This window comes from Camelus dromedarius, chromosome 18, assembly GCF_036321535.1.
Source record: "Camelus dromedarius isolate mCamDro1 chromosome 18, mCamDro1.pat, whole genome shotgun sequence".
NCBI classification, from domain to species: Eukaryota; Metazoa; Chordata; class Mammalia; order Artiodactyla; family Camelidae; genus Camelus; species Camelus dromedarius.
The window spans coordinates 3760035-3827298 of record NC_087453.1 but is presented as its reverse complement, the minus strand read 5'-3'; the positions used below and the strand labels follow the sequence as shown (position 1 = coordinate 3827298).

At 45.7% G+C, this 67264-nt stretch overlaps 2 protein-coding genes and 1 long non-coding RNA gene across 4 annotated transcripts in view; 2 read left to right on the top strand and 1 right to left on the bottom strand.

The window, feature by feature from the left end:
* The window catches only part of LOC135323384 (uncharacterized), a 2529-nt gene extending 2052 nt beyond the window's left edge, over positions 1-477 (top strand). Inside the window, exon 3 of the long non-coding RNA XR_010384975.1 lies at positions 1-477. This exon is cut by the window's left edge and continues 394 nt beyond it. This is a non-coding gene — a long non-coding RNA (uncharacterized LOC135323384).
* A 7121-nt stretch (positions 478-7598) lies between these two features.
* On the top strand, positions 7599-53929 carry VAPB (VAMP associated protein B and C). Of its 2 annotated transcripts, XM_031433564.2 has the most exons (6): positions 7603-7860; positions 31582-31734; positions 44321-44424; positions 47895-47975; positions 49898-50074; positions 52495-53929. In XM_031433564.2, exons 1-6 carry the CDS (start codon positions 7803-7805, stop codon positions 52651-52653), a joined length of 732 nt encoding a protein of 243 aa, XP_031289424.2. In that variant the 5' UTR covers positions 7603-7802; the 3' UTR covers positions 52654-53929. The 2 variants fall into 2 exon arrangements, with proteins under 2 accessions (XP_031289425.2, XP_031289424.2); XM_031433565.2 differs by lacking the exon at positions 47895-47975 and having other exon boundaries at positions 7599-7860.
* An 11925-nt stretch (positions 53930-65854) lies between these two features.
* Positions 65855-67264, bottom strand: part of APCDD1L (APC down-regulated 1 like) — a gene marked incomplete at its 5' end in the record, with an annotated part of 2840 nt that continues 1430 nt past the window's right edge. The window contains one exon of the mRNA XM_064475976.1: positions 65855-67264. This exon is cut by the window's right edge and continues 1430 nt beyond it.

Below are 67264 nucleotides of genomic sequence, written 5' to 3'. Positions count from 1 at the left end.
CAACAAAGTTTTCTATTGATGTCTTCCTTCACCAGTTGCTTTTTTTCCCTTAAATATACTAATGTCACTGTATTGGGGTGGCTTGGGGAGAGGTCTAACGCCCCGCCTCCTGCCCTGCCCCCACCGGCTGGGCCGCTGGAGGTACTGGTTCACTTTTCTCTCTCTCCCTGCTGGACAGAGGAAGAGGGGTCTGCGTGTCTTCTGTCTCCATCCCCAGCTCTCAGGCAGCGTGTCCCCTGCATGAATGAAGGACACTCACACAGTGGAAAATCACTAGGGCTTGGGCAAAAGAGAGGTTTGCAGATTTTACATGCACATGAACGTACAAACACACGAATGGCTGCCTCCCCTGTCCCCGAACCCCAGACACACTGGAAGGGGTCTGCGAGGCCGCTGTGGGCTCTCCCCTCAGCAGGACCTGCTCACTCCTGCCTCATCAAATATTTATCTTGTGGCTCTTCTGCCTCACGATGCTGCCGCGGGTGGGGGGGAACGGCAAGGTAAATATGCCTTCCTTACCCCTACGGAGCTTGGAATCTAATTATCTTCTAGAGATCCTTTGGGGATCTGCTTAATAAATCAATACGAATGATTTGTAATTAGAATATCAATTATTTGTATGCAAATGTGGCCTTCTGGGTGCTTGGGGACAAGGCCTGAAGGATTGAAAAGACTCTTCCCCCTCCTACCCCTACTCTCAAATTCTTAATTACATTATTTTGATCATTCATCAGACATTTATTGAGCACCTTTTACATGCCAGGCACAGAGATGGGGACCACGAATCCATCCCCCAACCCCAGGTCTCTCACAGTCAGGAATGAGGAACCAAAGGAGTTTGGGGTGGCGGGGAGAGCTTGCTTCTGCGGGGAGAGGGGCAAGCATGGGTCTCCTTCCTCTGCCCCCCAAGCCTCCCCATGTCCACATCCTTCACTGAGCCCCTCAGCTGAGTAGGCGGCCCCTCCCAAGTCCTCCTGCTTGAGCCTGGAGGGCCCCCCTCTTTGGACAAGGGTTAGGCCATATCAGTCCATGTGACTGCACCCCTGCTTGCAAAAAGGTGTGGTGGCTCTGACTCTATGACCCCCATCTCCACCCAGGCTGGTTCTGAGCTGCTGGGTCTGCGTGGGTTTTAACAAATCCCCTGTGCAAGCTAGTCCTGAAACCCCAGCGCCTGGTGACCCCCGGTCTTCATTCATTCTTTCATTCATTCATCATTTCACCACTCACTCCTCTATTGACTGCTGTGCTTCAGACCTTTGCTAGGCGCTTAAATCAGAGACGGGTCACTCGTGAAGCGTGCATCCTAGTACGGAGACAGATCACAGATAAATAAATAGGTAATTTTTCATTGACAAGGAAGAGGCAGCCATGGGAAGGCCACTATAGGAGAGGGAACAGCCAGTGCAAAAGGCCTGTGGCAGGGCCACTGGGATTCTGTGGGTCAGCCCCCACCCCCATGCCTCACCACGGCCCCCACTTTTGAGAAATACACCCCTTCCCCTGCCCCTGTGGTCTCTTTCACCCAAGTCCTTGTCCTCCATCTCCAGTATCTCACTCCTCTTGGGCAAGTTTCTAAACCTCCCTGTGCCTTGGTTTCCTCAGCTTCGAACCAGAGAAAATAACGTCATTACTGACTGTTGTGAGAATGTATGAGAAACACACGTGATTCTCAGGATGATGCGGGCACGTGGCACTTGGCCCGTGGGGATAACTGTCATTCCTCACGTCAGTCCCTCCCCTAGTCAGCTTCCAGAGCTTCCCTGTGAAAAATAAATCGGCTAAATGCAATGTGATAGCCTGGCCCGGGTCCTGGAAAAGAAAAAGGACATTTGTGGAGACACTGGTGACATCCAAAACCCCCAGTCTGGGGTTTATAACAATAATGTTCCAACATTGTTACCATGGTTGTGTAAAATGATGTAAAATGATAACACTGGGGAAACTTGGTATAGGACAGAGAGACCTCTCTATACCACCCCTGCAACATCTCTGTTGGTCTAAAATTATTGCAAAATACAAAGTTTATTTTACAACAATACATTTATTTGGTGTAGCCATTATGGAAAACAGTGTGGAAAGTCCTTAAAAAACTAAAACTATACTTACCCTATGATCAATCCAGCAATCCCTCTCCTGGGCATATATCCGGAGAAAACTTTAATTTGAAAAGATACAAGCACCCTAATGTTCATAGCAACATTATTTACAATAGCCAAGACAGGGAAGCAACCTGAATGTCCATCAACAGATGACTGGATAAAGAAGATATAGTATATATACACAATGGAATACTACTCAGCCATAAAAAAGAACAGAATAATGCCATTTGCAGTAACATGGATGGACCTAGAGATCATCATACTAAGTGAGATAAGTCAGAAAGAGAAAAATATACCATATAATGTCATTTATATGTGAAATCTTAAAAAAATAACACAAATGAACTTATTTACAAAACAGAGACAGACTCACAGACATAGAAAACAAACTCACAGTTACTAGGAGAAAAAGGGTATAGGAAGAGATAAATTGAGAGTTTGGGATTTGTAGATAGTAACTTCTATATATAAAATAAACAACAAGGTCCTATACTGTACTGCACAGGGAACTATAATCAATATCTTGTAATGGCCTATAGTGAAAAAGAAAATGAAAAGGAATAAAGGAATATATATATATATATAAATGAATCACTCCTGGACACCAGAAATTAACACAACATTGTAAATCAACTACACTTCAATTTTAAAAAAATAAATAAAAACAGTACATTTTAAAAAAATGGAAAAAATTTTTAAACAAAACAATCCAACAAAACAAAACAGAAACAAAAAACTTAAAAAATAAAAAAGAATCCATGCATTTGATCATGTGACTCCTTGGGATAGGACATCCTCTGGTATAGCTGAGGATAACCAAGGGTGACATCCAGACTCTATTGCACAACAGAACAACACCACCCTTGGCCCTTGCTGGTACACTTCTCTGTGCCTTAGGCTCCTCATCTGTAAAGTGGGGATAAATGACCCCTTTTGACAGGGTGAGGATGGAATAAGTTAACATACACAAAGAACTTGGCGCAGTATCTGGCCCACAGGTACACACTCAATGCGAAGCAAGTAGAGGCCCAAGGGAGATGAAGATCAAAGATGCTGTGTTGCTGGCTTTGAAGACGGAAGAAGGAGCAAGGAACCAAGGAATGTGGACAACTTTCAGAAGCAGGAGAAGGCAGGGAGCCTGCTGATGGAATGCAAATGGATTTTAGCCTTGTAAGCCCCAATTTCGGACTTCTGACCTCCCAAACCATAAGATAATAAATGTGTGTTGTTTTAAGCCACGCTTTTGTGGTGATTTTAAGGATGCTAATATGCCAATCTACTGTCTGACACAGCAGGAGCTTAAAAAATTTTGCCAAAGTATTATATGATTCCTTGCCTTTCCCCAAATAGGCCTGGACAGGCCGTATACCCCAGGGCCTTTGCATGTGCTGCTCCTCCACTTGGAGAATTCTTCCTTCTCTTTTTTTCTGGCAAGATCTTTCTATTTTTCAAAGATTATTCTCTAAGACACTATGAGATTTTAAGTTTTCTCCCAGCCCCTAGAGTAAAGTTCATTGTCTCTTGGTAGCTTACTTCTCATTTATCACAGATCGTAAGTATTTTGGTGGGCTTTTTTTTTTTTTTTTCATCTCCCCTCACTAGACAGTGAGGTCCTTCATAGCCAAGGCTAAAACTCTCCACTGCAGGATGCTGAGGCAGTGGATTCTTGGGAAATGCTGCTTGGATGAGTGAAGGAAGGAAGGAGAGAATGAGGGAGGGAGGGAGAGAGGCCATGAAGGATGGCTGGGATTTGGACAGCCAGGATCGGGGCATTTCCAAAACAGGAAATGGGGCGAGACAACCAATCAGCAAAGCCACCCGTTTTCTCAGTGTGGTTCTCAGCCTAGTGAATTCTCGTTGTCAAAAGATCTGAGGACCGGAGAGCAACAGTCCCAGGATGCGCTACAGAGAACGCCAACTTAGGAGGTTGAAAGTCCAATAAAAATATTTTAAATAACTTTTCAAATTTAGAATAGCTTTGGAGTTACAGAAAAGTTGTGAAGACAGGAAAGAGAGTTTCTGTGTGCCCAGCCCCGTCTCCCCTGTGGTTCCTGTCTTCCATTAGTCTGGTGCGTTTGTTACAATGAATGAACCGCTGTTCAGGTGGTTAATACGCTCCTGTTCACTGAAGCCCTTATTTTATACTGATTTCCTTGGTTTGCCCCTGATGCCCTTTTTCTGTTCCAAGACCCCACCCAGGACACCCCGTGACTTTCAGTCTTCATGTCTCCTGAGGTTCATCTGGGCTGTGACGGCGTCTCAGACTTGCCTTGATTTTGATGACCTTGACCATTTGAAGAGTCTGGCGCAGGTATTTTGTAGGATATCCTTCAGTTTGGATTTTTCTGATGTTTTTCTTATGATTAGCCTGGGATTGTGGCTTCTGGGGGGAAGACCCCAGAGGTGAAGTGCCCTTCTCAGAATGTCGTATCAAGGTCCATACTCTCAGTGTGACTTGTCCCTGGTCACCTGTCTGAGGTATTGTCTCTCCTTGAAGAGTTACTATTTCTCTGGAAGGAAATCTCTAAGCAAAACCCTTGCTCGGGGGCAGGGGGTTACGTCCTCCCTCCTTGAGGGAAGAATAGCTAACATAAACTATTTGAAATTCTTCTATATTTTACAATCTATTTATTCAATAAGGCATTTACATGAGTGTGGACTCATGGATATTTATTTTATTCTTTGTGTTATAATCCAGTACTATTGCTATTTATTGCTGTGACTCAAGTTGGGGACTCTCCCACTGGGTCCTGTGTCCCTGTGACACAGCACTGAGTTTTGTCTTCAAGCCTGTCCTCACTTCCTGGTGCTCTAAGATGCTCCACATTTATTTCGTGTATATTCCCTGCTCCCGACCTAGAATCAGCCGTGTTTCCCTGGAGTCATGGTTCCTTTTATGAGGAATGATACAAGAAAGGAAGATCTGAGAGCTGGGTGCAATGAAAATGTTTTTAACAAGGATAATGTTTCTAACTCTCTTCATGAGACTCCTATTTCTGGCAGTACAGAGGACCAAGTCTTCTGAGTGACTCTCCCAACCAAGACAACTCCTGTTTCGGAAGCACGAGGAGCTGGTACAAGGAGTGCTCTGGTGCCAAAAAGGAAGGAGAAGATGAAACCCTTAGAGATAAGCCGAATCCTGGAGCTGGATTTTGTCCTGGGAAACTGCTGAAGTCGTTTTGATTTGCTCAGTCTTTTGGGTTTCATAGGATGAAAGAAGGTATTCAACATCACTGGACTGTACACTTGAAATCATTAAGATAGCAAATCATATGTTATGTGTATTTTTTAAAAATAAAAAAAAACATTTTAAATGCTGCCTGAGAATTCTCCAGAATGATGCAAGATACCAATCAACACATTCAGAAACCCTTGAGAATTTAAGCACGATAAATTCTGTAGACTGAACCAAGGTATCCTCCCCCAAATTCATATATTGAAAGCCAGTCTCTGAATGATGGTATTAGGAGCTGGAGCCTTTGGGGTTGATTAGGTCATGGTGGGGGAGCCCTCATGAATAAGATTAGTGCCCTTAAAAAAGAGACCCCAGAGAGCAAGAGAACAGCTGACTATGAACCAGAAAGTGGACTGGCGCCAGGCACGGAATTTGCTGGTACTTTGACCTTGAACTCCCCGGGCTCCAGAACTGTGAGAAATAAATGTTGTTCTTTAAGCCATCCAGTCTATATGGTGGTTGGTTACAGCGGCTAAATAGGCTAAGACAATAAAAAGATACATTGTGGTAAGACTGCAGAACCTCAGTATGTGAAAAAAAAACAGAATATTTTTGAAGGAATAATGAGGAGATTGTCATCTGAAACCTCAGCAGTAACAATAGGAGCTGGAAACCAGTGGTGGCATCTTCACAGCGCTGAGAGAGAACAATTGTCCCTCTAGTAAACCAGCCAAAATATCTGGCAAGAACAAGGGCAAAATAAAGTCATTTTCAAACAAACAAAAACCGACTGCGTGTGCTCCAACAAACCCTCACTGAAACAGAGTTTAAAGCCTGTACTTCACGTACAGGGAAAGTGATCCTAGTGGTAAAATCTGAGAGGCAAGAAGGAAAGTTGAGGAAAGAAATTGGTTTAACTGTGCGCTCGAGTCTAAACTAACACTGACTGTATAAAACACTTTAGTAATGACTCACGGGGTGAAAAAGGAAAAGATTCAATTTAAAATATACCACAATTAAGGCATATAAGTTAGGGGATGGGTGATTCAAGTTAAAGTATCTGTTAAGGCCTTTTATCTTCAGGGAGCAAGGTAAAGAGTAATCACCAAAACAATAGAAACAAAGAATATAAGAGGAAGAAAAATGGAATGAGGGGAAAAAAATCAGCCCTGAAGCAGCATGAAAGGAGAGGAAAAAGAAAAGACAGGCACGACAAAGAGAAGACACAAAATAAGATGGTAGGAATAAATCCAGATATATCGTAAATATAATAAGTATAAATGGACCAAATGTTCTAGTTAAAAGACAAAGATGATCTTCAAAAACCTTTTTTATTATGAAGAATTCAAGTATACTGACAAGTGGGAAGAATAGTACAAAAATTCCCCATATGCCTGCCATGTAGAGTCAAAGTTGCTATTTGCTGCGTTTCACCTATAAACACTAAAAGGAGACTATTAATAACATATTTCATGTAGTTAACATTGCATAATAAAATAAAATTTAAATGTCAAAAATGAGGTGGAGTGTTCACTTTTGAGGCCAAGCAGATCTGGGTTCCCAGTAATTTTTAATCATGTATTTTTTGTGTGTGCTTATTTAATCAAAGGCTCTCTCCCCAGTGAGCTCTAGTGAGAGGGCAGGAACTAGGTCCACTTTTCTGATTATTGTATTTCTAAATATTTGTTGCATTTAGTCTTACAGGATTCAGCACAGTGCTTCTTACATAATAAACGTTTACTGTAGAGTAGCTTTTATTTATTATAATTGATGCTGTTATCCAAAGCGTTCACCAGAGTGGCACAAAATAAGCAAGCGATCATTGGTAGCTGACTGAATTTGTATTTATTGCTTACCATACGTCACAGTGCCTAGCACACATGGCTCACCATTTTCGTTCTTCACCCATAAATATTACGCTTATAGTAAGAATAGTCATTCATTATTATTCAGTCTCTTAGTTTCCTGGCAGTACATAAGCAAGGGAAAGTGGAAGTTCATTCTGATTAATTACTATTATTGAATAAAGCAGTCAACACAAAGCCCGGCCCCCACGGCCCTGAATAAACAACCTTGGCAGAGAAAGTCCTCAACTATGGGCGTCCCAGTCCCGCCACTCCCCCGGACCTGCGCGACGCCCCGCCCCCTGCTCTGCCGGCAGCCCCGCCCCCGCGGCCAGCGCCGCGCCTGCGCAGTGCCCGACAGGGGCTCCGCGCGCTCAGCTCCCCAGCGCTCGAGCGCGCGCCCGGCCGAGTCGGCCAGCCCGCTGCGTGCGTGCGTCGCTGCGTGCGTGCGTGCTTGCGTGCGTGCCGTGCGCTCGCCGGGCACCGCGGCCTCGCCCTCACCCTCCGCCCCTGCGCCTGTACCGCGTAGGCCGCCCCCCCGCGCGCACCCAGTAGACGACCCCCGCCCGCACCCCGGCCGGCCCCCCCCTTTCCCAGATTTAAAGGGGGCGCAGCATTAACGCCTCCCGCCCCAGGTGACCTCTCAGGGGTCTCCCCGCCAGAGGTGCCCTGCCGCCGAGGAACATGGCGAAGGTGGAGCAGGTCCTGAGCCTCGAGCCGCAGCACGAGCTCAAATTCCGAGGTAAGCCCGGAGGCCCGCCATCTTCGGCCGCGGGCCCGGCCCGGCCGCGCCGCGCCGCGCCGCCGCCCGCGCTCCAGAGGGACCGGCGGGCGCGGCGGTGACGTCGGCCCCCACCAGCCCGCGGCCCCCGCCCCGCCCCCGCCCGACGGCGCGCCCGCCCCGCGCCCCCGGGGCTGCGGAGGGCCGCGGGGACCCGAGGGCCCCGGCGTCCGTGTGCGGGAGTCCAGGGCCTGCTCCTCCACAGCCTCCCGCGCCCTCGCCCTCGAGACACTCGCACAGTGGCCGGCTTAACTGTTGCCGTCCAGTGTGCGGTCTCCGCCCTTGAGTGCGAGCGCGGCGGCCGCTGTGGCCTAGAAGGTTCTTCCCCTGCTCTCTGCAAGCTTGGCCTGGTCAGGTCTTAGGTCAGACGTCACCTCCCCCAGAGAGGCCCCCTCTGACCGGCCACCCCACCGTGGACACCTGTCACATCCCTGTCGGTGGTCAGCTCGAAAAGGACCGTTCACCCGCCGGTTTACTGTGTTTCTACACTGGAAGGGAAACTCCATGAGGACAGGACCTTGTCATGTCTCTGCTTTATTCCCCGCACGTATTAGGAGCCTAATAAATACACGTTGAGCCAATGAATGAAAGGAACCTCCGCAGAAGTTCTGAGGTGACGTGGCCCGGCTTTCCTTCTGCCTTCCTTGTGCCCACTGCACAGGTCTGTGCCGCTGGGCGGGGCTGCCAGGGCGGTGAGAGCCTTTTTCTCCCCAGAGCAGCCTGGAACTGGAGGCAGAGAAAGCCCAGTGGGCCGCGTGTGTTTGTGATGTGTACCTTTTTTATTTTTTCCCCACTACTTTCTCCACTGAAATATAAGTGCAGTGGGACAAGAGGGACCTCGTCTGACTCGCCCATTCCTTCTGTTCAAACGTGTTGAGTAACTGTGGTGAACGTAAGCTTGGCATGTGACAGATACGAACGAACAAGACCGACGAGTCCCGGGCTCTCGTAAAGCTTACCTTCTAACGAGGGCCGACACACTAGCACACAGGAGTATTTCAGACAGGGGTGAGTGCTGTGAAGAAACAGAACAGGCTGGCGTGAGGGGAGTGTGCTTTCGATTGGACAGCCGGGTCACCACTGTATCACGGGCATTTGGCCCACGGTAGGTACCCGGTAGATATTTGTGGATTTGGAAGGTATGCTGGCCACATGCACCCCAGTCCATAGGTACCAGCAGGAGGTTGTGTAGGGTCATGTGCCCAGAGTTACCTGTCAGCAGATGGCACATTTGAACCCAGACTTCAGAACTCACATTCTTTAACAACTAGGCTGTTGGTCCCAGTCTGATCCCTGGGAAATATTCCAGAACTGTGCCTGTCACTCTGCCCCTCAGGTTCACAACTTGAAGTGACTCCAAATGTATAAACGACCAAAAATTTTTCAGTGGAAACAAACACAACCACCACAAGAACCTAATGTGGGTTATAATTCCAAGAGAGTTCTTTAGCTTGCGTGATGTTTTCATGGCTGCCTTCTTAGGAGCCAGGCTAGGAAAGGAATCCATGTAGCTAAAGTGAATGTGGAGGGTGATGGTTTCCACCTGAGTCGTTTGAAGTTCTCTACCCTGGAAGCCTGGCTTAGCTACTCCTGGGAACTGGCATTTGGTCCGCAGACATTTACTGAGTGCCCACTGTGTGTGTCAGGTACTAGGAGGAGATTGGTCACATCACGTGTGTGCCCCTGTTCTCCCCCCCACCTCCACCCAGGAAGTCGAGCCTAGGGAAGGGGGCAGACGACAGAATCAGCCAGGACAGTGCAATGATACCTTAATATCAGAGTGCTCCAAGAGCACTGAGGTGGTCAAGACCTGAAGGAGGTGTCATGTGAGCTGAGTTTAAAGGTTGAGTGGAAGCAGGCTAAAAGAAGAAATAGGTGGGGAGCGTGTCAGGGGGAGGCAACTGTAGAGGCACCAAGGCTGAGGTGATTGAGCTCCTGTGGGATGCTGCTTGTAGTTCTGAATAACAGTGGTAATGAGCGTGTGTTGGGGTCACAGAGCAAAGGAGGAGCTGAGGCTGGCTAGCAGACAGGAGTCAGGTCTTCCAAGGCCTCTGTGCGCAGGTGCAGCCAGTGACCAGGTTCACACTGTGTGTCTCCTCAGCTCGTTCTTTGTTGATTGATCCCCTGCAGTCTTCACCCCACCCCTCGTACACATACTCTCCTCTAATGTGATGTTTTAGAAAGAGGCACCAATTGGAGAAAATTAAAGTTTTTGGCCCAGGTCTTTTACTTAAAGATGTTTGACCTTGAGCTGGCCACTTCACTCCCCAAAGCCTGGGATCACTCTTCAGTCCATGAAAGGGTGCTCATATCTGTCTTCCTCCTGTAGAAAGTTCTGTTTGTATTTTGGCCGTTCAGCTGCTTTGTAAATATATAGTATTACACAGCGATTGGTGGTTGTATTTAGACAACTGGTTCCATCATTTCAACTTCATTACCTGAAAGGAATGGCAGAGAACAGTGACCTATCTGCCCCTGGATTGGCTGAAGTGAGGATGGCCAAGGTCAGTGGATATTTTTGCTAGGAAAGTGGTCCAGGAAAGTCATGGTGTCAAATTGTTGAAGGCTGTTAGCTTATGGCTTCTGAAAAGGCATCTGCAGGCAGGCATGTGTAAACCACTTTATGAGATTTTTTTTTGTTGGTTTGTTTTGATCTGAGCACCAAGTTAGTAAAATTAGAGTAGAATCTCAACACCCTGGCCTACTGGATGGAGATCGCTCATTTCAGGATGAGAACTGGCATGTGTAACTGGTCTCCTCCAGGTTACTCAGGGGAGTAACTCTGACTTCGGGTGGTTCACTTACAGGAATCAAACTCAGCTAATTTTGCTTGAGAAGATAATAATTATGATCTGTGTCATCCAAAGGAAAAAAAATTAATCATGTTTTAAGTGCAGCCTAAGATGGTGTGGATTGCCTGTGTTGGGTTCCTTTTCGCCTTGGGTATTTTGTGTGGTTATGTCAACATTAAGGGTGTTACAGAAGAAAACTGGGAACACAGACTTACAGGACCTGCTTTACGGAAGATGTCATGCTGCGTCGTGTTAAGTATCAGAAGGGGAAAGACTCCTGGCCTTCTGCAAGCATGACCCTGAAACGTTCGCCACGGTGAAATGGTAGAATCTCTTTTGGACTGGGGGGACCTTTCTGAAACAGTTAAGGGTTTTTAAAACCTGTGAAATGTGTGCTTTGCATTATTGCTCTTTCTGTTGATCTCACTTCTTCCAAGGCCACATCCTTTTCTTTCCATCTCCTCACTCTGAGGTCCCCTTGTTGCCCAGCTCAGAGACCTTCCTGAAGGAGGGTTACTGTCAGGTGTTATGTAGCTCTTCTTTCTCCTCCCATCCGTGGTAAGCAGTATGTCTTGCATTTTCTTGGTCATTGCCCAACACTTTTAATCCTTCATATTCTGGCACCTTTCCCCCCCCATGACACGGTCATGTGAGAATGGTCAGTTAACCATCCTCATAAGCTGATTAGTTAAGGTTTAAACCCACGTGGGCCCATTTATCTTTGCTTTATTCTGAGACTAGACCAGTGGCCTTCAAGAAGTCTCAGATGGTCCTGCTGTTGGTCAGTATGGATCACAGGTGGGATGGCACTGTGGGACTGGCATGCTTGGTTATGACTTTGGGGGGAAAATAGGAACTTAGGTAGACAGGTTAGGGACACTCTCTTTTGTATAAGGAAAGCATACTTAGAATCATTAGTTCACCCTCTTAAGTTAATGTGTAGTTTAATATTGTTTAGGAAGCTAAAAAATATAAAACCCTGTAGATATAGTCAGTTCAATGCAGTAATTATCTTTCAGATGCTAATTACAGCATTAATTCTTTAGCTTTAGTATAGCACTGATTTCCTTAACATTTCATGATCACAGAGAGCAGACTGTGTTTTACAGCACAACAAAATGTCAGCAGTGTGCTTAAGATTCTTTATGATAGTAGTTTAACTCCATCCTGAATAGATTATCTTCATTTATTTAATTATTAACCAGCTTGCTCATCAGAGGCAAGTGGCATTAAACTTACCTAGCTTTAGTCAAACTTAAATCTTTATAGATTGTGTTATTTACTGCTGAATTTTTGTTCCTGGGAGAAAAATGTGAACTAGAAGGTAACTTACTTTTACACTTATTAGTTCTTTTCTTCACAGTTAAATCTTTAGGAAGAAATGGATAGTTTTGGCTGTGAGCTTATATTTGGAAAATGGTGATAGTTCCTTGTTGTGTGTGGTTGTAACATGAGTACAGTTATCTTCATAATTACCTGGTAGCTTTGCATCCAAGTGTGGATTTATTAAAATAATTAGTATGAATTGATGCTTATTAAAGAAATGAACTCTTAAACATTATTAACATTATCTTTTATTTATTAAAATTATGTAGCATCTTTCCTTCTAGTGCTGAAGCTAAAATGCTAAGAACTCTGACCCTACAATATTACCACTAAGTAGTTGAAAATTAGGGCAGGGATCAAGGGAGTAAACTGTATTGGTTATACTCAAATACTACCCTTCAGCTCTATTTTTAGAACCTGAAACTTGAATTTTTACATAAGGAATTATCTCCAAGGTTGCTTCATACATCAGCCGTTTATATTTGAAAAAATTTGCCATCTGAAGGATGACCTTGATTTGGAACATATGAGCACAGCTTTCAGCAAGAGGACAAGAAAGACACAAAGAATGCTGCGTTCCATTAGTCAAGACAAGGTTGCCATTGAGTGTCTTTAATAAAATAAAATAAAAGCCTCTGCACAGTTATTTTGCACTGGGGATTGTGTTAAAAACAAAGTTGCATTGTGGTTTCCAGGCTCGCTTCTTCGTTTTTTGTCATTTTAGGCCCTTTCAGGCTGTCAACAGCATAACATATCAAGGATTGCTCCCTTGCTCAGTGGATATGTGCACTCTTGAAGTTTTTACCTAGTAGACCTAGGCTGCTGGCTTTTCAAAAACAAGAGTTGTTTAAAGAGCTTTGTTATGGAAACAAAGTTACTGTACTTGGCAAGTCATTTTAAGATTATTTAAAAAAAAAATCAATATGGCAAAATAGTATCTCTAGAATATCTATTTTTCAAAATGTTAAACATGTTCTTTTAACAAAAGCTGTTGACATCTAGAAACAACGCCTTAATGTGCTTTTGAGTTTTCCCCTCTTGCATGCAAAAACATTGAGAAAATGCCTTGGTCCCCTGGGAAAAATCGTGTTTGAAGTGCTTTCTTTTAATCACATTTTAGCATTAATGGCACCAAACTGTAAAGCTTAGAAATACCTTCTAGAATTTTCCTTCATCCTTTCAGAAGGGTTGTTACCAGTTTTTGACTAACAGGTTAGTATTTTTCTCCATCTGTATCAGGTGGTGTCCTCAGTCAGGCCTTTGGCTGTGTGTGTGTGTGTGTGTGTGTGTGTGTGCATGTGCGTGCCCAGGTGGGCACCTGGAGTGTTGCTGGAGGGCACACATGCCCCTGGGAAGGGGGTAGGGAAATAGGCATTTTTGGGGAGAGAGAGCTTGAGACTGTTGTGTCTTTTGGATTGTACTTTAAGACAGTGTAATGGACCCCTGGACTGTTGACCTAGGTTTGAATTGCTTGTGATGTGGCTTGTAACCTTTATGACTCTGAGTTCCTTGGGTTGACTTTAAAGGCCAGAGGGCGCTTAGATTGGAGAGGAATGGAATGGAAAACATTAGGGAGCTGGGACCAGAGGGCGTGTTAGTAAGGGGTGAAGTGGTGGACTTCCTCTGCACACACGCAGTGGGTTGAGTCTGGAGTTAAAAGCAGTGGCCATAGTGGTACTGATATTCATTTTGCAATTTGAGGGGAAAGAAAAGGTAGGGGAAGAGTGAACATTTCTAGAAGGTAAGTGCTTAATTTCCAGAAGGTAGTCCGCAAAGTCCAGGGACTGCAGGAGCTGCTTTCTGTCCCTCATCTTACTACTTAGCCTGCAGCCCAGCCCTGTGACGTGCGTTACTCAGTGGTTCGGGAGCCTGCCCCCGATGAGGCCACAGCGGTGAATGGTGGTGCAGGGACGGAACCCAGGTTTGTCTAGCGCCAGAGCCCATTTCTTCCCAGTATACCACGTTGACTCTAGCATGAACTTATAAAGGGGTTCATTTTGGAGGGAGAGAGGCAGTGAATTTCTAACCATTAAGGAAGTGTTAGGAGCTGTCAGGATAATTTCTTAAGAACATTAATAAATTAAGAATTATTCTTTGTGGAACTTTAGGAGAGATTTCTTACCATACTTTTTTTTTATGTTTATACTGGTGACTTTGAAGCATTCTTTGATTTACCTTGTGAATATTCACTTTCTATAACAGATTTTGTTGGTGTTTAATGATTCTGTGTATTTAGAGCACATTAACTTTCAAGTAATTTGCAAGTCTGCTGTTGTGTATTTGGAAGATTGGGTGAAACTTGTGAGTGGTAGAGACTTCTCAGGTTTGCAGATTTGTAAAGTGGGGATTTAGAGCGGCCCAGAAGGGTGCTTATTAAGATAAGAATGTCTGAAATAAATGACCTCCAGAGGTGCTACCTTAAACTTTACAAGTGGGGCTGCAAAGCCTGTGGTCCCGACTGCTCCTACCAGGCAGAGGAACAAATATGGGTAAGTTAGTATATAACTAGAGATTTCTCAGATGTTGAAAGGCATAAATTCAAGGTGAATAACCGAAAGTGCTGTTTTGTCCTGTACAAGGTGTACTTTGGGAAGCCATCATTCCCCCAGATGGTGACATCTGATGATACGAATCAGGAGGGAGAGGGCTTAGAGGCGTGCATAGATGTGATGCTTGTGTGTGTAATAAATGATTGTCCAACTGGGAGTATTTTGGGTTTCTTCCTTTTCCACAACTCAGTCTTTGAGGTTTTCTCTCATGGACAGATGACCCCTTGTTGTCTGAAGGAACATAACGTGACTGATGCAGGGTTGAAGCTGTGTGCTTTGTACAGAGGGAGGCTTCTGTTCCTAACCTTGCTGTCCTTGGGCACCCAGCTCACCTCCCTACCCAGCTTCGATTTCCTCTTCTGTTGGATGAGGAGGCATGAACTCGGCATCCTTGGTGTTCCTTCCAGCTCTGATCTTAAGAACATGAGATTAAAGTTTATTTTAGCTGAAGAGGAAAGATGGAAAACCCCTGGAGGGCAGAAACTGGGGTTTGTATTTCTCTTAGCCCCTGTCCCTGCTGTGCACTAGTGGGCTCTCCAGTCTTTAATTAATGAGCTGTCTTGTTCCTTTTTAAAAGCTCTACTATTCTGTTAACTTTCCCTGCGTATTCTTGGAGATGTTCTCATCTAGTTTTCCTGCATCACCTCCGACGGTACAGGTTGTGTGTCACTTGCATGCTGTTTATGTTCTCCTCTGCGTGTGCTTTATTTGCTGGCTGCTTTGTCTTCTGTGCTAGAATGCAGGCTTCGACAGGTTTTGTTTCTTTAGTTTCCTCTGTTAGTAACTCATAGAATATATTCTTCTCTTACGATTGTTTTCTTCTCGTAACCCCAAAGAAGGGCTACAACCCTGGACTTGGTCGTCTTTTCAGTGTTTGGTATGCTCATTTGAAATAGAAGCATACACAAGAATAAAAAGAGGTATTTGCTGAAAAACCAAAGGTTTGTCCTTGTGGAGGCTTATTTGAATTCTCATTCTGTTGGTTAAATTGATTTGTTGGCATATAAATGTATCCTGATGGACTGCCCTGAAAATCTAAATCCGTGCTTTTTGACCTTTTTAAAGTCAGACACTGCTTTACTAATTAGATGAAGGAAAGCCATGAATCACTCCTCAGAGAATCTGCAGAAGCACTCATTCAAAACTTCTCAAGTAATTTGGGGACAGGAGGATCACAGTTTCCTGTGGGTGCCTCGCTGACCTCTGGTCCTGCTCAGAGAACGCAGAGGTGGGAGAAACATGAGGGGTCATCTAGGGAGGTGCAGAGAGGACTTAGTCAGTTCATTTGGGTGTCTTTATTTTATTTGTATTTTTTTTTCAATGAATGCCTTTGTTGCCTTTGCCCTCCAAGGCAAGATCGTTTTTTGGGTTTTTTTTCCCCCTTGCATGCCTGAGCACCGTGCTTGGCAGTTAGTCCTCTTCAGTAAACATCTGAGTGTTGACTTGTCCATCTTTAAAAAAGAACAGCTGCTTTCTCAGTGTGTCTGCCCCCTCTAGCTGCTCCCTTCACGTTCCTTCTTATCCTAGCAAGCTTCTAGAAGTCGCTGTGGTCCCCATTTTCTCACCACCCATTCAGTCCTGAAGTCATTGCCTGGGAGCCTCATTATCACTTCATTCCCCCACCTGTTGTTGCGCTGTCTCCTTCCCCGCGGGTGTGCCTGCTGTAGCGTTTGACACCTGCCGCCACTGTGCTGCTGGACGCTCTTCCCTTCCCCACCCTGATTACCCTCTTGGTTTTCTCCACCCTTGTGGCCACTTTTGCCCACTCCTTGTGGAGTCCTGTTGGTCATGTTGAGGGGTACAGGTTTTCCTTCTCGCCCTCTTCTTGCTCCTCTCCTCTCTCTGTCTCTCAGTTCCCCCCCTCCCTGCTGGGGGCTCTTCTGCCAGCACCCTTGGCTTCTGACAGCACTCACGAGTGACCCCAGGCCCGCCCCACCCCGTGTGTAGGGCTGCAGGTACTCCCAGTGCAGCGTGCCCCAGATGTACTCTTCACCGCTCCCTTTTCCTTTTTTCTCCTAACGCCCTCTTCCTGCAGTCATCTCCTTGAATGGTATTCACATCCACACGGTTAGGCAACTCGAACTCAGAAGGCCCGTGGCTCACATCTGTCCCTTCTTCCTTGTCCCCTCTGTGGCTGCCTCCCCATTTCCCCCCCGGATGACTGTAGTAGCTTTTGAACTGGTCTCTCTGAGTCCTCTTTCTTTTCCATACTGAAAGCACTTTCAGATATGCAGATCTGAGCTTATCTCGTGCTTGCTTAAAATCTCTAAGTGTGTGCCCACTGCCAAAATAAAAAAAAGTGTAAACTCTTTAACAAGACGTGGGAAATCATTTGTGCCTGTCACCCCTGGTCTCCCCAGTGTCATTTTTCCTCATGCCTGTGCTCCAGCCTTTGGGTCCCCCTGGTCACAGAGCTGCTGTGTGTGCTTCCATCACACAGGATGAGTTCATTCCTCCTCCTGTTCACTGCACCCTCCTTCACTGCTGTGAGGTCGTCTTCCTGACGCTGCCCGCTCAGTGTTGTGCCTGTCCCCTGTGCGCCTGCACTTGTCACAGTGAGCTGTGTTGGGTTCCTTGACTTCCTTCCCTATTAATCAGCAAGCCCTTTGCCTTCTTTGGACGGTCTTTTATCCCCCAGCCCAGTGCTTAGTACAGTGCGTGGCACATGGCACGCTCTCAGGGGGTTAATGGTGTCCGGGTCTAAGGAGAGAGGGGAAAAAGAAGAAAGCTTTGTGTGGTAAGAAATGGTGAAACCCATTGAAAAGCCCTGCTGTGTGCAGCTGATCTGTGTGGACACCATGTGTTTCACTCAGAAAATATTTAAAGATGTTCTATGCCGTGCTGGTCTCCTCTCTCTCTCCTGCAAACTTGTAAGTATGTGGAAGAGAGATCTCGCAGAGTCAGCACCCCTCCTCACCCAGTGCTCTCGGGCCCATTCCTTTTCCGTCGCTTGTTGTGTCTTGCTCTGCTAGTCAGCCTCTCTGTTTCTGCGTCTCAGATTTCTCTTCCACTTGATGCCTTCCCAGTGCCTGCAGACATGCTGAAGTTTCCCCTTCCTAAAGAGAAATCACATCCTCCAGATCTTCCCGCACTTAGGCAAGTGCCTGGTCTTACATCACAACTGAAGCTTTGGAAGCAGTGAATCTCAATGACTGGTTTGTTTACGCCTTCACTTTCCTTTCAATTCTCAGACCATACCCCTCCCCTGAAACCTGTCTCAGTTCACCAGGTTTCTCTCTGCCACATTTGTCTTTGACTTTTCTGGTGAATTGCCCTCCCCTTTATCGTCTCTCTTACTGAATATTGACATTTCCCAAGTGTCTGTCTTCAGTCTTCTCCATTTAACCACTCTCTGTATGTTTTCTCACTCGTAATCCCTTCAGCTCTCACTTCTACGCAGTAAACTTCAAGTCTCTGTCTCCACGCAGATCTTTTGATCTCGAGGCTGTCTGCCCACCAGACTTCCCTGCCTATCTGGTTGTCATGAAAGCACCTCGTACTCAGCGGATCCCCCTGTGTTCGTGATGTGTACTCTCATTCCCATTGACTGTGCCTTCCACATCTTGGGAATGCCCCTTGCACCCAGTTGGGTAACCAGGAGTCCTAAATTCGTCTTCCCCTGTCCCTTCTGCCACACCCCCCACATCTGTCAGTCCATTTTAATCAGCGACATCTTCTGCACCCTCTGCTTTTTCACCCCCCGCTGTTTCCTGAGTGTAGGCCTCTCTCTTCAGGACTGTTGCCCCGTGTCCCAGCTCTTTGTCCCTAATTTAATTCCTACTTCCCTCACCCTCCAGGCTATCCTGGGTATAGTTTTCAGAGTTGTTTTTCAAAAATTAAAATTGATCATGTTATTTCTTTATTTTAAAACGTTACTTGACTCCCTCAATCCTACAGGTTAGTGTTCAAAATTCTTAGGCCAGCATCAGAACCTTTCAAAATCGGGCCACAGTTTTTTGTTTTTAAAACAGTCTCAGCTTTTATTTTCCATTTTAAACAACTGCAATATTTATAAGCTTTATATTTATGTTTAGGATGACAGACACTCAGACACACACACAGACATCTGTGAGGACATCCAGTCTTAACCTGGTTTCTGCTGGAACGCGGGTAGGGGCAGTGAATACTTTTCAGAGCCCAGGAGGAGAAAATGGAACCCCATTTCCTTCCTCATACCTACCCTCCTAGAATCATTTTTCATTCTTCATATTCTTCCTTTCATTTCCTCAAGCAGAGCTCGTTTCCAGACTTGTATAGGTTTAAGGTTTCTACAGTTTATTTTCACTTAAACTGTAAGCTTTAAAAAGCACAGGCAGACACGACTCCCCTCATGTCTCGGCTTCGTTCTCGTCCCTCGTTCCCCTTCTCCTGTAGCCTGGTGGTCACCGTGCTGACACCAGGGCTTTTCCTACAGCTCAGAATGTACATTCCTTCATCTTTTCAAAGATGAACTTCCCCTTGATGTTCAACTCCCCGCCCTCCCCGCCCTCCTGTGTTTACACGAGACTTTATATGTTACCTTTCAGCCAGTAGTCAGTGCATCCAGAGGCAGTGTACAGCCCAGCAGTTATGAGTGTGAACTCTGGGGCCATACTGCTTGGATGTGAATCCTGGGTCTATCACCTAAAAGTCACATGACGGTGGATAAGGTGTTTAACATCTCTGTGCCTCAGATTCTTCACCATGGGGTATGTTAGGGGATTAAGTGAGTTAACACATGTAAAATGCTTAGAATAGACCTGTTAAATGTTAACTAGTGTCACTGTCATTTGATGATTTTTTTTTCAAGATACGTCATTCCAAAGCCTCAATCCCAGAGATTCTTACTCATTAGTTCTGGGAGGGTCCTGGGTTCGTTCTCCAGGTATATTCACTCTGTCTTTTCAGAGTTCTGAGCAGGAGCCGCGGTGTCATCTCTCTGGCTTGGGGGCCTCGCACAGTACCTGGACTGTGCATTCTCCATTACTTACTGCATGCCTGCAATTTGCCAGGTACTGTTCTGGGTACTTGAGAGACAAGATGAAAAGACTGACAGAATTTTTGCTTTATGGAACGCATCTTCTAGTGAGGAGATGGGCACTAAGTAAAAGAACAGGAAATATGTATAATCTGGCCCCAGACGATGGTAGGTGCTAAGCGGGGGTGGTGGTGGGCTAAGTGGGATAAAGGGTGGGTTCTGTTTTAAAGGGAGTAATTGGGGAAGGTCATGTTTCTGAGAACTGAGACCTGTATAAAATGAGTGTGTGAGCTGTGCACTCATTAGGGGGCAGAGCACTCCAGACAGAGGGTGCAAGGCCCCAAGGTGGCGGTAAGTTTGGTGCGTTTGGGGAGCAGCGGAGGCACTGTGCTGGCAGCAGCCTGCTGGAGCTGCGCTGGGAACGGGGCTCAGGGAGAGAAAGGAGCCTTCCTGGTCGGCAGACCACAGGAGGGACTTTGGATTTTGTGGTGAGATGGGAAGTTATGGTGGATTCTGAGCGGGAGTCTGTTTTTAAAAGACTAGGGCTGGTGTGGGAAGAGTAGGCTGTGGGAGATGTGTGGGTGGTGGTATGAGTGGAAGCCATATGGCTGCTACAGTTTTATCCATAATCCATACAGTTACCCTCAGTCCAGGCCAAGTGTGTGGGAGAGACCGTGGCTTGGACCCCAGGGCAGTCGCAGTGGAGAGGATGTGATGGGAAGTGCTCAATTCCAGATCTGTTTTGAAGCTAGAGCTGGCTGAGAGGGTAAACGTGGAGGAGGGGGAGGGAGGAAACGTAGGTAACTGCCTGTGGCCAAGGCGTTTTGGTGCACGGTGGTTTCTTTTCCTGAGATGGGAAGCTGTGGATTTGGGGGAGGAGACTCTGCTGTTTGGCCATGATAAACCTGAGATGCTCGGTACACCTGCAAGTAGAGATCAGGGGAGAGGGTCAGGCTGTGGATATAAATTTGGCAATCATCAGCTTATTGTTAGAACACAGTATTAGAAGGAATAATTTTTTCCAACTGAGAGATTAGGTAAGCCTTTCCAAAAGAGAAGGCATTTGAGCAAAACTTTGAAGAATGAGTATGATTTCCAAAGGCAGAGAAAGGGGAAAATAGAAGACAGTTTTCATCCAGGTCTCCCAGCCTTTCTCCTGGCCTCCTGTTCAGTTTGTTTAAGAAGCTGCTGACCTGGTTGATCATCTCGCCTCACTGGTACAGCAACTTAGGTTCTCTATTGGAAAGGAGACCAGGGCAGATTACATACTAACTGATAAACACATCCTGCTCTACTTCTCAGTGTTCACTAATTGAAAATTCAAGTTGGACCACCGAAGTGCAGAATGCTAAGTGTGTTTTTGCTTCACTCCTCTGTGTCTGCTGTGAATTGAAATGTGTTGATTTTGGTGTGGAGGCTTTTCATACGCTATCTGTCATCTCCACTAAAGACTGAACATTTGGGATAAGTTTTTACTTCTTCTGATACTGACTTTAGGCACCTGACCTGAACTGTTCATTTATAACTCAGTCACATTCTAACTCCAGCCATGAGAAGTGGGGATCCCTTGCTCTCTGATTGCTCATGTTCCTCACCGGGACATAAGGTATGCCTTGTTTCCTCCTGCATTGTGTGAAAACAGTACTTCATGTTTTACTCTCCTGTTTAGGTAGATTTTTTTTTTGAAGTAGAATATTGCTTATCTTTTTATTTTCATGATCACTCTAATCACAAATTTTGGTCTTCTAAGTAGGGAAAAATTACTTGATGTTTGTTAGTCAATGGAATAAAGATTGTGCATTGAAAAAAATTTAGTTTTTAAAATAGGCTAAGATCCTTTTAGAACTGATACAAAATTGATACCAGTCAGGTGTGCCCTTACCTTAAAATGGTCTTCATGGGTGTGCTATGACCTGCCTTAGTGCTGGGCATAAATACGGTGTGTGCAGCTTCAGCGCTCATATAAACTTTTAGCCATTTTTCTATTTAGAAAAAAAGTGTTGCATTCACAAAAAGTAGTCATAGTATTTATCTCTAGATGGGTAACAGCTTCTGGTCTTCAAAATTCTTAAAATTGATTTTGTCAAAAGTTTTAGGTTTGGATCTTTGTCTTGAATTAATGAGAGCACTGCTACCTTAAACATATTTTAAATAATAACCTTGATTTTTATAAAAAGTACACAAGGATGCCTATTGATATAGATATGTTGGTTTTCAACAACTCCACAAGTCAGGATTCTAGTATTTTTTATACATACGAGGCATTCTGGGTGGGAAGGAAATTATCTCAAAACGTTGTTTGGATCTTACATAAAGTACAGCTTTCTTTATGTGGAAGAAAATGTAAATACAGAAAAATACAGATAATGTAATAAACACCCAAATACAGAATAGCTAAATGTTAATTTGTTAGACTTGTTTTAAATGTTTCTTTAATAAATAAACTTCAGAATTTGAAGACATGTCTGCCCCCCACATCTGTCCATTCGTGTTCCTCTCTTCTTTACTGTCCAGAGGAATTTAGTGTGAACTGTTCCCGTGTTTTTCTGTGCTAGTTAATGTGGTATCACGCTGTGTATGTCACTAACATGTCTCCGAGACCTGTCTCTTGTTGAAGTACAGGTCTAGTGCATTCTTTTCAACTGTTGTGTAGTATTCCTGCATGAGAATTCAGCAGTCTGTCGTTAATAAGAGTACTTTATGCATTCTGAATAATAATTGCTTATCTGTTGACATAAGCTGCAAATATCCTTCAGCTTCCTAGGCTGCTCCTTGCTGTCTAGCTGTATGTCTTCTGCAGGTAGCTTTCCTGAGTTTGATCGTGGGCGTCCATAGCACTTTTATCTATTGAGTTCTTATTACTAGAGGAGGGTGGCTTGGGGTCTAGTTTTCCCACCTGTGGAGTTGATGGGGGGACTGAGTTTTCTCTCTCTTTGCCTCAGAGGAGCTAGGAAACTAGTGAGTTGAATAAGCCCAGCCTTAAGGTTGGTATAGTCTGTTTCAGTTGAGCTGGCTTCTTGTGTGTTTTTGATGGCATCATTAGTGAGTATTCTTGGTTTTTATTTCTCTTGCTGTAATAATGGATGTGATGTTTCTCAGTAACTGGCGTCTCCTGAGGATATCAGGAAGGTTACTTTATTAGCTTAGAACACATTGCATTCTGAGATTTCTTTGGGAAAGTCTTGTGTATGTGTAGAGTTCTTTATGTGTGGTTATTTCAAAAGAGGAGATACACAACTAGGCATTCTGCTGAAATATTGGAATCTATCGTCTGCCATTAAAGACACGTTGGTTGCAAAGCTTTATTTTTGTTTCTTAAGCATTGATTTAATGTGTGAGCTAAGAATTAAATCATGAAAATAGTTTTTAAAAAACATGTCCTGATGTCCTTACTCTTGAGTTCATGGTTATTCAAGAGCTAACTCTCTTTGAATATCTTTTACTGTGAAATCTTTCTTTGATATTTTAGAGGGGCAACTTTAAACAATATTATCATAGAATAATAATGATGAGAGCATTATTGACACAAGTGAACAATTTTCAGTTCCTTCAACCTGTATATGAACAGTAAAAACATCATGACTTCAGATCCAAGTTAAGGAGTATGGGTCCATTTACATGGAGTATGGGTCAGAATTAGAGGTGAGTTGCCACTAAGGAAGCCTGGTGTTCATTCGTACTACACTCACTCAGTGGTCCCTTTACTATGTGTGTTGCACTGTTTTAGGCGCCGGGTATCCAGTGATGAATCAAGTGGAGGTTCGCTCTAGGTGGGAAGCAGTCAGGAAAGGAACAAATGAAATACCATCAGCTTATAATAAGTCTAAGATGCAGAGGACAAGAAGGGTGAAGTGCTGCAGAGGGCGCAGCGGGTGTCTTGACGTTCATCCAGAGCCCGGTGTGCGCACAGGACAACGCGGGCAGAAAGAGGGGAAGTGTTGTTTAAAACAGATAGAAGCATGCCTGGCCGTCCACTCATTCATTCAGCAGATTTATTTACCGACTGCACTATGTCTGAAAGTGTTCTGGAAGCTGACGCTCAGTAGTGAACAAGAGGGTCAGAAAAGTGTCTGTGTTCATGGAGTTTCCCTTCTGAAAGTGGAAGACTTAACGTAAACAAGAAAAATAATGTGAAGATTGGTGCATTGCAGATGGGTAGGGAAAGCAGGAGGCAATAGGATACCTGTAATGAAAACAGACTATCAAAGGATAAATTTTAAAGACATCTGTGAGATATCCAACAGATTTTTACTTTATAGTGTCCATTTCCTCACATTTTAATATACTTTTCCCATACACAGAGTCTACTGTATTGAAACCTCAAGCATAATTTTATTGTCTTAATAAAATCTATCATCAGTCCTAGGCTTCTGGAGACAGATTATTACCTTCCCAGAAGGTAATCTTTTCAGAGTTGAAGTGAAATATGGTAACTTGTTTTTTGGAAGGGTTGAAGAAAAGAGAGATATTGTATGTACCTAAATTGTGTTTGCAAGCGTATAAAATAATATAGCCCTTTTTATGCAGAGTGAAAAAAAACCTGTTGTGAAGCTAATAACTTTAAATTTATATCTGGAAAGCTGAGACCTGATAGATTATATATCAAATTGGTATATAACTTGGTAACACATATAGTTTGAGTTTCAAAGTACTGTAGCTACATTGGGAGACATATTACAAAGGAAGGATGTGTATTTGCAATACCAGAATTTAATGAACTCCAGAAAAAGGAAGAAAAGCAAAAAAAAAAAAGCATCTTTATTCATATGTATATATAATATAAATATAAAAATGTGTTTAAAACTCAATAATATTTAATACCAAAAATGTTGGGGGGGGTTCCACCAAAAGTGAATTAATATAAAGGTCAAATAACTTTTTTTCCTTTTTTTTTTTTTTAAAAAAAAAGCTTTATTTTTTTTAGAGCAGTTTTAGGTCCACAGTAAAACTGAGCAGAAAATACAGAGTTCCCATATACCCCTGGCCCCACACACGCACAGTCACCTCCACTATTGACATCCAGCACTGGAGTGGTACATTTGTTACACCTGATAAACCTGCACTGACACATCAGTATCACCCAGAGCCTGTCGTCTACCTCAGGGTGCAGTCTTGGTGTGGTACATTCTGTGAGTTGTGATAAGTGTATGATGACGTGTGCCATTATAGCTCCATACAGAACAGCTTCCCTGCCTCAACAGTCCTCTGTGCTCAGCCTGTTTACCCCTCCCTTCCCACTTAACCCCTGGTAACCACTGTCTCTCTAGTTTTGCCTTTTCCAGAATGTTATATAATTGGAATTATACAAGATATAGCCTTTTCAGATTCGTCTCCTTAACTTACTAATAAGCATTTACGATTCTTCTGTGTCTGAATTTTCATGGTGTGATAGCTCATTTTCGTGCTGAATGATACTCCATTGTCTGTATGTACCACAGTTTATTCACCTACTAAAGGACATCTTGATTTCTTTCAAGTTTTGGCAGTATGAATAAAGTTGCTATAAACGTGTGTGCAGGTTTTTGCTTGGACATGAGTTTTCAGCTCCTTTGGGTAAATACCAAGGCATGTGATTGCTGGATAATGTGATAGGAGACAGAGTATGTTGAGTTTTTTTAAGAAAACTGTCTTCCAAAGTTCCATACCATTTTGTATTCCCCCCAGCGATGAATGAGAATTCCTTTTGCTCTACATCCTTGTCAGCTTATTGCTGTTGTCAGTGTTTTAGATTTTGGCCATTCTACTAAGTGTGTATCAGTATCTCGTTGTTGTTTTAATTTGCAATTTCTTAATGACGTATGTTGAACATTTTTCATTTGTGTATTTTTTTCATCTGTATATTGTTGACTGAAATAAAATCACACAGTGTGAGAGTTGTGGGTTAAGTTTTATTTGGGGCAAAATGAGGACGATAGCCTGGGAGACAGCATCTCAGAGAACTCTGAGGAACTGCTCTGAAAGAGGAGGGGGGAAACTCAGTGTATATATGATTTCAATGAAGCGGGGGACGTGCTGTCAAGCACATGTTTAGGCAGAGGCTTGCTGCTGGCCACGAGGAGCAGATGTCACTGTTAATGATTTTAGTGCTTTTCTAGATATGAGAAGATGCAAGAATTTGGGCTCATAAAATCTTCTGAAAATACCTAATTATCAAAAGGCCTGTTCTGCCAGTTTTCCCAGAGCACAGACAGCCTCATTCCTGATCTCCATCCTCAACTCTTCAGGGAGTGTTGGAGGCCAGCTGCTGATTTAATCCAAGCAGAGGTGGATGGCAAGTGCCAGCTTTTAGTTGGCGAGATCTTATTTTCCACTTGTGTATCTTCTTTGCTGAGGCATCTGTTCAGATCCTTTGCCCATTTTTTAAGCTGGGTTGTTCATTTTCTTAGTGTTGAGTTTTTTAAGTTTTTTGTATATTTTGGATGACGTATTTTGAATGTGTCTTTCGCAGACATTTTCACCCAGTCTGCAGCTTGCTTGTCTTCTCGTTCTCTTTAACGCTGTCCATTGCAGAGCAAGCATTTTTAGTTTTAAGGAAGTCCAGCTTATCAGTTATTTCTTCCGTGGATTGTGCCTTCTGTGTTGTATCTGAAAAGTCATTGCCAAACCCAAGGTTATCTAGACTTTCGTATGTTATCTTCTAGGAGTTTTATAGTTTTGTGTGTTTTTTAAATCTGTCTGTCTGTCTATCTATCCACCCATCTATATCTTTATTTTCTAGTTAAATTGAACTACCGAGTAAAAATAAAATAATACCCCTTAAGTTCTGTCCTGCTGTTTACAGATAGGGTGATAAGATATGCTTGAGGTTACATAGATAAGTAAGGTCAAGACTGAGTTTTGAGTTCAGTTGGAGTTTTCACTGTTACCTTTTGTAGTCATTGGGACCTGAACCCTTAAGTTATCCTTTTGTGAAAATGGTTATTTGTGAAAGGTAGAGTTTTGTTATAGTCTTTTCCTGCATGGATCTCTAAATGAATAATTACAGGAAAGAAGTACTTAAACCATGCATAGATTGGTAAAATATTTAAACATTTAATGGAATACTTTTTCTACAAAATGCTCTTGTGTTGATTAATACGTTTATCCAGCCATTTTTTATGAAATTTTCAATATCTGGAACCTGATGTCTTACTGTTGAGAAGTTTGCTGGATTGTGACCTTCTTTCCTTGACCTTTAAACCAGCACTTTTTAATTCCAAGACTCCATTTTTGTCAGTAAGACTGAATAATTAACTGTTCCTGCTTTTACTTTTAATGCTGTGCGTATTTCTGCTGGCATTGTATTATTTGCTTTCTAAGACAGGTCAATTCTAGATCTTCTAACTGTCTTAAAATACACACTTTAAAATGACAGGAAGCCAAACCTGGGTGGAGAAAGTAGTTTATACTGTGCTTAGCTTTATCTAAATACATTTTAGAGCATGTCAAGGAATTCAAATTCAAATTAGTTAATGCTATTCATGAACATCTGTCAAATTCACAAGAATTTTCACAGGTGACTTTGCATAATATAGGGCATAAAGAACATTATTCAGATTGTTTAAAAGAAGAAAAATTAAAATTTTAAGGAATATTCCTAATTTCTCCCACATTCATGTTGCTTCATTTTTTGACCTATTTCACATTTTAGATGTTTATTCCTAAAATAAGTATCAATATAAATGTCTGAAATAAGGAATGGAAGATTAGAAAGAAAAAATGATTAAAAGGATGTGCTTCAGATCTAGAGATACCAAATCATTTTTTTCATCTCTTCAAAGAGAAAAGTCTACTTTTGAAGATTTCATTTGTGAAATTGACTCTGTACTACATAAGCAATGTTTAAATTCGTTGGTGATAAATATGCATGTTGGTATAGTAAAATCCCACTTTTTACATAATGCTTTAATGCAAATGGCAGTTTTATGAAATAAAACTGACTAGTAAAAATCTGAATGATGCTCATAAGCCCTTACATCATTTTTATTGAGGTTTTTGTGTATTCTGATTCATTAATACAGGGGAAAAGGAGACCACTAACATGGTTTATTTCCTATAAGTACTCAAATTGAATAGAATTTATTTTCAGTAAAATTAGAGTAAATTGCCCAGGGTGGGGAAAAATGGGTTGGCCTGTTTATATAAAATACCTTTTGAGTTTTATTCATGACTCTTTGCTGCCTTATCAATGATGTTCACTTTCAAATATTTTTAGTATGGTTTCCTCCAGATTTTTTACAAACAAAAGCCCACGTAAGTCCAAAAAAAGTCTCTAACACTTAAAAGCTCAGGATTGCATTTTGAGGTAGATAGAATTCTGGGATATTTATTTTATCTTGCTTATTACTGCAAATATTATTTGCCTTTTAATAATTTAAGCTACCTTTTAGGTGAATCATGTAGATCGAAATACTGTTTAGATTGCTTTGTAATAAATTAACTGGTAGACTTTCTAAAAACAACTTAGTGTTTACAGTTAAATTTGGTTTATTTTTGTGGAGTACCTAGAAGAAAAGGTCGATGTAAAGGATAAACACACTTAAACTTACCTCCACCCCCGCACTCCTCACTTTATGAGGCAGGGTGAGGAGGAAGAGACATGAGAAGCTGAGTTGGAAACCTGCTCTTCATTCCGCCACAGTGAGGCCCTGCCAGTGTCCGTGTGCTCTGCTCTCAGTGTGCTTCACACCACCTTAGAAAATCTGTGTTTTTTTGCATGTGTTTGTGGGCTATTATGAATTCTTGGCATTCTGATATGAAGATGTTTCCATGTTCTTGAGGCAGAATTTTGTTGAAGTGAATAACTTTAAGCACGTACTGGAAAGCTATAAGGCCTGATAAGTTTAGAAATCACTGTCAGATTATCCGTGAGAATATTGTTTTCCCCTGCAGGCTTTATTGTTTATTTATTTTTACTTTTTAAAACTCTGCTTTTAATTGATTCTTTTTTTTTTTTTTTTTATGGAAGTATAGTTGCCCCGTGGGCTTTACATTTGAAAGCTTACTCCTTCTCAGGTGTCTCACATTTTTTGTCTGTTTTCTCCTCTCTTCCCCCAGCGTTGTGGGGCCGTTTGAGCTGGAGCTGTGCTTATGTGGCGTTCTTGTGATTGGCACCTTTTATGTGAGTTTCGGGGAATGTGTGCACATGGGGATTGTGCCTGTGTAGATCTGTCTGAGCTTGTGTGCGTGTGTGTGTGTAATTGCTTTCTGTGACTCCACAAAACCAGAGTTGTGTTTAGTTCTTATTTTTCTTTAACCACTGCCCTAAGCAAGCAGAGACTTAATGGGAGCTCGGACTTTCTTCATCTTCACCGTGAGTCAAAGGGCATGTGTTGGAGGGTGGAAGAGGGTAGTCATGGAGAGCTGCTGCCTGGGTAATCCCACAAAGACTGCCTCAGCACCGAGTGTCCTGTTTCTCCCTTGAGGCTGTAAACTTGATACAAGAATGGAACGTGGTCAGCATCTGGCTCTCCCTCACTGTAGCTGAAAATCCTCTTGGGTCATAGGGTACCCAGGCTCCTGTGTCAGCTTCTCGTTCTCAATATGGAGATGATGTAGAGTTTAGAGAGGGGGTTGTGTGTGATGGAGTCCGTAGGTGAGTTGAAATACCGGAGACTTTGCTTCTCCCCACATCTGGCCACAGCTACATCTACAAAATGCCTCCCTGTCGAGACTTCCAGCTTGACTGCCAGAGGGCCAGAGGCAGGGCTTACTGGAAAGGTAGGCAAGTGGAGAAATCCTCCTTGGGCATTTCATTCTTGAAGGTGTCATTGCTCATAGAATGAGAATAGCTTTTAGTATTAGTAACTACAAAACAATAGGTAATCCAGTAGTCTAGTCGGTTCCACTATAATTTGACATATGCATTCCTAAAAATCACCATCCTATACAAAATAACACAATAAAACCATAGAATTTACCAGGAGAAAATGAGATTAGGTGCATTAACGCCAAAAGACTTCGTTGGTCTCACGCACACAAAGATAGGAACCTAATGGAAGCAGCAGCACAGTTGTGCACACGTTAAATGGGTAGGAAGTACATCAGTACCATCGTAGATGTGGCACTTTGCCTTGACAGAGACCTGACATTGGCCTGTGGAAGTGGCCGTGGGAGAGTTGCAGTCTGTGAGTTACTGAAGTGGAGGAAGGAGGGTTACCTGAAATCACAGGGCGTTGTACTCCAGGTGTGGCTGGGAGCGCTCCTGCCCCGCGTGTGCACTGAGGGAGCTGCTAGGTGGCTGAGACGTGCGCAGTTGTGTGTTTTGTGTGTTTCTGTGCAGCTCAGTTCAGCTGGATGCGGTTTTCTCTGTTCGCTTAGCATTTCCTGCAGACAAAATCACACATAAGCAAATGTGAAATTCGTTTTATGCTCAGATTGTCCCCCTAATACGCACATCAATCACACTGGAACAAACGCACATTTTCAAAATAAGCTTTCAAGCAGAACTGGCTGTAGTTTATTTTATTTTGAAATTGAGTCCCTTTTCCTTTCTTCCTTTTCACTGTTATTGATTTCTTAATTTATATTTAAGTTAAGCCCATATCAAATTGATTTTTCATACCCTGAGTACTTCCAGAGGTGAGAAAGCAGCCTGAGATTTTAATTTTGCTAGTGGTAACCCACGAGGTGGTTTCCTCCTTGGTGAATGTATCTGAGTCAGTCTCCATCTCTCTGTCTGTCTGGACACACACACACACTTTTACCAGATGCCAGGCACAGCGCCGGAGATACAGAAACCAGTAAGGTATCATCCTTGTCCTACAGAACCTAGAATCTCATTGAAAATTTTTCAAGGCACAGACTTAAATGTCTTTGTTTTGGGTCTTCTTAGGGAGCAGATGAACCAACTTTAGGTATTTTTTTGTATTTCTTAGTTTGTGAACACACAAGCACATACACCCCCCCAACTCATCTCTTACTTTTGATACAAAGAGTAAAGAGCTTGTCTGGAGGAAGCACAAAGATATCACTATTTACCTAGTGAAAAGATGTACGTTTGAAAGGGGTTAAAAAGGACCCTAAGAGGCCTTGTACTTCAGCCCTTCCACCTGACTCCTTAAATAAGCCCTCGTGGTCAAGGGTTGGAGGTAGACTGGTAAGTGGAAAAAGAGCAGGTTTCAGAGCGAGTGAATAGTATGACTCATTTATGTTAATCCCTCCTCCCCACGCACGTATGTAAGTACTGTTTGTGCACATAGATGGTGTGGGAGGATCCCCCATACTGTTAATACTGGTTACCTCAGGGGACCAGGGAAAGCTTATTAACTTCCTCTTTATACATCTTTCATTGTTTGGCTTGTTTTAAGAAGCATGTTTTACTTTTTTAATTAAAAAATCTAATAAAGTAGAAAATGAATAAATAATAATAAAAAATACCCTTAAGGCACCGAGCTTTGTTTCAGTCTTCCCAGTAGCCTGTGTAGTTAAAACTGAATGTGACGTCTCAGGTGTGGGCTGCCCAGCAGGGCTCTGAACCTGCTGCCTAAGGTGATAGTAACTTTTCTGCAGCAACACTGTATTGCTGGGGGGGGGGGGGTTGTGTTTATAGATCATTAATGCTTTAAAGTCTTTCTTACATCTGCTACTCTTGGCACGCTCTGCCTTTGATAATCATTTTGGTCCCAGGTCTCATCCTTTACGTTCTCCCTGGTAGGTTTCACTTTGTCACTGTGGAAATCAGTGTTCAGCATAGGTTAAGAACTGGCCTTGGATTCGCGCTGCCCAGTTACAGATCCTAACTACCACTAACCAGCATGAAAACTAGACAAGCAGTGTGTCCTTCTGAGCCTCAGTCGTCTCCTCCGGCAGGAGGTGTGAAGCTGTGAGGTCTCAGTGAGACACTGTGTGCTGGCACCCTGCCTGGGGGAGGTGCCGGTGGCAAGGGGGAACTCGGGGAGTCTCGGCTGTCCCTGCTGCTGCGTCGGCTGCAGCTCATCGCTCCTTCTGTCAGAGCTGGTTTGGGGTCTTGAATCTTCCCTTAACCATCTTCCACATCCCTCCTGACCCCAGACCATAAATGACTCGATCTTCTCAGTGTCCTGATGAGGTCCCAGTCAGTCTTCATGTCATTCCACAGGCCCCTTCACCGACGTTGTCACCACCAACCTGAAGCTGGGCAACCCGACAGACCGAAATGTGTGCTTTAAAGTAAAGACCACGGCACCGCGGAGGTACTGTGTGAGGCCCAACAGTGGGATCATCGATGCGGGAACCTCCATCAATGTGTCTGGTAAGTCCTGAGGATGAAGGCCAACAGGGTGGCTGAAAAGGCGCCTAGACGCAGTGGGGTTTCTCACAGCTTGTTTTTGCAGTGGAGCCAAGAAGGTGGTACACGTCTCTCCCCAACCCTCCACCCTCTGATTAAAAAGTTTAGTGGGTCCCACTCACCTGTGGTTTTTCCGTAATCAGTGCCTCTTTGGTTTAATGCTTACAGCCGTTGTGCCTCAAGAGTTAGAGCAAAATTACAGTGGTAGCTTCAGACTTGACTTCGGAATGAGTTTGGTTTTCACTCCCTTGAAATTAAATCTGCCCTTTGGCAATAAATAAAACAGGGCTAAACAAACTTAATTTTACTTTGTGGGAGAAAGCTAAATGAAGTTATTTTCTTATTTAAGCTAAATGATTTCTGACATTAAGCTCATGTCATTTCCAATGATTGGTAACTGCACTTTACTGATTGTGAAAAGCTAAGGGAGATGAAGGCTGAGGAAATTGGAATATATTCAAGGGTGCAAGTTTTGTGCATGTCTGATGGGTTTTTTCCCCTCTTGTCTGAGAGTGCATATATTTTCCAAAGTCCAACTTTTGAAAAGATGCTGGTAAAGTGCCCAAATTGAGAATTGGATTTCAGAATTAAGGAGATGTAACTGATGGGTTTGAGTCTAAACGTATTTTAGAAATGGAATAAACTTTCAGCTCGTTAGAACTTCTGGATCCAGCAGTGCCTTCTGTATTTGTGGAGGAGCAGTCAGGGAGTGTGTGCTTATCCTCTAAGGGTCAGGAGATGCTGTCGCCCACTGAGGGTTCTGCATCGCTAGAAGCTGCGACTCATTTGAAATGGGTACCTGGCTGGCTTTTTTCATGACAGATTTTGATTGTGATACATTTGGCTATTCATTTGACACCTAAAAGAAAATGACTCACCTCTTTGGGAAGATACAAGGTGTTTCATTATCTGATCATTTCTGCAAACTCTCATCCCCTCCGTCCACTGGTCTCTCATTGTGGTGTGCCCACACCAGCTGTCCCTTGTGTGCCTCTCTCTGAGACTGCAAGACCTGGTCTGGACTCTCAAATTGAGTTACTATTCAGGAGAAATCAGGAGGGTGGGAGCCAACATGTATAGAGGGTCCACACTGCTGCTGCTAGTATCTTGTGTAATTTCTGTTCTCTGCCCTATGAGGGATGCCCCCGTCGTACTGAGGAGACCAGTGGCCATAGGCTCATGAAGCTGGCAGGTGACAGAGCCGAGACGTGAGTTGTTTCGTTTGGCTCTGAAGCCCAGACTCTGAACAGCAGCGTGCTGGAGAAGGGAAGGGACCCAGGTTGTTGGCATTTCTGTGCCCCTTGATTGTATCATTTGGTTTCTGTTTTTCCCCATCATAGGAATGTTTTTTAATATTGGGCATTTGTTTTGATTTATGATTGTCTACTTAACAGGGACTGGGATTTTTGAGGTGGTGGCCTTCCTTTGTAGGTAGGAAGGTAAAGTACAGAGTGTGATCATGACCATCGAGTCACGTGGGTGATTAGTGTCAGAGCTGATATTTGAAGCCATGTGTCTGTCCTGATCCAGTGGTTCTTCTGTGATACTGAGCTGCCTCAACAGTGCTAGGGGATGGCCCCACTTACAAATGAATATAAAACAAAATACCTTGGTTCTCAAAATGTAGGGTGCTTGGGGAAAAAAACAGTTGAATAATAAAATGTCCATGTGTCTGCAGGTCGTCCTCCTAAATGAGACAGGGTTATGTTTACACATGAGAAAAGACTCTTCTGATTTTTTATAATTTTATTTTTTATTGAAGTGTAGTGGATTTACAAGAGGGCTCCTTTGTTTTTGTTTGGTGTGTATTGGTCTCAATGCTTGAGGTGCACCTGGGTGAAGCCAGGTTTCATTGCATTTCTAGAACAGCCTCACCAGTTGGCAGAGGAGGCCAGCCTGCATTTGCAGCAGTTTTCTGTGCTCAGGGGCCATGATATCACTTGTTAGACATTCGTGTCTTGGTGCACTTTTCCAAGAGTCCTCTTGAAATGCAGCTACATGATGACATCGTGGTGAGTATGTAGAGGTTCCTTCGGGAGAGAGACTGTCCTCAGGAGGAGGAGAGCAGCACACAGGCAGTGTGGCTGGTTCCAAGGCCAGCAGCTTTCCCTTCTCCCCACCTGCGCACATGGCCGAGCTTGGTTTCGCCCACTTGGAGATCACTGGATTTCTGAACCACTGGATTCAGAAACCTAAACAGGAAGCCACTCTGCTGTTTAACCTGTGGGCTGATCTTTGGCGGATACCTTGACCTCTCTGGGTTCTAGTTCTCTCACCTGTAAAGTGGAGAGAATGGTATTTCCCTCACAGAGTATTTACCAGTGCTGAGAAATTGTAACTGAAAGCATGATACGAGAGTGGGGTTGCATTCTTCTTCCACCATCATTGACAAAAACTGGCTAGTTTTTGTTAAAGGTAGATTGTACATATTTCAGTTGCCTTTATGGAAACAAATTAATTCCATACATTTTACTAGTTTATGGAATTTTTCTAATTCTCATTTAAAGAAATTTGTATTTTCTTCTTTCTATAATATGCATTTGTTTTATAGTGAAAAGTCACTGGTAAATTTTCAAGTATAATCTATAAAAAGGTGGCCATCAAATCAACTTAAAATACTAGCATTGCCCTGCCTACCACCGTGAATGTCACAGCATACCTGAAAAGGACATGACTAGTACATTGTTCTCCCATTTGTGAAATCCCTTGGGATGTGCTAGCTATTAGAGAAGGTTATAAATCATTCTTTGAGATAGAAGGGCAGGGAGGGAGGAAAAGAGGAGGAGGAGGATGGTACCTACACATGGAGCTGGCCAGAGACTGAGGTTTTGAAGGCACACAAATCAGGGTTATGATGGGGGACTGAGACTTTCTAGCTGTCAGGTGTCTTTCAGACACACCCTGTAAAGCTCTTCTCAGCTGTCAGCTTAATCTGATACTCACAGGACCTTAGACATCAAAAGTCCAGACTCTGACCTGTCATGTCATTTTCTTCAGAAGATGGCAAACCACTTGTTGGATCCTTCACGAAAGAAAAAGTTCCATTTTATAAACTCAGGTGGGAAAGTTACAGTTGGAAACAGGTGTAACCTTAACTTTGTGTGTGTGAGAACGTGTGGACTTCCCAAAGGGGTGCTTTGGGATCTGGTCACTCGGGTCTCTGAGTCCTTTTCTTTGTCCTCTGGATAGGTGCTCATTTATCTCGTTCTGATAGCCCCTTCTGGGATCTGTGCCTGTTGGACGAGCCAGTGCAGTGGGTGAAGCGGGCTGCTTTGTGTTTGCATTAATTGGCCCAGCATGCCATGGCTTTGGCCCCTTGCTCCTAGTTACACACCGTCTACTAGAGATGATTTTGAAGTATTCAAATCTGGACCTCAGCAAAATAGGCACACTTAAATGGAGATTGGAGAAGAGGAGATTGGATTTTTTTCCCCAGAGATTTTAAATGCAAGGAAAATAGAACTTTTTGAATTAATGAATTGTTTGAAGCAGTGAGGGGTCTCCCCATTTGTTCTAGCTTTACAAAATCAAATCTATTTTCTGAACTGTCTGGTGGGGAAATATTTTTAAGGTAGATAATTTCTGAAAATGTCTTTGTGGTAAGCTGTTGTGGTAACGGTTGTGTTTTTTTTTTTTTTTAATACTGCAGCTTAATAATGAGGGAATTTTCCATTAATATTCCAAACCATGTTTGCCAGCAGATATAGCAGGTGAAGTGGTAAAATTATGGGCCCATCAAAAATACTGACGCTTCCTGTAATACGTTATTAAGTTTAATATTTTCATAACCTTCACTGAATTCTAATTTGACTGAAGTAGCAAGCACACTTCCATTTGCAGTTCAGTTATGCGCATTGGTTGCCTGTGTACCAAGCGAATTAGAAATGCAAAATATCTGTGTTGGGGGGGCATTGGAAAGAATCATTAAAGACACCAACATTTAGGTACAGATATTCTTAACTGAGTGTACCCTGGGAGTTGAAAATGGATTAAAGACAAACAAATATAAATCTTCTAGTGTCTGAATCTGTATTTTAAATTAAAAGTCAAAGAATCAAGGAGCAGTGTTCATTCCTGACATACAGCCCTTTTCAGCATTTCAGTCACATGTAAAGCACAAAGTTCTTCCAGTAAAATCGTGAGACAGGGGATGAATATCAGCAGCTCTTCTTGGATGGAAACATTGGTCAGTTAATGTCAGTGGGTAGCACTGGAATTGGTAATTAATCCTTTTAGGATTTTGCTGACTCAGTGTAGTGGAGCTGCTTGCTTGCCCTGGGCCAGCCAACCTTGGGCTCCAGCTTTTAGGTGATTAGCACCGGAGCGTAAGTGTGCTGTCCTTAGAGAAAGAAGCCAGGCCTTCATCTGTCAAGCGCTGATAGTGGGAGCTAAATTTGGGAGGTTTGGGCATCTTAACAGCAACATTCTTCTTCGTTTGATCATTTGCTTTGAAAGTCTGTGATAAACGAAACCTTTTTATAAATTGTTTTCGTGAACCAGTTTTATTACTCTCAGATAAGAACAACTTAACGTTCACACTTAACAGATGTCTTAATTTTTTTCACCACATGAGATTCTGGTTTAAAAAAGTGGGGGGGAACATTATCAACAAAAATTCAGCTTAATTGTGCTTTTAAAGACTTTTAAAAAGTTTACTGTAATATTTAAGTTTCTTACGAAGAATCCTGTTCATTTTTTTATGATTATAACACAGTTTCCTTGTTTTTACATTTTCAAAGATCATGACCAGGAGGACTTACCAAGTACATTCAGTCCACCTCACTTAGCTGAAGGCAACTTCAGCTCTCTGCAGCAGGACTGAGGAGCAAAACCAAGCACAGCTTTGGAGTAGCTGACAGTCATGTTCTTCTCACTCGGGAGAGTTCCTTGCACACTCACACACGCGGGCTCCCTAATCTTGACTCCCCTGTATATACTCTCCCTTTAGACTCCCTGTTAACCCTGTCCTGGTATCCAGCTCATCACAGGCCAGAGTGAAGGGAACAGGCTGCAAGAGGAGGTGGCGGTGAAGGGCTGGACGGGAACCGCAGAGGACAGGGATGGGAGAGCTCAGGAGTGACATGGGGTCTGAACTCACTGAAGCCCCAGGGCAGACCTTTCTTGTTCAGTTGATCTGTCCCAAGAGCCCTGGCTTGTAGGTCTTAAGGTGGTGTGTGACGTGATGGGTGTTCATGAGCAGAACACGGAAGCACCCGGGAAAGGCCGTGTGGTGCTCTGTTACAAAGTGTTCATGGAGACAGGAAGGTATGTTGGAGTTTTGGAAAAAAGATGTATATTTCTTAAGATGTTTATGAAAAAGAGTGAGTGAGCCTTGTTCTTTGGCCAGTGCCTGTGTGTGGTATCCCTCAGTTCACGGTGATGGTGCGGCACGTCTTGCACTGTAAAGAACTGGAAAATCCTGTGGAGAACGCAAAGACAACTCAATTTCATGTATTTATAAGTAGACAAAATTAATTATTTACCTGCTAGACTCATAGTTCCATGCATGGGTCCCTGAATAGGCAGAGTTCTAGGAAAGTAGTCGTGTTTTCAGCCTTTTGAGAATCTAAAGAAAATAACAAATTTGCTTGTGCTGAGGGTGCGCAGTCTGACTGAATGCTCGTGTTGCTTTGCTTGAGGCTGGGATTCTCTTGCCTTGTGGTAGCGCTACTTATCTTCAGCTGGTGACGGAGCCCTGGTTTGTCTTTGACTGGTTTTCAAAAAAGTGGAGCAATGCCTTCATTACTACACCATAAATGCAGTTTAGTAGGGAGCAGTCTTTTCATCCAGGCATGAAAGCCGAGAGAGACAGTGAGAGGGCAGTGGTGATGAGGAGATTGGAAACCAGTGTCTTAAGCCCCGCAGAGAACAGTGCGTGGCTCTGGGAGGTGGGACAGAAGAGGAAGCAGCTGGGTGAGGGTTAAGGAGAGCTCCTCCTGTGTGTGCTGCCCCGGGGAGAATCCTGGAGGGAGTCCCTCGAGTGCTGGAAGGGAAGAGGGTGCACACTCTCCAACCGGTGAAGAGCTGCAAACTAGTTCCCAGAATACAAGCTCCCAGAACGTGAAGTCCAGTCTCAGTTTAACTGTGTAGAAAAGGCAGGCATGCGGGGAGAGCTTTGTATCAGTACTGCCTGCTGATAGAGTAAGGACCCCAGCAAGACCGAGGCTGTGAAACAGCGCTCCGGGAGGGGCGGGCAGTGTTAGCAGACCGAGGCGGCACGTGTTCTCAGGTGTGATTCCTGGACCAGCACCATCAGCCAGGACCGTATTGGGAATACTTGTTCTCAGCCCCACCCCAGACCTGTTGAATCTGAAACTGGAGCTGGGACTCCGCCACCTGTGGTTTAACCAAAGCACCCCTGGTGGTTCTGATGCGTGCTATGGCTTGAGACCCCTCGTGACAGAGTCAGACTAGTGGGAGGTTGAGGCAGATTAAGCCCTGGAAGTTGTGGGATGCTGAGATGTGAGCAGGGCTGGGGGACCGGAAGGGATGTGCCAGCCTCCTAGGGCCAACGTGGTAAGAGGAGACTTTGGTAATGACAAAGGAACACCTGGGCATGGGGGTGTTGGCCAGCACAATGTGCACACCTGTTGGACCAGCAGGGAGGTCTGTTGTTGGATCATACCAGGAAATCTGAGAGATCCAGACTGTGGAGTTGAATTGATTGTCTTTTACTTGGGAAATAGACTTTTTTTTTGTAGGAGATTTTTAATCCGAGGAACATCATTATGGTGAATAGAGTGTCAGGGGAGACTAAATTTGCAGGGTTATAGGAGCTGGGCAGGGAAGCTTGTTTGGGGGAGGGGGCAGGAAGATCTAGTTGGAGAAACTTTGATGAGGGGAGGCCTGAGCTGAGATTGTGGTCAAATAAAAGGGAGAGAGAGGCATTTTGAAGATAAAATTCTGAGATTGAAAAATAATAAAGCACGTGCTGTGGTGCTTGTTAGACTTTATTCATCTGCTTTGTGGCCGTTATGATGCACACGAAAGTGATCTGTGGCTTGCTTGGCTTCTCGTAGGAGGCTTTTATGCTGCATTTAATCAAGTCATTTCTCTGAGGTGTGTGTGCGTTAAATGGTGTATATTCTGCATTTCCTCTGAAGAGAGTCTGGTCTTACTGCTCCAGTGCTCTCTGACCCCGGGAGTCCTTTGCCGACAGGCCCCCGCCTGCGCCGTGGGCAGCACTGCAGGCCTGTGTCGCAGAGGGCCCATGTGGCTGAGCCGTGACCTGGTCTCTGGGCCGTCTCCTGGTGACGGGCTTCTTTTTAATGTAGTATCAGCGATACATTTTAAAAGTAGGATAGATGGTTCGTCTAAGAGGGTTTTATCATCAGTGTCTCGGGTATTCAAGTGAAATAAATTAAGTTAATGGGAAGCTCTTTTATGGCCTGTCATGAAAAAAGTACGTCATTTCTGTCGCAGTTTGCATGCGTGGAGCTGAAAGAGCAAGCGGCTAGCAGCATTTGTTCTGTCACGTTCTCATAAAGCTCCAGCTAGCAGGGAGTAGCAAACTGAATCCGACGTGAGACGGTGGTAGCTGAGAATACAAACTTCTGGACGTAGTTGGGGGCTGTGCTGAGCAGGATGGAGACACTGAGGCTCAGCAGGAGTCTGTCGTTTCACAGAGTCTGGGTGGCCACTTGGCCTCCTCCCTCCTGCCCGCTGACTGGGGAGCCCCCAAGGAAAGAAGAGCTGGTCGGAGGCAGACGCCTTTCCCACCTGCTGCTCTTGGTGGAAGGGGAGCTGCTGCAGTGTGGCAGGCGCCCCTGCACGCCCCGCGCTTCCTGAAGGCCACCGGCAGGCCACGACTCCCAGCTCGGCAGCCTCGCCAGTGCTCGGGTTCTCGGTGTGTGTCTCATGCGTCCTGCCGCCTTGGGCCGTCTCCGGCGCTCCTTTAAGGCGATTGGTTACAACCAGGACCCACTTCTTTGGGCACTTTCATTCTCGTCAGCTCGGAGGGCCAAATGTAAGTGACGTCTCTCTGAGGTTCTTCCAGCTCTGTGCTGTGGCGCCTCAACAGGCCAGGTGCTCTAGGCCTGCAGTTGGGCTGATGACATCTGTAAGGCCCCAGGGTAGCAGGGCGTCTCAGACAGCACCCTTCTGCCAGGTGGTGCAAGCGGCTGCCAGGTGGTTTGGTTAGAGGAACACCGGGAGCCCCAGTCCCCTCCCTGTAAGGGACACATGGACGTGTGCCTCTGTCCCCTCCCAGCGCCTGGGTGCACACTGAAACCCAAGGCTTCTCTTTTAAAGTGCACAGGAGGGGTGGGTTCTCCCAGGGAGGCTACTACACAAAGCCACCAGGGCCTTCACATGAGTATTTAACCAGGTCATCTTCCTCCTGGAGGGGCCTGCGAGGCAGCTTGATGTCGGAGAATGGTGTGCAGACCTTTTGGTCGCAGGACCCCTTTTCGCTCTGAGAAATTAAAGGCCAGCAGGGCTTTGCTGTTTGTGGGCTGTATCAACATTTATCATACTACAAATTAAACTAAGAAATTTGAAGAGCATTAATTCTTTAATAACAACATTAGTAAATGCAATTATATGTAAACAGTAATGTTTTTAATGAAAAATAACTTTTCAAAAAATTTGGTGAGAAGATTGGCATTATTTGACGTGTTTTGCAAATCTTGATTTCTGGCTTAATAGAAGGTAAGTTGGATTCTCATGCTTTTGCATTCAGTCTGTCATAATGTGTTGTTTTGGTGGGAAACCAATTTTTCCACAGATGTGTAGTTGGAAAAGGGAAGAGTATTTTTAATAGCCCTTTCAAATAATTATAGATATTATTCTTTGGTACTGCCCTAAAACTTGACAAATGACACTGTCTTGAAGTTTATTATGATGTGGAATCTGACACTATGTCAGTGAACTGTTTCAACTTTGTTTCACTAAAATACATCTCTTGCACTTGAATGGCTTTGGTAGTTCTATGTTAACTGAGTCATACAGGTTGTCCAGCTGTTGACAATATTCCATTATACAACTGTGTTTTCTGTTGTACAATATCAAAGAAGTATATTCATTACTATTCCCACTGATCTCATTGGGAAAGTCTTATTAACCATTTGGGAAACTGTGATGCTTTTGGTGGCATATGGAGGTTTTTCCAAGATTCTAATTTTTGTTTGAAAGCCTGGAATTTTCAAGAAAATATCTGCTGTATACCCAGGTGTGAATAAATGTAGTTTTGAAGTCGGTTGTTCTTTCAGGTAAATGGTTCCGTGAGAAGGTGTCTGGCTCAGCTCAGCCCCAGACAGCTGCACACATGCCTGTCTCAGGACAGCGGAAACGCTTGACGTGAACTTGCCGTTTCATCAGAGTGCAGAGATGCGTTGTCAAGGGTTGGAATTTAGTAAAGTTAGTAGCTTTTATTACTTTATTGGGGATATTCTTAAGTGAGACCGGCCTTTAAAAAAAAAAACCTGACAGTGTGTGGCGGTGCCTAATTCAAAGACACCAGCACCGTTGGCACCGCTGCTTCTGTGCCACTGATGAGGCAGGTGACGTATAATGTCTTGATCTTATCATGACGACGATTTTGAGTTTATGGATCACCTGATGGATGGGGGGGACCTCTCTGAGTCTGTGAAGAACGTTTTGACATCCCTTGGTGTGGGAGTCTGACTAGAAGCAGAGCCAGTAGCGCGCTCTGGCTCCATCCTTTAGTACCTAGCTGGCTGTGGGCCCGCGTGAGGCCACGCAGCCTTTCTAAGCCCTTGTCTTCTCATCTAGAAAATGAATACATGGCCATCTTGATGATTGTTGTGAGGACTGAATGGGAGAACTAACGAAAATGTGCCTTCTCTGGTGCCTAGTACATACCAGGCGCTAATAGAAGTTACTTTCCTTTTCTTTCTTGGGAAATTGTGAAGGTATTGGGGATGGGAACATTGGGTGAGGTGGAGAGATGAAAATGAGGGGTCACTTTGCCTTCGCCATGCCTGGAGCCCAAGCCCTTCTCTGGCCGCACCCCTGGAGGAAGTGGGAGAGCGGAAGGAACAGCGGGTCTTCCTGGGGCTGTTGATGTGGGCTTGTCTCAGGGTCTCTGGACCTGTCAGTTCTCTGTGTGATCCAGTGTAGTTTGAGCTAAAGAGCCAACTTCTGTGAAAATTAGTCATGTCTTCTGATTGCTCTTATATTCTGAGTATTGTAGTTCTCTACAAATAATCCTGGTTCAGTCTCAGAGGCCCCCCCCTCCCGGTGGAAAACTAGGAGCCGTTCACAGCTGGGAAGGCAGTCTCAAAGATGAGGTCGTTTTTCTTCTGCAGCTGTGCCCTGCTGCAGACCCAAGTGTAGTCTAGGACAAAGTTCTCTTCCCTCCCATTCTAAAAAATACTAAAGCATGATTTTGTCACAGCCAGTCAAGACCCGAAATTCTCAAAACCTAATTCACTTTAATTTTTTAAAATGAACATTAATCTGACAATACTTTGAAGACCTTGCCCCAATTCCAGTCCCTGTCCAAGAAAGATCACAGTGCACGTGAAGACACCGGCTCCTTAGTTTATCGTATGCATCTTCCTTATTGCAATCTTGGGGGTGGAAAAAGCACAGTGAGAATTTAGCTTTCAGAATAAGAGTCTGTGGTTTTGCCCGAGTCCGGTTGTCTGTCCCCAAGGTGAAATGTCAGGCCCAGGTGTGCAGTGGTGCTCCGGGTCTGTCCGCCGGAGAGCTCCTGCTGGCTCAGTGGTGCCAGAGGAAGAGCCGTCTGCAGTCCAGCTCCCACAACCACCAGCAAGGACTGCCTTTCCAGGATGGTGTCATGCCTCTGCACCCACGGAAGTAAAGCTCCTGGTAGACTGGCCCTGTGTTTTAAGTAACCTTTTGTTCTCTCTGCTGATGGTCACAATCTGGATTTTGGGTACTTAGACTGAACATTTTTATTGATAACCTTTATTGGGAACTAGACTTGGTGTCATGAATTAAAAAAAAAAAAGATTTTCATGTTTATTGATTTTTGTCCTGAAGAAGTCTCCCAGGTAAGGTCCCCTGAAGCTGGGAGCACTCAGATGGGTGATGGGGGCAGAAAGCTTCCTGGGCAGCTGCGCGCACCAGAGCATTGACATCAGAGGCATTGTTGATTTTAATAGGCTTTCTCTGTCCCCAGGACAGAATGGACCCATGCATCCCCAGGGTGAAGGGGTGTTGTATTTCTTTTCCCCATCGTGTGTGGGTCTCTGAGACACGCGGTGATGGGCCTGGGGTGCAGGATGTGAACCTGTCTCGGATCGGAGTGACCAGGTTGGCAGAGGGGGCGCTGGGCTGCACTTGGCTCTTTGTCAGAGTTTTGCTGCTTCCTAACATTGTGACCTTGAGCAGGTCACTTGGCTTTGTTGAGTCCCAGACTCATTTATAAGTTCAGGCTCATGACAGGTGCCCTTTACCTGCTGCAGGAGGCGGTTGATTGTGAGGCTTTAAGCACCTGGGAAGTCCTAAGTGGGGTTCAGAGGCAAGAGAACACTGATGTGTGCCCAGCAGAAAAGGGGTGATGGAAAAGGACAGGACTTGCACTGTCAGAGGACAGAGACAGTCCCTCACGGTGGCCGAGAGCGTTGGCTCTCCACCTGCATTGGTGTTCGCGCCTCTGCTGTGTGACTTTGGGCACGTTAGTTAACCTTTCTGTGCTTCAGATTTTTCATTTGAAAATAGGCATTAAAATAACTTCTACAACAATATCTGCCTCTTAAGGATTAACTGAGACATAATAGACCTGAAGTACAGAGTTTAGCTTCAGGCACAAAGGAAACCCTGAGTCCTAGGAAGTTCTCATCACAGGCAGGGCTACAGCGGGCCCTTCCTGCATGTGGGAAGTTATATTTCAGGGAACTTAACTAGTGTGGTTCAGCCAAAGCCTTGTGGCAAATACCATATTTTAAAGCAGTGGTCATTTCACAGGGGGCTAGGTCCTAAGGAAGCGAGTCACAGCAGGACGGCACCTCCCTCAGGGCAGCGGGTGTGCTCAGTCAGGGGAGCCTTTCTGTGGGATTCCTCTAGATTCTCAGAGGGGAGGTGGGGTGTAACCGGGTGGTGCCCTCTCCATTGTCTTCTCCATTCTCTGACATTTCTACTGGCAAAATTACCTTGATGACCTTGACATGGGAAATGGGACAGAGAGAAGCTGAAACAGTGCCTTAGGTGTCTTGGTTCCTGAAGAGACCATTTGGATGTGTTTTCCCAAAACAGGCACGAGGTGGTTCTCCCTGGTTTGCCTGTGCTGTTAGGCCTGTAGCTCAGGTGTGTGGGTGCACGGTCGTGGAAGGTCCTTGGACTAGGAATCAGAAGACCTGGGTCCTAAGCCCCAGTCCCAGCTCTGCCACACCTGCTGTTTGACCTTGGGCAGGTCCTTTCACTTTTCTGGACCTCAGGCTTGAGCGCTGTGGAGTGGAGAAGAGGCCGGTCATCTTGGGCTGTCACTTCACCGGGGGCTTCGTAAGGCTCGGATGAGGGGATCCTGGTAAACTGCTTTACGACCAAAATATAAGTATTAACTTAACAAGTGGCTGCTGGTAACCAAGCTCTGACCCTCCTAATGAAATATTTTCTTTCTCAGTGATGTTGCAGCCTTTCGATTATGACCCCAATGAGAAAAGCAAACACAAGTTTATGGTTCAGTCTATGTTTGCTCCGACTGACACTTCTGATATGGAAGCGGTAGTAAGTACTGAATGCTTCTTCTTTTTTTCAGTAATTAAAGCAATGACGAGGCGCAGAATTGTGGGTGCATGCATTTCAAAATGGGTCAGAACTGATTTTAAAGGGAATGGTGTTTTCAAGGAGGTTTGCCTTTATGGTTTTTCTAGAACTTTGATTTTTAACATTTTTATGTAACTTTGTAGGATTCTCCTCTTTTCTGACTGGTATGTCTGGTTTCCTTCAGTTCCTTGCTCTGATGGATTGTGTCTTGAATGGTCGGAGGATTCTCTCCCTTCACCTCCCTTCCAGTCTCCCCCCACCCCATTCTCCTGAAAAGGGCACTTTTCATTATGGAGACCGTTTCCTACCGTGTCTTCCCCATCCCCCCAGAACCTAAAGGGGCGTGAGAGTTGAATACTAAATATCCTTCCACAGTTTAGGCTTTTCCCCCAGAAGCATGATTCTTGGGTTTTTTTTTTTTTTGCAGTTTTCCCCTAGATTCTTTCATATTTTTTCTCCTGCTTACATACATGTCTAACTCTATCTCTAATTTTGGTAAAAGTAAGATGACTTCATTTTCATAAATAAAGGATATATTACAGTTGGCCCTTCCTTTCTGTAGGCGCCACATCCGTGAACCTGGAAAGCTGACTGTATACACCATTTTAGGTAGAAGTCTTGAGCATCCGCGGATTTTGGTGTCCGTGGGGCTGGGGCCCTGCGGCCACTCCTGCGTGGACACCGAGGGACGACTGTATTGGTTTCTCTGGAAGCCGATTATAATGGCAGTTCTCCCCCAAGCTTTTCCCACATCTGAGTAAATGAGGAGGCATGCTGGTGCTGTGAGTGTGAACCACACACACTGATGAACGTAAAACCCACGGCACCAGGGAGGGTGGACTGTCTAGTCTGCACGGTTTGGAAAAAGAAAGGCAGGATCACCTCAGCATTTTTATCACTTTCCAGTTTGCCGACCCAAAGTAAGAGAGTGAAGTCATCCGAGGGGCGCCTGCAGGTTTGCGTGAGCCAGGATCCACACCGCGCTGTGTTTCTTCTCTTTCACAGTTCTGTACTCTGCTGTCTCATGCACAGCCTGCCTCGTGTCCCTCTGTCACCACACAGCCATTTCTTTTCATCTTGAAAAAGTCTAACTGCTCAACCTCATGCATGTTTAACTTTGGGGCAGGAAATGAGGGTGAGCCAGATATTTTGGGGTTTCAAGAGAGATCAGTGATAACAGGCTAATAGGAATGATTGTTGAGGCATTCACTGCTTCCTCTTTTATTTCCGGGAACATGGCGTGTCACTTCATGTTACTTTGTGTGGTCAAGGAAACGTGCCACAAATGCAAAACATGGAATACCCAGGAGTGTGTTCTGTTGGCTTCTGCTGCATGGCTTACTGAAAAGAGCATGAGCTTGGGTGTCTTGGGTGTGAAGCTGAGTTCTGCCTTTTACTAACATTTTTGGCCTTGGGCAATTTGCATTAACTCTCTTGAGGGTTTGGTCACATGTAAAATGGGGATAAAAGCCTAGTTCACAGGGTTGCTGTGCGATTAAATGTGCTGTGTGTGTAGAACACTTGGCACAGTGTCTGGCAGCTGTTGTATCCAAGTGCTGTTACAGGCCGGGCACTCTGGATGCAATAAAGGTGAATTTCACTGCCTTCTGTGAAAATTTTTATAACAGTTAAAAAAAGTTATGTGAAATGTACGTTGTTAAAAGCATACAAATGAGCAAAAATAAAACTAAAAGTGACCTGTAATTTCTTTACTAGACTGGCCACTGTTAATGAGAGCCTTGTGTGTGTACTTCACTTTAAAGTATTTTTCTTTATATTTGGATGAACAGAAAGTTGAAAAAACAGTACAGTGACCACTCATCTAACCTTTACGTAGATTCACCTTTTAACATTTTGCCGCATTTGCTTCATTTCTATTACAAACCTTCTGTTTTGTTGAACCACTTGGCTGTAAGATGCAGTCCGTGACACTTCCCTCCTAAGTGCCTCAGAGCAAGGACTGTCCCTTCACAGCCACACTGCGTCATCACAGCTAAGGACGGTAACATGAACTCAGTCTTGTTCACTAGAGAAACCCATATTCAGCATTTTCCAGTTCTTCCAAGAATGGCCTTTAGTTGTTCTGATTCTAGTAGAGCGCCCTCAACCTTTTTAGAGTCTGGGCCAGCTGACTTGGAGAATGTCCCATATTCTGGATTTGTCCAATTATTTCCTCATGATTAAATTCAGGTTTGGTTTTTTGGGGGCAAGAATATTCTCTCAGTGGTCCTCAGTGATGTCGTATATGCATCAGATCAGCAGGCATTTAATGACAGGTTGTCCCTCTTTTGGTGACAGTACTTTTCGTTACTTGGTTAAGGTGGTGACTGCCAGCTCTCTCTGGTGTCAAAGCACATTTGTCCCCTGTGGCTAATGGGTAATCTACGATGCTCAGAGTAATCAGATACTTGGAGACCGTGTGAACTTCCTGCTTGCCAGCAGTCTTCCCCTCGAGGTTTTCAGCGTCCCGCACACGGGCACACGTACACTCGTGTGTGTGTCTGTACAGAGGAACAGGCTTAAAATATTGTTTGTGGTGTCTTCACTTAATACTCTTGTGAATTTTCCCCATATAATTAATTGTCTTCAGTATCACTTGAATGGCATGCTATTCCTTGACTGTATCTGCCATGATTTATTTGGGAGTCCCCTATTGTTCGACATAAAGATTATTTCCCATTTTTGGCTCTTGGTACCTGTGCTCTCTCACTGCCTCCTGCATGGTCCTGGGGTGAGGGGTGGGGGAGTTCACTCCTTTTTCTGTATTGTAATCTTCCTGCTATGCTGATCTATAACGCTCAGAACACCTGGAATTCCTGTCCTCCACTGCCAAAAGGAGTGAGGAGTATACGGAGGAGTAAGCCAGGAGTGCATCATCCCAGAGCATGGATTTAGTCAGGAAGATGTTCCTACCAACAGATGGCGGGGATGGGGAGGGGATTGTCTGCCCAGACATGGCAGTCACAGAGCGTGGCTGCTAGTTCACGTGCCCCGCTGGCAGTTGGCACTGTTCTAGAACTGCCCCCAGGGAGTAGATAGTAGGTGCTTACGCTCTCTAAGAAGGATGCGCCCTGCAAAGTAAGTTTTATTTTCTCAAGGAGAGCCAATATATCCTCTGGCCATCCAGGTGCAATTTAGAAGATTCCTCTTGGTTCAGTGGTGGTCTTCTCTGTCCCATGACTTCCGGCAGGCCGGCAACAGGAGGGGTCAGGCAAGACTGGGGTTTATGAAGTATAAATATTCAGGAGAGCTGGTGTATTTAATCTTGTCATGTTAAAAATATTGAAATCTCAGCAGACTTAAGTTCTTTATTTGATATACATTAGGGCTTTCTCATTAAGAGTATTTTTCTGAAATTGTCAGTTATAGGAAGAAAATTATTCTTCCAGCAGCTTTATAATATCCTGATTATTAAATTTAAATTGTTTTAGTGGAAGGAGGCAAAACCGGAAGACCTTATGGATTCAAAACTTAGATGTGTGTTTGAATTGCCAGCAGAAAATGATAAACCAGTAAGTATATTTATAGTTAACAATAATTGAATGTTGCAAGCTGATACTGATTTGCATACCATCTCCTGCAAAACCAAGATTTAAGTTGGCAAATTATTTTCCTTCTTCTGATGTATGAAGAAAAAAATAAGCTGAAGTCGACAAATAAGTGAGCCTTCGTGAAATCTACCTTTGAAAGATTTGCAGAAAGCTAATTGAAACATTTTTTTCCCTTGAAAAGTGCAACCTGTTGGCTATTGAAATGTTATAAATTCCAAAGAGCTTCCTTGCCTTGACAAAGTTAAAAGTTGCTGTTAAACAGTGGGAAAGACTAAAACAGAATAATTTGCCATTTACCACATGCTTGATGGACAGGTGCTGGTGAACTCTTAGGTTCTGTTGTTTTACAGAGTGCTGCCTGTCTGCGCTTTCCCTCAGCACCACCTCTCTACTCCTTGACCCTCCATCTGCCTTGTCCTCAAAGTCTGCTTTTAGATTAAGATTTCTCAACCTCAGCACCATTAACTTTTGGGCTGGATAGCTCTTTGCTGTAGGGGGTCCTGTGCCTTGAAGGACGTTTGGCAGCATCCCTGACCTCTACCCACTAGATACCAGTAGCACTCCGAGTTGTGACAACCAAAAATGTCTCCAGACATTGTCAGATATGCCCTCCCGGGCGCAAGATCATTCCCCATTGAGAGTCACCCCCTTTGCTGCCTGAGTGGGTGAGGTCGAGGAGTGACTTCCTCCAGCCTGTCAAGCCCACTTTTCTTTGGGTGAAACCAAGGTATGAGCCTGCTGTGGCCCTCACTTGTGACCAGAGAGCAGACTGTATCTGAAACGCTAATTTGGACCCCCTTCAACCTATTAAAAAAGAAAAAAAAAGAAAACTTAAATTATATTAAAAACACAGTTTAAACACATGAAGAATATTCAACTACCTGGCTGTTAGTGGCTGGGGTTGGGAACTAGAAATGCTCACATTCTCTTAACGTTACCCATAATGATCTCCAGGAATGCTGTTGCCTTGTGTCAAAACTCATTGGTATTTTCCTTCTGCTCAATACTGGGCCACTATCATTATCCTGTTTCTTGTGGGCACTGTTCTTCTTCTTTTTTTCCCTCCTCTCCCTCTTCCCAGGGTACGTGCTGTCCTGGTGAGGGCAGTTGTGGACGGTGTGCCGTCTGTGTTCTGGCCCTGGCTCTCTGCTAGGTGATTATTTCCGTGGGCCAGGGCCTTGCCTGTCAGGGCCTCACTCTTCTCACCCGGGAAGCGAAGGGTAGAACTTGTAGTTTTCTGTTTGCTGCACGGAGCCCCCAGGGCAGTGATTCCCCAGTTATTTTATTTTCCCCAACATGCTTCCATGCCCTGCACCCAGGTCCTGATTCGGCCCCAGCCAGTCTCCAGAGGGTTTCCCAGCACAGGCTTGGCAGAGGAAACGGGGGAGTGTATCGCTGCCCCAGACTGAAATACTGTGGACACTAAGCTTGTTGCACCTTCATCCCATCTTCAGAGCTCTAAGTTCATGAAATAAATAGCCCTCAGTGTCACTTCCCCCCTCGGCTCCCACCCCCACTCAGCCAGTCCTGGGGACATTCAGATCTTCGTGGTGACGTTAACTGTGGCTATAATCCCTGAGCTTGCACAGCTACACTGTGCGAATCTTTGCATGGCAGTGCGGTGTGCACGGCCCCTTTTCTTTTCCTTTGAATTGTTAGTCTCAGCCGAACTTTGTCATCTGCCCTTATCCATAAGTTTGGGGGCCCAGTTGCTTTAGATTATTAAGATACTAGAGAAAGTGATCCATTTTTAAAACAAATGTAACATTTTACAGTGTGGATGAAACGCTACCACGTGTGGTGGTTGCTGAGAACTGCTTTGCGTAAAAAAGTCCTTTAATACGTAGTTGGTGACACTTGGGCTTTCGTTTGTCTCTGAACAGCATGATGTAGAGATAAATAAAATTATATCCACAACTGCATCAAAGACAGAAACACCAACGGCGTCTAAAGCTCTGAGTTCTTCTTTGGATGACACTGAAGTTAAGAAGGTGATGGAGGAGTGTAAGAGGCTGCAAGGTGAAGTTCAGAGGCTACGGGAGGAGAACAAGCAGTTCAAGGTAACAGCATCTCACTTCCTGATACTCTGCAGAGAACAGGGGCTTTTGTGCTGTCATCTTGGGTGGAGACGTTGATGGGCCACTGAATTTGTAGAGCTGCTTTCTATTTGTGCATTTTTTTCCTCCAGGCAGAAATTTCCATAGCTCTCCTCAGGTTCTCAAAAGAGTCCTTGAACACCCCACCTCCCACACATACCCCAGATTAAGAACTGGTGTCTCTTGAGCAGAAGTTTCTCAACTATTTAAACTCTTACCCCTTGTAAAAGAAAACAAAACAAAAAATCCCTCCCATCTTCCGTTAGTGTAAACTGAAAATCGATTCTGAGACTAAAAACAGCAACAGTTCTCTGGAATTCACATTTTCAAACCCCATCCCATCTCCACTGGTTGAGAATCTTTCTTAAGAGGGTAAATACTGACCAGTACTCTGTTTGAACACAGATGTAATTTGGATTTTTGAGGCTTCTAAATAGGTCTAGGTGGTAGGGTCTCATCACACTGTTAACATTGTGATGAGACTGGAGACAGGTGGCTGTCACAGTAGATGGGTGCTGATGGGAGAAACCAGGGTCTCCAGCCTGTGGCCGTGACCAGGCAGTTGGCACCGACATTGGAGGGTCAGGCAGCAGCAGGGGGCAGTGGAGGGAGGCCGGTGCGCTGCTCTTGGCCCCGGGGTGCTGCGAGCTGTGAAGACAACTGGCCACACTTGAAGTCGCTTTGAATCTATGTTAGTCACAGCGTTCCTCCGGCCTCTGTGTGCAGAACGCCTCCAAGGCCCCTTCCCGTGTCAAAAGCATGTCTGTTTCTTACATGATATTAAAGAGCATTTCTGAACATCCGATCATAGGAACTTTTTGTTACAACTTAAATTTTGAGGCCAGTCTGTTCTCTTCATCTTGATCATGTCCCCAGCCGTGTAATAAGCTTTCACTGTTTAACTGCATAGCACCAGGTACATGTAATAAATTCATTTCAGTTGACTTTTCCTCGTTTATTCTGACACTGTCACAGATGTAGGAGGCCTGACGGGGTTGGGGAATGGCATCCTCTTCCTTCTCTGCAGTAATCTGGATTTGTCTCGTGCAGTAACTTCTTTTCGCACAGAGTAAATTATGAAGCTGACACTCTGCTCTTTGGCTAAAATCTAACATATGCCTAAAGCTTCTCCTTGAATGTATTTCTCTTCAGAAAGAGTTCTGTGCCATTTATAGTGATAAATAGGTAGAAATAGCTTCTATATAAACCTAATAAAATAAATGCTGTATTTTGCTGCGGCCATTTTTTTGGGGAAGTTAATCGAATAGCACCAGTCATTTATCACCGTGCAGCGATATTGGCCATGCCCCGTGAGCAGAGTATCTTTAAAATATTATTAGACCAATCTTGACATTAGAAGATTCTTTATCCTGCCAAACACTGATCTCTTGTTTTGTGTTGTTTCATTCTTTCATTTGGCCAGCACATTTCCCAAGACCCTACCATGTACCCTGCACTGTGGATACAAACATGGGCAGCCGCTGCCCTTAATGGCTCCCTGTTAACCAGACTGGCAGGGGAGACCCAGACATGAGTACTGACAACCAGTGTGGTGCGGTCCCGCAGAGGTGGCCATGATGCTGTAGAGAGTTGGCCCGATGGGCTGGCTGCCTGTTGTCTCCAGGACTTACTAGGCCCTTGGTGAATTCAGAGGAGCTGAAGGAGAAGAAATGAAAGTGCAGCTGTTGCTCGGGGTGTTAGGGATGAGTAGAGGGCAGTTATCCAGAGAAGAAGGGCCCTGATGCATGCCCTGTTCCGGGATGTGGGCTGGGCCTTGGGGGCAGTGAAGGAAGAGAAATTTTCACTTACAGCCTTACAGGTCTGTGTCGGTGGGGGAAATAGTGGCCAGGTAGCTTTATGTGCAGGAAGGAGATTGTTGCGTCTCTGGTAGGGACTGCATGCATTAGGGAAACACTGTCTGAGATGCTTGTATCGAGTTCAGCTCCGTTTTCTTAACATTCCAGACAGCGTCTTCAACCCAGCAGTCTGCACGTGGCCCATCAGGCGTCAGCTGTGTGCAGAGCTCCCAGGCCTCCCACTTGGGAGTTTCCTGTGATTCTTCTCTCTGAAGAGCTTTTTTTCTGTAACTCATGGGGAACTAAGGAGTGCCCTGCTGAGATGTGTGGTATAAAAAGGTGCCCAGCAGCGTTGTGCAGGGCGGATGGACGAGAAGGGAGACGAAGGGCTCTGGCAGTACCTTCTCAGTGGCCCCAAGCCAGTCTCTTCCCCTCGGTAGGCTTCAGTTTCTCCATTTGCAAAATGAGGAGGTTGGGCCATATCACGTGATGGAGCCTGGGTACGAAAGCCCGCCCTGCGAAGTGGCCCTGTTAACTTCTGCTTCTGGTGCCTTGTACCGTCTTTCAAATGTATGTTTGCTCCCGTAGGAAGAAGATGGACTTCGGATGAGGAAGACAGTGCAGAGCAACAGCCCTGTTCCTGCATTAGCCACGGCTGGGAAGGAGGAGGGCCTCAGCACCCGGCTGCTGGCGCTGGTGGTCCTGTTCTTCATCGTCGGCGTGATCATAGGGAAGATCGCCTTGTAGGGCAGCATGCTGGCGACGGCTCGTTGGATTGAGGATCCGCCACGTCATGGGGTCTAAATTTATCATAACCACGTGTAAACAGAATTAATGTATGATGACATCTCACAAGTCTTGCCTTTAAATTACCCCTCCCCGCGCGCGTGTGCGCACACACCCCAACACACAGGTAGAACATAATATAACAATCTTTTAGAAAGTTAAAATGCATAGTAAATGGGGAAAAGAATGATCCTTATTAATGACAAGGGAAACCATGATTAAACGATAATGGCATGTTGTCCGTGTCATTCTAAACGTTTGTCGCCTTGGTCCCTGTTGCTGGATTACCTCTCTTAGAACACGACTCTCTTCCTTGCCTGGGGGTGCTGTCCTCGGGGCGCCGGCCCAGCGCGGAGGGGAGGGCCGCACCCCCGTCGTCGTCGTCCCCTGTGCTGCTCACTCACCCAGGCTGCTTTCCCGCGGTCTGTCCAGGCCATCAGTTCTTTGGGACTGACGAACAGAGTCTGAAGCCGAAAAGAACGGCGCGTCGGGTGCGCGCGCCCAGAGAGGGAGGCGCGCGTTGGCCAACTGCCCAGTGCTCTGCAAATCCGAGTCAAGGCTTTGTTCTCCTTCAGGGACCAAGCTAGATTCCTGTCGGTTCATGTAGTGAGGTTGAATTGTTACTCAGAGATGTTTAATGCATATTTAACTTATTTAATGTATTTCATCTCATGTTTTCTCGTCACAAGACTATAATTAATGCTGTGGCCTAAAGCTCGCCTGTGCTACCTGACAGTGCTGGGTGGGGCAGGCCGCGCTGCCCGAGTTTCCGGGCTCCACATGGCCGAGGTGTGGCTTCTCTGAGTGACGGAGAGCAGCTGCCAGAAGGGGTCTTCCGTGTGAGTAAGTGACAGCCACCAGGGGGCAGGGGGTTCTCAGTAGCGCCATCAACTCTGTGTGGCTCCTGTAAGTGGAGGAGAGCAGCCCTCCTCTCCTCTTCCTCCTTTCTCTGCCCCGTAACCACCACTCACACTTCCAGCCCACACGCCCCAGGTGTGATCCTGTGGCCCTAGCTGGGGGTCACGGCAAGCGAGCCAGGCAGCAGAGGGGTCGGAGAGAGGGAACCAGCTGGGGAGGGGTGGGGACGGGGTGTGAGAAACTTAGATAATCCGTCAAGTAGCGATTGAGAGTTTGACTGTGAATTAAGTTGATGCCGTAAAAGACCAATCCAATTCTGTTTGACTATGTAGCATCTTAAAAAGAGGAAAATTAAAATAAAGCCCCAGAATTAAGAGTTCTTTTGTCATTTTGTCACTTTTGCAATATGGGAGGGGATTATTATTTTTATCCTTACTATTTCGTCATTGGAAGTTTGATTTAAAAATGAGCCCTATCAATGAGAAATATGTATGTTTAATGATATGAACATACAAATTTTTTTTCTTTTTTGGTTGGCTTCAGCTGAGAGTATAAAAACAAAACTACTGAAAATCTTAAGTCGCTGGTCACCCTTGCCCTGCCGTCGCTTTGCCCTTCAGTAAAAAGAAACCTCTCCTCTTGAGTCAAGGAGCTGTGCAGAAAAGACTAGTGAAAGTTACGCCGAGCGTGGCTCCCATGTGTGGGCAGCTTTAGGAGACAAATTCATCCCGAGGAAGCCAGTTGTTAGCAGTCACGCTCCTCCTGAGCCTGGCTGGGGCGCAGCCGCCTTAGGTCCTGGTGCTGGTGATCTGCTCAGGGACCCGGAGACTTGGTGCGGGGAGGGTGGAAGCCTCTGGCTGCACTCAGCGCGTGACTTTCTGCTCTCACGAAAAGAAGTTTACATCCCAAGTACCAGGGGTGAATGCTGAGTAGACCTAGTTCCCGGCCAGACACCTGTTGCTCAAACTTCGTTGAGCTTGAAGACATAGAAGGCCACCCGGTTGTGAGTTAGCCTCCGGTGTCTGTTCCGTGTGGACCCAGGTACTTAGGAAAGGGAGTGAAAAGCCTGGGCTGGGAAGCGTGTGCTTTCTGCCGCTGGTTTTCTGGAAGTGGACTAAAGTTTACCTCAGTGTAGGAGTTGCAGCAGATTAACCTCTAAATAGCTTCCAATACCTCAGGGCCTTGAAAGGAGAGCGACTGGGAAGGTCTGAGATAGTGCAGACAGTCCCATTCCTCTGGAGCAGGGGTTGGCAGACTTCTTAAAGGATGTGGTGGTGTGTGCCAGTGACACTGCTCACAGAAACGGCTGAGGGGGTGGCCTGGGAGGCTGGAGTTGCTGGTGCCTGTACCAGACAAGAGTGCCCGGGAACCTTGTGTCTTCGGTCTTTGAAAGTGACTTCGTGTTCTGTGTGCATCTGAAGGATGTTCCGCAAAGTCAAAGTTTTGAGTCCAACGTTGTCTCCTTTCTAACTCACATGCTGTAAAGTCTCCTTCCGTTTTAGGGGTTAGGACTGGGTGAGCACATGGGCTTTCTGACTGCGTGGCAGAAGGAACCCCCAGGAAGAGGAGGAGGTGATGGTGGCAGAGGTCGCACAGGTGACTCTAGTCGCCAAAATGCATGTCAGGATAAGGAAACGTGTGGAGCAGCCGCTGCTCAGGTTCAGGGACCATTTTAAGGGCCACAAGCACTCAAGATCTTGAACCTGGAGAGGCAAGCACATTTCAGGTGTCCTTCCTGGAATGACAGAAGAGGAGGAAATGAGAGTAAGGCGGAGAGGTGGATGTGCGGTCCCGCCACATGGTCTGTTCCGTCCTGAGAGGGTTAGAGTTGAGTCATTGGAATAAACTGACTTAGAACGAGCCAGGCTGGAGTGGTTGGGCTGCCGGCCGGCAGGCAGTGTGAACAGGCGCGGCCAGGCTGCCCTGGTGCCCTTGGTTGCTGGTCTGCGGCACCCCTTGGGAGCGCTGCCCTTGTCTTAGACACTCCCACTGCCACACCCACAAAGATGGAGGAGATGGGAGCAGTAAGAGAGTCCTGTAACTTTTTACTGATTGAATTTTTAAACTGATCATTTAGACAAAATGCCTTTTAAAGGCAGCAGGCTGTATTGTTGAGGTATGAGGACCTGGCTTGGAATTTTTTTTTCTCCTCATCTGCATGTTTTCCCCTCTCGAGTCTTCTAAACTGCTGGCACCAGCGTTAATAAGTGCCGATAAAATCAAAATTGATTTTTACCAGTGGACAGTTCACGCCTAGAGAGACGGCTTACACCTGCATAACACAGAAGGGAGAAAAACGAAGCGCCTCCAGTGATCCGTGAAAACCTAAACGGTTCCAAACAAATCCCAGGAGCAGAACCGCTATCGGGAGACGTCCGTGCCGGACTCGCAGGCTGTGCTGAGTCAGATAGGCCCGAGTGCGGCGATAGCTCAGAGCGCAGTAGCCTTGCAAATTAACTTGGGAACGAGCTGTGTGTGTGTGTGCGCGCGCGCGCGTGTACCGTGTGTAAGTAGCTTAACATTTTTCAAATGGTGCCAATACTTTTTGCACACACAAGTCTTTCTTTTTGCGAACTCAGAATCCATGCCAAAACAGAATGCCATTTGTCATTTTCCATTCCTTTCCTAAAGAGCTAGACCATTTACACGTTTCTGGTTATGGTTTGTTTATGAAATTCTTGATTTAAAAGAAAGAAATGAGAGCTGAGACTGGGCTTCGAAGTCGCTTTACACGTGAGTAACAACCTCTGAGACCCTCTCAGGCAAAGAGGCCACCGTTGCCCCTGCTGGTGGCGGCTGCCACCTGACACATGTCACTGGGCTCGGGACCTAGTGAAGTGGCAGGGCTCACGTAGGAGGAGCCCAGGGTGACACTGGGGAGTCATCAGAGTTCCCGCTCCGAGGAGTCCTCCCTCAGCGGCGCTCGGGCCACATTTGCAGTCACTGACAGTGGGCAACTTCAAAGACGAGCAGGAACGGGGTTGTGTTGAGAGCGTCCCCCACGGAGTCGAGGGGTGACTCCAGTGCACAGGTCTGATGAGGCCCGAGATCACTGCCCTTTGTAAAGGGCAGCTTGGGGCCGTGGGGGCCCTCAGGGTTTCCCAGCCTGACTGGATTTGGAGAAGGCTTTTTTTTTTTTTTAACCTTCTGCAGAGCTGCTTGACAGTAACCTTCCAGAGTCACAACCATGTGCAGAGCGTTTCCGATACGTTCGCTCATTGAACTTCACCCTCACGACACCTATGACCTGGGGGTAAGGGCTCTGGTTTGCTCATGAGGAAATGAAGCCTCCAAGAGGTTAAATTGGGCAACTTTCTAGAACCTCTTGTTCGGAACGAAATCAGCCTCTGGAAAGCCTGCTGTGAGGGCCTAAATCTCTAGGACCCTGTTTCTGCCGCCAGAACCACCCAGAGGAGCAGTGAGGGAGGCGGCGAGGGGTTCATCACGGTGACCAATCTCACATCTCGCGGCTTCTGCCTTCATCCCTTCCGTGGTTATTTTAAAGATGAAGTAGATGGAATCAGGACTCTCACTCAGATTCTTTTTCTTTGTTGAAACTAAACACACTTCAGACAGTGAAAAAGTGTGCATTTTCCATTTTCTCATTGCCTGAAGATCTCCGCCCCATGCTCCTGGGGAGTGAATTTGGGAGCTTGAGGTAGAAAAGGACCAGCCTGTCTCAACGAGGTGGTGATGGGAACGCGTCCCGTGCAGGCTTCACATAACTTGTAAATTAAATGTGAGGCGACGGCAGTTCATTAAAACTGCTGTCACAGAAGTAGCCTGCCTGGGCTGCTGGCCTCGGACCTCTCCCCGAATTAACACCGGACTGCCCAGGAAATCTCCGAAGAGAGCAGGTGGCAGCAGACCCCGATAAGGAGCGCCCGCCGAGGCAGACTTGGGCTGCTATGAAGATGGGTCTCCAGCGAGAGTCACAGACCCTTTACTCCTGCGTCCGAATCCCACTCTGACAACATTAACACTAGTCAGGGTGCACAAGGCCACGTACCCCCGTGCCGAGGGGCCCAGAACTTCCCCTGTTAGCTTTGTCTACTCCACTGAAAAACAAGGTTTTGTATTCATCTATTTTCATGACAGAGGCCTTTGGAAAAATTTAGAAGATGTGAGCGCACATAAGCAGTTGTGTGTAACAGTTAGAAGTGAAACTGGTGGCGGTGGATGAGAAGTTGTCTCAATTCATATAATGACTGCAGGTTGTTTCCTTAATGGAAATAATTCATTAGGAAGTGTTTGCATCCAGTCAGTAGAAGAGGGAGAAAAAGCAACAAAAATATAGCTATTATCTAACTTGCCATGAATATTTGCAATTACGATACCTTGGAATGTTGCCACGATATGTATTGCTTTGATTAAAAGACGTCAGCTGAATAAAACAGCACCGTGGGGTAGCAGCTTTCTGCTGCTCGATAAATGCTAATGTTTATTTTTAGACCAGGAAACACTGATCCTGTGACAGTGCCCTATCACCATGACTTTATTATACCGCAGGGTTGATGTATAATCATTTGGCTAATGGATGTGGGTGCAGGTCTGATGCTCGCTGCCTGTCCCACTCACCACAGCATCCTGAGACGGCCGGGGCTTCCACAGGTGAAGCTGCGGCCCGGAGGGTTTCGTCTCCCTGATACCCCAAGCCGAGCCTGGCCGGAACAGAACAGGTTACCTTCTGTTTGTTTGTTTCCCTTCACAACTGCCAAGTAGGGAAGACAAATCAGATATCTTAGCCCAATTTCATTAAGGCTTAGTGCTAACGAGAACACGTAGCTTTTTGTGATTTAAGAAGATGATAAGTTAGTGGGTGTGCTTCTCACATCAGCTCAACAGTTCTCCACGTAGTACGAAAAGGTCTGCTTCCTTTCATGAACCGGCTGTCTGCATTCCCATCTTTCTTTTGCATTTTAGAAATGAACTAAATTCAGTTGTTACTCTCTAATGCTGCATCCATTAAAAAAATTTTTTTTCCATCGACAATTTTTCTTGGCTTCCAAGGTCCGAGTTTATTGTGTGTGATACTGAGACCACCTGTACAAGAATGACTTCTTGGTTTTCACCACTTCTGCAATTAGCAAACGTTCATCAGCCTACCTTCTGCGTGTTAGATGCTCGATGAGCTGCTGAGAAATGAATCAGTGGGCGTGACTGTGTTTTTGTGTTTTTCGTAAGCAGCCTCAGTAAGGGGGTTCAAGTTTCTACCTAGAGAGAAAGATGCAAAATACAGTTGCTTCTCAGTTCTGTTGCTGGCATTTCCTTTTTTTTTTTTTTTTTTTAAGACAATTTATAAACTGTCATTTGGAACTTCGTATAAGAAACTCAAAATGACCTGTTTTTGTTTAAGTGTTCCCTTCACCTCCTCTCTCCTCTTTGAGAAGTGGCTCCAGCAGCACATGCTGGTCCTCCCACGCTGCACACCTTACTCCCCGTCGTGAGAAAAGATCCCTGCAGTTTGCGATGCGTGTTCTTATTCTGACCTCAGTGTACGTTAACATTTTGGGAACTGAGTATTTTAAGGGATGTCGCAGAGTGCTTTTGTTTTTGTAATTTTTCTTCTATGCATTTAAGTTGTCTTCCCTGTTCTGACATGGAGTTCACTTAAAAAGTGGGCCCAGGAAGGGACTCCAGCGTCGTGCGTTCTAGTTATCGGATACGTAATAAATTTGCGGGTTTGTGGCTGACTTGACATTTCCCGGAAGGAGGGAGGTGTGTTTCTGCGGCGTCCGCGTCGACAGAGCCAGCCAGTCACAGCGTGTTCTCACTCACGTGTTCCCATGTCAGCCTGATGAAGCCCGCCTTGCCGAGGCATGAACTCTTGTACTGGCTGTCTCCATATTATGTTCAATAAATTCTGTGCAAATATGTATTTAAAGGATGCTTCAGTCTAAAATTATTTTCGATGGATGGCTTAAGAGCATTTAGCTGTGCTGTAGAGAACACAGTAGATCCCATCCCTCCAGCCCTTTCACTGCTTCTTAGGAACATAAAATTGGTTTAAATGAACAATCATAGATATTTTATGCCCGGAAAACAGACTTACGGGATGACTTAGGTCAACCTCCTCATTTTACTGATGAGGGAACTTTGCCCACAGACCTTCGGCACAGGGGCTGGGCCTGCATCCGTGTGTTTTCCTGTTGGGGGAGGCACTTGTCCTAGGTTGACAGGGTGCTCACCGCTGTAAAGGGCCTCCAGGTCCACAGGGTGAGGTGGCTTCTGTCCTCAAGCAGTGGCTGACAGTCCCCGTCTTACAATTTTATGATGTCTTCTTAAAACATTAATGAAAAAAGTTTAACTTCTTTTGGAAAAGTTATACATGCAACAGTTAAGACTTCATATGAGACCAAAGGATAGACAACTCAAAAGTCAGTTTTCCTCTGGCCCCAAACCCACTTCTCTGCTCCTGAGACTCCTGGTGTCCCATTTCCCGTCTGACTCTCCAGGGATGCCCTCCGCCCATGGGTCTGTCTGCTTGGTCCTCGTGCTTTCCCGCACGCACACCGCAGTGCGTGCTCCCTGCCTGCCCTGAGTGTTGCTGTCTGACTCTGTCCTGTGTCTTGGAGATCATGTCGTGTCCGCACACACCTCAGTGGCTGTGTGGTTTTCCTCTGTGACGCGCCCATGCTCTGCCCACCTAGCCCTCTGTTGAGGTGCCCTGAAGTCATTTACGGTCTTGCTGCTGCACACACAGCTACAGCCGACACCGTTAAAAGTGAGCAAGAAGAGCCCGAGTCAGTTCCCAGAAGAGGAAGGGGTGCCTGCACGTAAAACATGGTCATGTGACTCTGGCACCGTCTTCCAGAGGACAGAGCGACACGTGGCCCCGGCACCGCCCACCTCCCCGCTCCTCCACCAGCACGTTGGATTGTCCAGCTCTTTGATCTTTGCTCATCTGAAAAGTACACTCGCTTTCCTAGTTTTAATTTCGGTTTCTCTGCTTGAGGTTGAGCAACTTTTCGTGTGGCAAAGGCCATTTGAACACACCCAGGTCTGCAGGGAAGTAGGGTCAAAAGAAACAAAGGCATACCCACAGAGGGCTGATGACAGAACAGCAAAAGTGAAGATTCTGAGGATTCACACATTTATGAATGGACAACTAGGAATCTAAGATCCCTTCAGAGAAGGAAAGAAATAGAAAAACTCTGGAGAAACACAAAATCAGTGTTACGGACTTTCTGAAAAATGTACCCTTAATGCTACTCAAACATGTCAAGATTGGGGTGAGGAGCAGCTCAGTGGTTAAGCACATGCCTTGTATGCCTCAGATCCTGGGTTCGATCCCCAGTACCTCCACTAAAACAAAAATGATAAGTAAATCTTTAAAAATTATTTTTTTAAAACGTGTAAATGTGTATGGAAGGCAGTAGGCTTTTTAAAGTCAAGCCAAGACCCACTGTTATATTTGAAGCCCCTCCTTGCAGGCACGTTGCCATCCCTAAATGTGACTCCGAAACATAGGGTGCATGTTTCATCAGCAACAATAAACCCATCAGAGAATTGCATCCAGTCCCCACAGCCCCGTCACACTTTGCGTGTTTTCCCTCAGTCTCAGACATCGAGGACTCAGAGGTTAGCTGCCCCCACCAGCCAGGATCCCCTGCTCCAAGACACCCTCCCTTCTCCACCACCCCTGCCCCGTGCCCCCTAGTGTGTGAAACTAACTGCAGCCCGCCCTTTACTGGACTAAATGCAATTTGCGGGGAAGTTCTAGGTTTTGTTGCTGGATTTGGTTTTGTGGTATTTTACATTTTATTTTCTACTGAAGCATTTCATGTGCACGGTATAAAAAACCAAACAGTTTCGACAGGCACGTGGCGAAGCCCAGCAGACCCCCATCACTCCCAGCTTCCACGCCTACAGGCATGCGTTTTAGCACTAATGTCTTCTGGGTTCTAACCTCTATATTTCTGAATAATGTGCCTATATTACTTTTTCTTGATTTTTCACATCTCTATATTATCTATTGATTTCCTGCTAAGGAAGATAAGGATTTAGCTCCCAATAGCCTTTCTCTCCGCCCCTCCCTGAAGCACAGTGTGTCTGCCCCTCCCTCTCAGAGTTATGTCAGTTTCCGGCTATGTTGGTCCCCTTTTGCATGATTAAGACTACTTAAAATATTGGTCACAGCTGTGCCGGGTATGTTCCGTGATTACATTTTGCTTTTGTCCGTAACCCTTTTCCCCCCTGGAGTAACTAAATCTCGGTGTTTTGTTTGCTTAGTTTACCACGGATCTGTTACAAACTCAGCCCCAGGCTCTGACGGAAGTGTAACTCTCCTCAATGCACTCACACGCCAGGCAGTCTGTGATTTTTATGTTTTTTTCTTAGAAAGAGCACCGCATTTTCTGGACTGGCTGCTCCCCAGACCTTCTGCACAGCTGTCCTCCCAGGAGGGCCCTCCGTTCACTTTCATCTTGGGAGCTCCCTTCGTTCTCTTTTGGGTTAGATTTCTTGTTTTCTAGATCTCTAGATTTCTCTTTCTGGTTTTACTACCTCATTTTGGTGGAGCACATCCTTTAGCAGGTTTCTGACCAAGGAGTCAGTGGGAGATAATTTTTCTGAGAACTTTACATACCTGAAAATGTTCCCTTCTGCCCTCCCAGGATAGTTGTCCTGGGTATAAAAATCAGACTGAAAATCAAGATTCACCGGTGGCCAGTCTCCAGTGTTGCCCGTAAGAAGTCAAAGGTCATTTTAATTCTGGACCCTTTTTCTGTTTCTGGGGAAACTCTTGAACTTTCATTTCCAACTTCCTTTCGATTTTTTTTCCTGTAAACATATTTGTAATTTTCAAGAATTCTTTCTTTTCCAGTTACTATTATTGGTTTATAGCAACTTGCTCTTGGAAGATGTAGATAATATTTTCACTGAGGATGTTACAGTTCTTTGGTTGTTGTTCTACAAGTTCTTTTTTTGTTCTGCGAGAGGGACTAAGAAATGGTGGTGGTCTTGGGAAGGTTAATGTTCTTTTCACTGAGGCTAGTCCAGTTTTGTTGTTGTTGCTCCGTCTCCTGCATTACCTGCTGCCTCCTCGTCTCTTTGGACTAGGTGTGTGTCTGCATCATCTAGGAGGCTTTCCTCAAATGCCGGGTGACTCTTGACTGTCCTTGGGTATTTACTAGAGAAGCACTAGAAAGCTGATGGGAAGTGTGGGTGTAGGTGGGATTTGCTGAACGGTGAGTCTCCCTGGAAACTAACTGGGTAGGGGCCTAACAGACATCTCCCAAGCGAATTTCGAGCTGTCAGTGTCTAGTTGGTTTAGCTTGGGTTCATTTCTCTAAATGATGATGGTAGCCTGGCCATCATCTCTCAAGAAAGAAGAGACTGTTTCATGTGCAGAGCTGTCTTTACTGCCTCTATTTCCGTCTTGATAACCTTGCCCTAGACCGTCTCCACAGCCAAAGATGCCGATTAAACCGCCGGCTGTTATAGGGGTAGGGAGAGGATTTGGGGGTAAGATTCCTTTTATAGACTCTCAAATGGCTCTCCTGTTTTCAGCCTCACTGCTCTCCTGCCTCTGAGGGGCCGTGGGCCACCAATTCCTGAGCCTTCCAGGCATGAGTGGGCTTGCTTCTGAGCTCTGCCCCTGGACCAGCCTGCCAGCCCTTCTCTTTCTGCTTTCTGTAGCCTGCTGTCGATGGTAAGACACCCACCAGTTTTCCAGATTCTAGGATTTTGCTGACATCTCTTGCTGGCTGTGTTCTCTTTTCCTTTTTTGTTTATCCGTGTGATTTTGTGCTTTTTAAATTCTCTTCCCGTAATTTATTGGGACTTCAGAAGGATGTGGAGGTAATAGCATGTGTTCCACTTGGTCGCTTTAGCCAGAAGGTTGGAAGGCTTCCTTCCAAGGCCCCCAGTGTAGTACCCAGCTCATGGTGGTGATAAGTCAACATGTGGAGGTCTTACTAAACTGATGTGGTTGATTTTAACAGAAACAAGAGTGATATCAGTTTTGTTAATTTTTCTCCTCCTGAAGGATTAGAATGAAAAAAAAAGTAGGAGGAAGAGTAGTAGGCTATTAATTAATGACCCTTAGGAAATAAATGTGACCTCACTGAGGAGAGCCCCTCCCTCACCGAGAGTTTCCTGGTTTAAAGCCCTTCCTCTTGGAATACATTGCTGATTCCTCCTGAATCACTTGCCAGTTACGGTCCTCCCAGGTGTGGAGTCTGGAAGTCCCCAGGAATCATCAGGTTTCAGCTCATTTTGCTGGTGAGGAAACTGCAGGTGGGGCTCCCACAGCTAGAAGACGAAAAGTCCCAGGTGCCTGTATGAGGCTGAGGGTCTCCCAGTCTCCCTGACCTCGGGAAGTATGAGAAAGCTGACATGGGCTCTCAGGGGCCCCCATGTTGGGCCCTGTGTCCCCCTAACCTGGGACAGCGTTGTCCCCAGTGTTCTCCCTGGAGAATGCCTGGCTGGTTCACAGACGTCCAAGGTTCTGCTCTGCCCATTTTACTGGGGGAAAGAAAGGGGCACATCAAAATTCCTAGCTGGTATTTCGAGTATGTGGTTATCATCATGATGCTTGAATTCAGAGCCTCCAACCAGTCCGCAGAGCATGTATTCATTTAATCAGTGTTTACGGGGCCCCTTACTCTGGGCGAGACTCCCGTCCACGCACGGGGGCGCACGGGCAACCAGACAGACAAGGAACTCGTGTTCCAGAGGAGAGAGGCTGACGAGAAAGGAGTCGAACAGATAGGGTATTTTATATATGGGGAAATGCTGTGGCGAAATCAAAAAGGTGCCCGGTGGGCAGGGCTGAGTAGGGGTGGGGTGGGCAGAGGGGGCATCTGAGGCCCAGACCCGGGGAGGGACCGAGTTGGTGTGATTTCACAATAGCAGGGAGGCTGCCTAGTGGGGGCTGGTGGAGGATGGAGGTGGCACGAGGGTGATGCAGGAACAGAGGGGCCGGCTGGACGCTTAGAGGGTGAGTCCTCGGGAATACTGGCAGTCGATTTACTCCCAGGGTCGCATCCATCTGATGGGGGTCATGTGTGTGAGGAAGACCTGGCTGCCCGTCACTGAAGACCATCAGGAGCAGACTGGGGGTGACACGCTGCTGCCTGGGCTCCCCCCCTGTGAACCGGCTCCACGAAGGGCCCCAGCACCCCGCCTCCCCCAGCGACGGGCAGCTGGGCCCCTCCCCCTCCCCCCACCAGAGTCACTGTGAGCCGCTGCCGCTCAGGCCGGTGGCACCGCTGAGAGATTAAACACATTCGCTTAGAGAAAGCCGAGAAATAACTTCTTTTGATAACCAGCGTCTGTTAGTTACCGGGCCTCTGAGGGCTGTATACAATTTAAACTTTTTATTAAAAAAAAAAAAAAAAAGCTCATTTACCCTCCTGGGAGCCTGTGCTATGAAATTATAAACTGCACGGGGTTTGTTTTGTTTTGTTTCTTTCCTCCTCTTAAACGTGACTGAACATACAATGGAGAACATTAATTTTGTTTTGTTTTGTTTTGCACTAGAACCGTGGGTCTTACTTTCTCCGCGTCTGATTAAAGCGATCTCGGGTCTTCAGCGGAGGGGCCCGACTTAATGCTAATGCTTCTGGGTCCCAGGCCTGCGGGAGGCCCCTCAGTCCTTTGGCTCCAAGCCCACCCTCCTTATTGAAGCCTGGAGCCTGGGGCGCGTGGCTTCTTGCCGGGAGGAAGGAGCCTGCTGTTCTCTGCCAGCATTGACTGTTCCAGAACCAAGAAAGCCGGGAGGGGAGGGCGCCCCATCCAGTCAACAGGGCCAGAACCATCTCTCTTCCTCAGCACAGGTCTCCTGCTTAGAGGAGGCTCAGGCCGTGTTCCACAGAGCAGCTCTCAACTGCTTTCCCCCAAGGCAGTCATGAATCCCTCCCTGCCAGGGGACCGGAGCCCCCGAGGGACAGACACCCCGAGATGGAGGCTCAGCTCCAGGCCCCGGGGCCCAGCTGCGGTGACCCTGGACAGGCCCCCTCTCTGCTCTGAGCCCTGAGCGCTCTCTGCAGGTTGCGGGATGCCGCGCATGGCACAGGGCAGTGACTTCTTCCACTGGCGAGGAGTAAGTGGGACCACCAACACTGGTTTACCCAGCCGTGTTCACTGGGGCTCTGCCGTGTGCCAGATACTGCGGAACCTGCGGGAAAAGATCACAGTGCCTGGCTCAGTCCTTCCCTTGGGGCAGAGGGTAAAGCTGGATAGATTAGTGATCAAAAAGCATTATAAAGTACATAAAGCAGAGTGATGGGATGGGCAGGTGGAAGGAGAGGAGGGAAAGAGAGGCTGTTTTGGGTCAGGGGGTACTCACGGTGGGCTTCCCCGAGGAGGTGACATTTGGTCTGAGACTTGGATGAAAAGAAAGCGCCAAACCTCTGGAGATCTGGGGGGAAAGGTGTTGGGCAGTGGCAACAGCACATGCAAAGATCCTGAGGCAGGAAACAGCCTGATATGACCAAGAAACAGAAGGAAGGGCGGTGCAGCCAGGGCGAGGGGAGGTGTGGGTGGACCTGACCGACCTCGAGACCAGGGAGCTGGGATTTTATTCTGTGTGCACCGGGAGCCCTGGAGAGTTCTAAGCAACACAGGTCAGAAGGGTCAACTGAAGGTGCATAACAGAGAGAGCAGGGTTTACCTCCACTGGCTTTAATCTCTTTCACACATTCTCTACAAGACATTTCACTTCTTTTCTTTAGAACCATAATCGCTTTGGTTGACTTTAATAACCAGCAGGAACATTTTTCAGGCTGTTTAATTTTATTAAAAGATTCAAATTTGATGATAAATGGTGGTATGGTTGCCTTCAAGCCTCAGATACAAGACTTGCTCAGCCACGGACATGTTCCCGCCACCCACCTTCATCCCCACCAGGAACCCCCCCCCCCCACCTCGATGCAGTCTGAGACCGTAAATAATCTAATTATTTCTTGTACTTTGGTAAATATGCCAGGAACACTCGTAGCTCTCTGAGACCTACAGAGAATATTAACTTGGTGGGGTTTTTTTTTTTTTTTTAAAGAAGAATGGGTAGATAAGTTAGAGCAATTTCAGCGGGCTGATTGAACCCCACACAGTCTAACAGAGGACAAGGGCTTCTGTCTGAAAGCATCATTAGCCTCACAGACAATTGTTCAAGATCTGTGATAAGAGCCAGAGATAGGACTCGGGAGGAGGAGGGAGGGGTGAATCATCGGCGCAGCTTCCCGGAAACCCTTGAGCCCACCAGGATGCCAGTTAATTTCGCAGTGTGTAGACGAGGCCCTGGGAACACACGCAGGGTCCCTGCAGGGGCACAGCCTGTCCGAGCAGAGCAGGATGTGGGCACAGGGGCACCGCGGTGGGCAGGCTGGGCCCACGGGGCTTTCTGCCTCCCCTTCCGGTTGTCGCGGTGCGGCCGGTGCCCCCGACCTCTCCCCAGGACGGTCCCAAAGACACAGCAGAGGTTTCTCTTCCTCCTTGTCGGCTGAGCCCAAGGAGTCTTGAAAACAGAGGACGCCTGTGCGGGGCTAATTACAGAGCACGTTAATCTTCCCGCTTCATTAGTATTAATTACTTTCCAAAGGCTGGAAGTGCGCTTTTCTCCAAAGACCTGCCCCAGCCTCCAGCCCCACATGTGGTGTTGGTGTGAGTGCAGGAGGCTGTGCTTCTTGGCTGGGACGGGGCACCTCTCACTCGCTTCTGGCCCAGGAGGGCTGGATCTACCCGCACGCAGTGTTGACAGCTTGAGGCCTGA

Coding starts and splice junctions, on each gene's coding strand:
- VAPB (XM_031433564.2), top strand. CDS start 7,803: ATGGCGAAGGTGGAGCAGGTCCTGAGCCTCGAGCCGCAGCACGAGCTC. Junction 7,861..31,581: donor GCACGAGCTCAAATTCCGAG/GTAAGCCCGGAG, acceptor GTCATTCCACAG/GCCCCTTCACCGACGTTGTC. Junction 47,976..49,897: donor CAGCAGAAAATGATAAACCA/GTAAGTATATTT, acceptor GTCTCTGAACAG/CATGATGTAGAGATAAATAA.